At 43.2% G+C, this 69,218-nt stretch overlaps 2 protein-coding genes across 3 annotated transcripts; one reads left to right on the top strand and one right to left on the bottom strand.

Moving 5' to 3' along the window:
• Positions 1-8,675: 8,675 nt before the first annotated feature.
• On the top strand, positions 8,676-15,903 carry LOC135544946 (interleukin-12 subunit beta-like). The gene is made up of 6 exons (XM_064972636.1): positions 8,676-8,685; positions 9,933-10,253; positions 10,375-10,477; positions 13,722-13,969; positions 15,267-15,436; positions 15,721-15,903. Exons 1-6 carry the CDS (start codon positions 8,676-8,678, stop codon positions 15,901-15,903), a joined length of 1,035 nt encoding a protein of 344 aa, XP_064828708.1.
• A 45,110-nt stretch (positions 15,904-61,013) lies between these two features.
• On the bottom strand, positions 61,014-69,092 carry LOC135545545 (C4b-binding protein alpha chain-like). Of its 2 annotated transcripts, XM_064973215.1 has the most exons (8): positions 68,957-69,092; positions 66,606-66,705; positions 66,209-66,282; positions 65,801-65,983; positions 65,354-65,533; positions 62,384-62,412; positions 62,100-62,174; positions 61,014-61,203 (listed from the first exon to the last, which is right to left on the bottom strand). In XM_064973215.1, the coding sequence occupies exons 1-8, from the start codon at positions 69,036-69,038 to the stop codon at positions 61,141-61,143; spliced, it is 786 nt and encodes a 261-aa protein (XP_064829287.1). In that variant the 5' UTR covers positions 69,039-69,092; the 3' UTR covers positions 61,014-61,140. The 2 variants fall into 2 exon arrangements, with proteins under 2 accessions (XP_064829287.1, XP_064829289.1); XM_064973217.1 differs by lacking the exon at positions 62,384-62,412.
• Positions 69,093-69,218: the final 126 nt, after the last annotated feature.

Raw genomic sequence — 69,218 nt, 5'->3', positions numbered from 1 at the left:
CACACACGCACGCACGCACGCACACACACACTCACTCACTCACTCACTCACTCACTCACTCACTCACTCATGCAACACACACACACACACACACACACACACACACACACACACACACACACACACACACACACACACACACACACACACACACACACACACACACACACACACGTGATGCATTCACACACATGAAGATAAGACACACTGTGTCAGAAGGTTCTATAACGTACGTTACCCTGTGCATGTCTCATTACTTTTCCAGCTATGATTTATTAAATGTCTATGAAACCTCTGTTTTAAGGTCAACTTTGAATCATGGCAGTGAAAAGCCTTTTGTTGTCTCTGTAAACATGACTGCAATGTTTTCATGAGATGTGAAAAATGAATTAGGAAGTGGGCCAATCTCTCCGCTGGCGTTCAGAGTCTAGCAGGTCATCATGATGTCACATGGTGTCACATGGTGCATGAAGTGGTAGAACTGGATGTCTGCAAGAAGAAGAGACATGGGAAAATAGACTACTGTTTGCTGCTTCCGACACTGATCTTTAATGAAGTTTGTGGGAAAATGTTTTAAAAACCAACATGAGCAACACCCAGACACGTACAGGAGGACACAGACGGCCTGGATGTCTATGAATACACTGACAAACCTATCTACATTTTCACCAATGCTGTTTTGTCATGTTACTGCCTCCACATTACCCACACACTTCTAAGTACACGAATGAACTCGGGAATATTTATACATAAATCCACAATCTACCATTCAAAGTGTTCCTGTTGTGGATATCCAGTAGTCTGAAGTAATCCAACGGTATTTAGGCGCTGCGCAGGGAGAGACGATGGTAGACACGGTCAAAGTCAAGATCATTTACAGTTGTTTCCAATTGCTAACATGCGTTGGTCAAAACTGAAGTCACGTTGTCAAAACTCTTCACACAGTCAGAGAAACAGTGTATGTGAACCAAACTGTGAATTTATTAGAACCCTCACAGTACTGTACAGTATGAGTGTTATACTTACATGTTGATGAGAACCCTCACAGTACTGTACAGTATGAGTGTTATACTATACATGTTGATGAGAACTAGAACCCTCACAGTACTGTACAGTATGAGTGTTATACTATACATGTTGATGAGAACTAGAACCCTCACAGATACTACACAGTATGAGTGTAATACTATACATGTTGATGAGAACTAGAACCCTCACAGTACTGTACAGTATGAGTGTTATACTATACATGTTGATGAGAACTAGAACCCTCACAGTAGTGTACAGTATGAGAACAGTACTGTGCAGTATGAGTGTTATACTATACATGTTGATGAGAACTAGAACCCTCACAGTACTGTACAGTATGAGTGTTGATATACTACAGTACATGTTGATGATGAGAACTAGAACCCTCACAGTACTGTACAGTATGAGTGTTATACTACATGTTGATGAGAACGGAATCACAGTACTGTACAGTATGAGTGAACATGTTGATGAGAACTAGAACCCTCACAGTACTGTACAGTATGAGTACATGTTGATGAGAACTAGAATACAGTATGTTGATGAGAACTAGAACCCTCACAGTACTGTACAGTATGAGTGGTATACTATACATGTTGATTGAATGACAGTAGTGTACAGTATGAGTGGTACTATACATGTTGATGAGAACTAGAACCCTCACAGTACTGTACAGTATGAGTGTTATACTACACATGTTGATGAGAACTAGAACCCTCACAGTACAGTATGAGTGTACATGTTGATGAGAATGAACCCTCACAGTACTGTTATTATACTATACATGTTGATGAGAACTAGAACCCTCACAGTACTGTACTGTACATGTTGATGAGAAGAACCCTCACAGTACTGTACAGTATGAGTGTTATACTATACATGTTGATGAGAACTAGAACCCTCACAGTACTGTACAGTATGAGTGTTATACTACACATGTTGATGAGAACTAGAACCCTCACAGTACTGTACAGTATGAGTGATTATACTATACATGTTGATGAGAACTAGAACCCTCACAGTACTGTACAGTATGAGTGTTATACTACACATGTTGATGAGAAACTAGAACCCAGTCACAGTACTGTACAGTATGAGTGTTATACTACTATACATGTTGATGAGAACTAGAACCCTCACAGTACTGTACAGTATGAGTGTTATACTACACATGTTGATGAGAACTAGAACCCTCACAGTACTGTACAGTATGAGTGTTATACTACACATGTTGATGAGAACTGAGAAATAGAACCCTCACAGTACTGTACAGTATGATGTGATTATACTACACATGTTGATGAGAACTAGAACCCTCACAGTACTGTACAGTATGAGTGTTATACTACACATGTTGATGAGAACTGGAACAGTACTGTACTCACATGTTGTGAGAACTGTCACAGTACTGGTTTGATTTATTATACTGTACATGTTGATGAGAACTAGAACCCTCACAGTACTGTACAGTATGAGTGTTATACTACACATGATGATGAGAACTAGAACCCTCACAGTACTGTACAGTATGAGTGTTATACTATACATGTTGATGAGAACTAGAAAACTCACAGTACTGTACAGTATGAGTGTTATACTACACATATGAGAACTTGAACCCTCACATGTTGATGATTATACTATACATGTTGATGAGAACCCTCACAGTACTGTACAGTATGAGTGTTATACTATACATGTTAATGACAACTGGAACCCTCACAGTACTGTACAGTATGAGTGTTATACTACACATGTTGATGAGAACTAGAATCACAGTACATGTTAATGTTATACAACTGAGAACTAGAACCCTCACAGTACTGTACAGTATGAGTGTTATACTACACATGTTGATGAGAAATAGAACCCTCACAGTACTGTACAGTATGAGTGTTATACTATACATGTTGATGAGAACTAGAACCCAGTACTGTACAGTATGAGTGTTATACATGTTGATGAGAACTAGTACAGTACTGTACAGTATGAGTGTTATACTACACATGTCGATGAGAACCAGAACCCTCACAGTCCTGTACAGTATGAGTGTTATACTACACATGTTGATGAGAACCAGAACCCTCACAGTCCTGTACAGTATGAGTGTTATACTACACATGTTGATGAGAACTAGAACCCTCACAGTACTGTACAGTATGAGTGTTATACTACACATGTTGATGAGAACTGGAACCCTCACAGTACTGTAAGGTTTGATTTATTATACTGTACATGTTGATGAGAACTAGAACCCTCACAGTACTGTACAGTATGAGTGTTATACTACACATGATGATGAGAACTAGAACCCTCACAGTACTGTACAGTATGAGTGTTATACTATACATGTTGATGAGAACTAGAAAACTCACAGTACTGTACAGTATGAGTGTTATACTACACATGTTGATGGGAACTAGAACCCTCACAGTACTGTACAGTATGAGTGTTATACTACACATGTTGATGAAAACTAGAACCCTCACAGTACTGTACAGTATGAGTGTTATACTATACATGTTGATGAGAACTAGAACCCTCACAGTACTGTACAGTATGAGTGTTATACTATACATGTTGATGAGAACTAGAAAACTCACAGTACTGTACAGTATGAGTGATTATACTATACATGTTGATGAGAACTAGAACCCTCACAGTACTGTACAGTATGAGTGTTATACTATACATGTTGATGGGAACTAGAACCCTCACAGTACTGTACAGTATGAGTGTTATACTATACATGTTGATGAGAACTAGAACCCTCACAGTACTACACAGTATGAGTGTAATACTATACATGTTGATGAGAACTAGAACCCTCACAGTACTGTACAGTATGAGTGTTATACTATACATGTTGATGAGAACGAGTACCCTCAACGTACTGTACAGTATGAGTGTTATACTACACATGTTGATAGGAACTAGAACCCTCACAGTACTATACAGTATGAGTGTTATACTACACATGTTGATGAGAACTTGAACCCTCACAGTACTGTACAGTATGAGTGATTATACTATACATGTTGATGAGAACTAGAACCCTCACAGTACTGTACAGTATGAGTGGTATACTATACATGTTGATGAGAACTGGAACCCTCACAGTACTGTGCAGTATGAGTGTTATACTACACATGTTGATGAGAACTAGAACCCTCACAGTACTGTACAGTATGAGTGTTATACTACACATGTTGATGAGAACTAGAACCCTCACAGTACTGTACAGTATGAGTGATTATACTATACATGTTGATGAGAACTAGAACCCTCACAGTACTGTACAGTATGAGTGTTATACTACACATGTTGATGAGAACTGGAACCCTCACAGTACTGTACAGTATGAGTGTTATACTACACATGTTGATGAGAAATAGAACCTTCACAGTACTGTACAGTATGAGTGTTATACTACACATGTTGATGAGAACTAGAACCCTCACAGTACTGTACAGTATGAGTGTTATACTATACATGTTGATGAGAACTAGAACCCTCACAGTACTGTACAGTATGAGTGTTATACTATACACTGTTGATGAGTGAACATGTTGATAGAACCCTCACAGTACTGTACAGTATGAGTGATTATACTATACATGTTGATGAGATCTAGAACCCTCACAGTACTGTACAGTATGAGTGATTATACTATACATGTTGATGAGAACTAGAACCCTCAAGGTACTGTACAGTATGAGTGTTATACTATACATGTTGATGAGAACTGGAACCCTCACAGTACTGTACAGTATGAGTGTTATACTATACATGTTGATGAGAACTAGAACCCTCACAGTACTGTACAGTATGAGTGTTATACTATACATGTTGATGAGAACTAGAACCCTCACAGTACTGTACAGTATGAGTGTTATACTATACATGTTGATGAGAACTAGAACCCTCACAGTACTGTACAGTATGAGTGTTATACTACACATCTTGATGAGAACGAGAACCCTCACAGTACTGTACAGTATGAGTGTTATACTATACATGTTGATGAGAACTGGAACCCTCACAGTACTGTACAGTATGAGTGTTATACTATACATGTTGATGAGAACTAGAACCCTCACAGTACTGTACCGTATGCGTGTTATACTACACATGTTGATGAGAACTAGAACCCTCACAGTACTGTACAGTATGAGTGTTATACTATACATGTTGATGAGAACTAGAAAACTCACAGTACTGTACAGTATGAGTGTTATATACATGTTGATGAGAACTAGAACATCACAGTACTGTACAGTATGAGTGAACTAGAACTAGAACCCTCACATACTGTACATGTATGAGAACTGTTATACTGTACAGTATGAGTGTTATACTACACATGTTGATACAGTACTGTACAGTATGAGTGTTATACTACACATGTTGATGAGAACTAGAACCCTCACAGTACTATACAGTATGAGTGTTATACTATACATGTTGATGAGAACTAGAACCATCACAGTACTGTACAGTATGAGTGTTATACTACACATGTTGATGAGAACTAGAACCCTCACAGTACTGTACAGTATGAATGTTATACTATACATGTTGATGAGAACTAGAACCCTCACAGTACTGTACAGTATGAGTGTTATACTACACATGTTGATGAGAACTAGAACCCTCACAGTACTGTACAGTATGAGTGTTATACTATACATGTTGATGAGAACTAGAACCCTCACAGTACTGTACACTATGAGTGTTATACTATACATGTTGATGAGAACTAGAACCCTCACAGTACTGTACAGTATGATATGTTGATGAGAACTTCACAGTACTGTACAGTATGAATGTTATACTACACATGTTGATGAGAACTAGAACCCTCACAGTACTACACAGTATGAGTGATATACTATACATGTTGTCGATGGTTTTGTTGTAATTATTATTGCAGCCCTGGAATTTCAGGAATTATCTTTTTGTTGCAACTTTTTATTTTTCACAAGTAAATTACTATATGCAAAGATATAGAAAAAAAAGCCTATTGAAGCAAATTGCTGCAGTTCTGGTTCATTCTTGTTACATATACTTCAGTACAGTCAAGAAAGAGAAAATGTGTTATTGTTTTTCTATAATGAAATTCTGATTTATGAAAAGTTAATAATTTATGTAATGCTCCCTGATAGTGTTTTTTAGGTCAGTGTGTTATGAAAGACAATGTATGCTTTCTGAGTGAGAATTGTTGCCAGTGTTATGGTCAAACAAGCTTATTTTGAAACATGTATGAATTGTTTTGGTGGTAATGCATGGTGTGAATGGTTTTGAAAAAGTGGCTTCAGTTGACCAATGCTTTGTAGCAATTGAAAAAAACTGTAAAACAGCTCCTTTCTTTTGCTTCATTTTGGCTCACTGACTGACCACTGCAGAACTGCTGTCCTACACAGCTCTACCTGACACTGACTGACCACTGCAGAACTGTTGTCCTACTCAGCTCTACCTGACACTGACTGACCACTGCAGAACTGCTGTCCTACTCAGCTCTACCTGACACTGACTGAGCACTGCAGAACTGCTGTCCTACTCAGCTCTACCTGACACTGACTGACCACTACAGAACTGCTGTCCTACTCAGCTGTACCTGACACTGACCACTGCAGAACTGCTGTCCTACTCAGCTCTACCTGACACTGACCACTGCAGAACTGCTGTCCTACTCAGCTCTACCTGACACTGACAGACCACTGCAGAACGGCTGTCCTTCTCAGCTCTACCTGACACTGACTGACCACTGCGGAACGGCTGTCCTTCTCTGCTCTACCTGACTCTGACTACTGCAGAACGGCTGTCCTTCTCAACTCTACCTGACTCTGACTACTGCAGAACTGCTGTCCTTCTCAACTCTACCTGACTCTGACTACTGCAGAACGGCTGTCCTTCTCAGCTCTACCTGACACTGACTGACCACTGCAGAACTGCTGTCCTACTCAGCTCTACCTGACACTGACTGACCACTGCACAACTGCTGTCCTACTCAGCTGTACCTGACACTGACCACTGCAGAACTGCTGTCCTTCTCAGCTCTACCTGACACTGACTGACCACTGCAGAACTGCTGTCCTTCTCAGCTCTACTTGACACTGACTGACCACTGCAGAACTGCTGTCCTACTCAGCTCTACCTGGCACTGACTGACCACTGCAGAACTGCTGTCCTTCTCAGCTCTACTTGACACTGACTGACCACTGCAGAACTGCTGTCCGTCTCAGCTCTACCTGACACTGACTGACCACTGCAGAACTGCTGTCCTTCTCAGCTGTACCTGACACTGACATCACAATGGTTCACCATGGAATTGAGTGTTCTAATACAGATTCTACATTCTAACTAATTTAGTAGCGTTTTAATTGAGTGATCATTACATACTATGTTGACAGTATATGACAACTTACCAGTCTTTTCCATAAAACCTGTGCATTTATGTCACTACACTGAAAAGACAGCAATTCACTTGACTAATTCATATGTCTAAAAGTGTTCTGCACACTGTCAGGGAATTCCAATATTAGCTACATTACCTCATTACCTCACTACCTTTCACATACCTGCAAAGGTCCACCATCACAGACAAACACGTCTCAAAGGAAGTGAAAGTAAAAGACGTGTTTCTCGCTCACCTGCGTTACATCACTTCATTTCCTCAGTCTCGACTCGGTCACATCATCTGTAGCCCATTGCCCAAGTATTGCAGAAGAGTAACATAAAACTAGTAAAGGCTTACATGAAACCTTTTTCATTTCACTGCCGTTTACTGTGCAATTACATACCATGTTTACATTTATAACGTTATGGATAAGAAGGATAATAATTGCAATCAAAGTGAAGAGATTGATTTTGAAAGGGGATGGTTGAGGCTACAAGATCCAGACTATATTAAGAAAAACTAATAAAAACCTTTCAAAGAATACATGAAAGTCTTGGGATGTGTACGCAGCATATGGAAGTAAGAAAATAAAGCTAGGTCATGCCTGAACAGTCCTCTATAACCATGCCTTATTTAGGTTCGATTAGAAAGAGCTTGAGTTCCTCGTTCTGTCTGTCTGTACTTTTCTCAACGGGGGAATTCTATTGAATAAATGTCATCGTCATTGACACATATTAAAAAGCCAGTGTTGAGACTTCAGCGTTATTCAGAGGACGTGTTGTTCAGAAGATGTTTGATTGCTGTCTAAAGGTATGAACAATTTACGTTTAAATGAACTTGTTGGCCTATGAATTTATTATGCAGATCAATTATTAATTTTGTACATCATATTCTATTCATTATGAACACTTGCATGGGTAGAATCTTAGATTTTTATATTTAAATTGATTTGACTAAACATGATTCTCTCTCTTCTCTCTCTCTCTCTCTCTCTCTCTCTCTCTCTCTCTCTCACTCTCACTCTCTCTCCCTGCCTCATACTCTGTCTCCCACGTAGATGAGGTTTACTTTACTAAGCATCCTGCCTACTTTACTAGGCATTCTAATCCTACACTGGGCAAAAAGCCAAAGCCCCAAGTTCACTCAGAGCAGCTGGAATCTTCTACCCAATGGTAGGAAATGATCATCTCTGATCTGTACATGCATATTACTGTCATCTGTTAGATCAGTACAGTTTGTCACAATAATGTCAGCCTGTACACTTGTCAGTATGTTGTCATCTCATTATTAAGCGAAGTATATGTGTTTCCACTCTGGTACAGTGCTTTCAGAAAGTATTCATACCCCTTGACTGATTCCACACACAATACCACATATTATACATAAGTATTCACACCTTGAGTCAATACTTGTTATATTCACCTTTGGAAAGGATTACAGATGTGAGTTTTTCTAGGTGAGTCTCTAAGAGTTTTGCACACCTGGATTGTACAATATTTGCATGTTATTCTTTGAAGAATTCTTCAAGCTCTGTCAAGTTGGTTGTTGATGACTGTTAGACAGCCATTTTCAAGTCTTTCCATAGATTTTCAAGCCGATTTAATTCAAAACTGTAACTAGGCCACTCAGGAACATTCAATATAATCTTGGTAAGCAACTCCTGCTGAAAGGTCAATTTGTCACGCAGTGTCTTTTGAAAAGCAGAATGAATCAGGTTTTCCGCTAGTACTTAGCTCACTTCCGTTTCTGTATTTAGGCTTGCGATAACAAAGGGATACTTATTGACCCAAGACATTTCAGCTTTTCAATGTTAATGAAGTTGTAAAATGTTCTAAAAACAAAATTCAACTTTTATATTATATGGTATTGTGCGTAGGCCAGTTACACAAAATCTCAGTTTAATCCGTTTTAAATTCAGATTGTAACACAACAAAATGTGGAAAAAGTCAAGGGCGGTTAATACTTCTGAAGGCACTGTCTATAAAGATCACTTACTGTACTTACTGTTCTATTTTGGTTTTGCCAGTCCGGAGTGTAAAGCTATGTGTATGTCAGTTCATTATAAGGCTATATACAGTTGAGGTGCTTTATATGTTTGTGTTGATGAGCTACAGTCAGATCCCAAATTATTGGCACCCTTGAAAAAGATGAGCAAAACATAATGTATAAAATACATAATACAAATGCTGAACTATTGTATCTTGTATGCTCAAACAGATGGAATAATTCTATTATTTTATACCAATACAATTAGTCAGAGAAAGAGATTTTGTTCCACAAATATGATCTTAAAAAAAAAATTATGCTTGTTATACAAGATCTCTGAGCAATTGTATTAGTATAAAATAATATGATTCTCAAAATAATTTGAGCATACAATATAGTTCAGTATTTTTATGATATATTTTTAAACAGTATTTTTTGCTCATCTTTATCAAGCATAGTAATAATGTTTTACCTGACTCTATATGCTGGTATTTATTGAAGTGTGTGTTGTCACCAGTTGTTGTGGTGAATGTAGACGGCTCACTGGTTCAGCATCCTCTAACCTGCCTGGGTTCCTTCAACCGAGCGGAGGAGGGTTGGAGGAGAGACAATGACTGGGTGTGGCGGAGAGATGGAGAGGAGGATGAGGAGATCCTATGGATGATGGGTGAAGAGGAGAAGAAGAGGGGGAACAGCTTCCTTGTCAACCTGGAAGAGAGAACTGGAGGGGGGATATTTACATGTCACAGCCTGGATAAAACCCTCCTGAAGAATACTACGGTGCTGGTCAAACACTTGGACGAAGAGAAACGCATTCTTGAAGGATCCACTAGCACAGGTATACAGGATGTCTGTCTGTCTGTCATCCGAAATCAAGTAAAATATTGTTTTTCCATTCATTATCCAATTCTAACATGACATCTTCTGTCTCTCTTCTGTTTGTTTGTTTCTATTCTAAGGCTTTATGAAATGTTCAACACGGAACTACCAAGGAGAGTTCCACTGCTCCTGGAAATTCACCCCTACACGTTTTGGGACTGTTATGTTTGTCAAAGTGGCACGGTACTATCACCACCAACCTTTTCTATGTATTACTACCACACTATTGGAAAGTAGAAATAGAACCATGCAGGATCTTCGATTTGAACCATTTCTGGTTCTGGATAGAACCCTTTGCAGAGGTTTATATCTAAAACCCTCTATGTAGAGAACCCCCTGTATAATATACTATGGTTCTACCTAGATCCCACTGAAGGGTTCTGCCAAGAACCGTCTGTAATGGGTTCTACCGAGAACCCTTTTATCTATGACGTGTTCTTCCTAGAACCCTTTATGAATGGTTCCACCAGCCTTTATAATTTTATTATTAAATGACATATATCATAAGGCCTGTCTTTGAGCGCCTAGTTATAGCCTAACAAAGTGGTGTTTGGAAACTCCTGGTTCACAGGCCACATCAGGACTGCAAATCACATTATGCTGGCTTGCAAAGTCTTATTGACTTTAAACTCTTATTGAGATCCAGCCAGAGCTAGAATATCCAACAAGTGGAATATGCTATCACTTGCGACCTGCATTCAGAATAACTGCAAGGGTAGAGAAGATTGAATTCTGAGCCTAGCTCAATAATCTATACTGGAACAACCATCTTAGCAACAGGTGCAATAAATCCAATAACTAACAGATTGGATACGTTTATAAAACTGTATGTTATTTATCTTTATGTAGCATAAAATTTATCAATCAATCAATGTATAGAACATGCAAAAACACAGATATATCAGTAAAACAAACAATTAAGTAAATCTCCCTGCAGCCTCCTGAGTGGCTCTGCATCGCAGAGCTAGAGGCGTCACTACAGACCCACGTTTGATCCCTGGCTGTAACACGGCCGGCCGTGATCGGGAGTCACATAAAGCGGTGCATAATCAGCCCAGCGTCGTCCGGGTTAGGGGAGAGTTTGGCCGGGGGGGGGCTTTGGCTCATCGCGCTGTAGCGACTCCTTGTGGTTGGCCGGGCGCCTGCAAGCCAACCTCAATCGTCAGTTGAACTGTGTTTCCTCCGACACATTGGTGCAGCTTCCGGGTTAAGCGGGTGGCTGTTAAGAAGATTGGTTTGATGCTTCATGTTTCGGAGGACGCATGACTTGACTGTCGCCTCCCGAGCCCGTTGGGGACTTGCGGCGATGAGTCAAGATCGAAATTGAGGAGAAAAGGGTGTCAAATACAAAAAAAGATTAATAATTCTCTCCCTGCAAGAGAGCATGCTGGGAAATATTATATATGGTTCTATGTAGAATCATTCTTGCCTTCTGAAGAATCATCAAAAAATCCTTTCTTACAAAAATGGTTCTTAGGATGTTAAATGGTCTAGGTAGAACCCTTTGTCTTACAAAGAACTCCTGTCTTCCAAAAAGGATTATTCTGATTGAAGTGGTTCTTGGTAGAACCCTCTCCCTCCTCACAGAACCCATTTGGAACCCTTTTTTCTAAGTGTAAACATTCTATGGGTCTGACTATTGTATAGTGCTGTAGTGCTGTATAGCCTATAACATGTGACTGATGTATAGTGCTGCAGTGCTGTATAGCCTATAACATGTGACTATTGTATAGTGCTATAGGGCTGTATAGCCTATAACATGTGACTGTTGTATAGTGCTATAGTGCTGTATAGCCTATAACATGTGACTATTGTATAGTGCTATAGTGCTGTATAGCCTATAACATGTGACTATTGTATAGTGCTATAGTGCTGTATAGCCTATAACATGTGACTATTGTATAGTGCTATAGCGCTGTATAGCCTATAACATGTGACTATTGTATAGTGCTATAGTGCTGTATAGCCTATAACATGTGACTATTGTAAAGTGCTATAGTGCTGTATAACCTATAACATGTGACTATTGTATAGTGCCATATATAACCAAAAACAGAAGACAGACAGAAGATGTCATGTTAGAATTGGATAATGAATGGAAAAACAATATTTTACTTGATTTTGGATGACAGACAGACATCCTGTATACCTGTTCTGGTGGATCCTTCTAGAATGTGTTTCTCTTCGTCCAAGTGTTTATAACATGTGACTGTTGTATAGTGCTATAGTGCTGTATAGCCTATAACATGTGACTATTGTATAGTGTTATAGTGCTGTATAGCCTATAACATGTGACTATTGTATAGTGCTATAGTGCTGTATAGCCTATAACATGTGACTATTGTATAGTGTTATAGTGCTGTATAGCCTATAACATGTGACTATTGTATAGTGCTATAGTGCTGTATAGCCTATAACATGTGCATAATAACTTACAGTATTGACTTGACTTCAAGTGAAATATTACTGAATGGACTAATGCGATGTCAAATATTACTGAATGGACTACTGCAATGTCAAATATTACTGAATGAACTACTGCAATGTCAACTATTACTGAATGGACTACTGCAATGTCAAATATTACTGAATGGACTACTGCAATGTCAAATATTACTGAATGGACTACTGCAATGTCAATTGTTACTGAATGGACTACTGCAATGTCAAATATTACTGAATGGACTACTGCAATGTCAAATATTACTGAATGGACTACTGCAATGTCAACTATTACTGAATGGACTACTGCAATGTCAAATATTACTGAATGGACTACTGCAATGTCAACTATTACTGAATGAACTACTGCAATGTCAAATATTACTGAATGGACTACTGCAATGTCAAATATTCCTGAATGAACTACTGCAATGTCAAATATTACTGAATGGACTACTGCGATGTCAAATATTACTGAATGGACTACTGCAATGTCAAATATTACTGAATGGACTACTGCGATGTCAAATATTACTGAATGGACTACTACGATGTCAAATATTACTGAATGGACTACTGCAATGTCAAATATTACTGAATGGACTACTGCGATGTCAAATATTACTGAATGGACTACTGCAATGTCAAATATTACTGAATGGACTACTGCAATGTCAACTATTACTGAATGGACTACTGCAATGTCAAAAATTACTGAATGGACTACTGCAATGTCAAATATTACTGAATGGACTACTGCGATGTCAAATATTACTGAATGGACTACTGCAATGTCAAATATTACCGAATGGACTACTGCGATGTCAAATATTACTGAATGGACTACTGCGATGTCAAATATTACTGAATGGACTACTGCAATGTCAAATATTACCGAATGGACTACTGCAAAGTCAAATATGACTGAATGGACTACTGCAATGTTACTCTACTTTTATTCATCCTTTTCTTGTCTTTTCTATAGTGGCCTGTCCGATGCTGAGAACATCAGCTGTTCTGTGGACACCAGTGGACAGCAGTGGACATGTTCCTCTTTGTCTGGCCAGAGTAACATCATGTGTTCTGTGAACAGTAGTGGACTGGGGGTGTCCTGTGTGGACAGACAGTATTGCCCTTATGCTGAGGAGACTGACCGGATCACCCTGACCATCTACATGAGGACTAACTACCTGCTGGAGGAATACTCCAAATGCTTCTACATATCAGAGATAGGTGAGGACACACACACACAGAGCGAGAGAGACACACACACACACACACACAGCACTTCTACTTATCAGACATAGGTGAGGACACACACACACAGAGACACACACACAACACTTCTACTTATCAATGATGAGTGAGTGTTAAAAGGGGACCTTGTTGCAGTCATAAGGGCAGACATGCTGCAAGAGGCTGGCTGGCAGGATCAGGTGCACAAGCTGTGATTTTAGGCTACTTAAAGGTGACAATAATGGTCTAGGTGTGCACTTCACTATATTTACCAACTAATAAAACAATTATATTTACAAACTTCACAATGTAAGTGGTCTCTGAAAATAAAAAGCTTTGGAGCTGGTAAACCTGTCTATCCAGTAGCAAACATTTAGAATGCAGGAACAAAGCTCTCTAAAATGGCAGGAGTTTGTAGAGCACCAGTGCAGAGCAGCACTACTGAAGTCTTCGTCACCGCCTCTATATACACTGAATAAAAATATAAACGCAACATGTGAAGTGTAAAAATCCCTGAAATTTTCCAGATGCACAAAAACATATTTCTCTCAAAAATTCTGTTCACAAATTTTAATTACATCCCTACTGGTGAGCATTTGTCCTTCGCCAAAATAATCCATCCACCTGACAGGTGTGGCATGTCAGGAAGCTGATTAAACAGCATGGACATTATACAGGTGCACCTTGTGCTGGGGGACAATAAAAGGCCGCTCTAAAATATGCTGTTTTTTCACACAACACCACGCCACAGATGTCTCAGGTTTTGAGGAAGTGTGCAATTGGCATGCTGCCTGCCGGAATGTCCACAAGAGCTGTTGCCAGAAAATTGAATGTTCATTTGTCTAGCTGCCTCCACCGTCGTAGTAGAGAATTTGGCAGTACGTCAAACCTACCTCACAACTGCAGACCACGTGGATGGGCCTGGGTTGTGATTAGGGCCTAATACATTTATTTCAAATGACTGATTTCCTTATATGAATTGTTACTCAGCAAAATCTTGGAAATTGTTGCATGTTGCATTCATATTTTAGATCAGTATACAAATATATTGCACATATACATAGGCCTATCAGAATATTATATGCTGAGAGTTTGTTGGTTTAAGTGCTACTGAAAGTTAGTTTGATAGTGCAGTGTTAGTAGAAGTTATGGTAATATTATCTATCCCTCCTCTCTCCCTCTCCTTCCTTCCCTCCCTCTCCTCTCCTCTCTCTCTCTCTCTCTCTCTCTCTCTCTCTCTCTCTCTCTCTCTCTCTCTCTCTCGCGTGCACATGCTCTCTCTCCCTCTCTCCAGTGAAGCCAGACAATGTATACATTAAGGAGGTGAACAGCAGTACTATAGAGTGGAGCTATCCTGTCTCCTGGAACAGACCCATCTCCTACTTCCCCCTCTCCTTCCAAGTCAAAGAGATCGAAGGCAGAAAGTGCAAGAATGGGTGCACGTGTGATTCTCCCTACACAGAGGTGAGGACTACTGTCTACATACTGTACATCCTACTAACCCTTGTCTCCGGAGCTTTTTGAGGGCCATTACACCAAGAGATCCAGACCATGTACTAATAGGCTCATACTCTTCAACTAATAGAGGTGGTCACTCTGGTCCCTGGTTCAATTCATTGGAGCACACCTTAGCAAAACATTTTGCAACGAAAAGGAGCATTTCTTATTGGACAAGTTCATGTAGTCCCTGCGTCAGGCAATTTTCCTCCATTTGGTGTTTAATGAATTAAACCTTTGCGTTCCCCCAGGTTCACACCACAGAGAGCAGCCAGTGGTCAGTCAAGGCCAAGGTGACGGTGTGTGTCAGGGCCCAGGATGCCCTCTGTGACTCCCCCTGGAGTGACTGGACAGAGTACAGGTCAGTACCACACTCTCTAGTCTACTGTATTCAGCAGAACCTCTCCTCGAGGACCCCCAGCTGTTCCATGTAGTTGAACTATTGAAGAGTTAACACACCTGATTCAATCTGTCAACCAATCATCAAGCCCTTGAATAGTACTGAATCAGGTGTGCTAGTTCAGGGCTACAACAAAATAGTGAAACAGCTCCCAGAGTAGAGGGTTAAAAACCCTGCTGTAGTCTACTGTTTCATTACGGAGACATTGAGCTACATCTACACTACCAGGGTTAGGTTCAATTTGCTTTTCCATTCGGTACATTCAGTAAGTGGATTGAAATTGGAAAATGTGCCTTTGTTTATCAATTCAAGAATGTAATTTCTGAGAAGACGTTGCAGAACAACACGTTTTACAATATGATGTGATTTTTCAGACTCAGTAACAAGGGAAACAAGAGGGGAGGCAGGAAAGGCAGAAGAAGAAGAAGAAGAAGAAGAATGTGTCTCAATAGTATATCTTTACCATACTGATGGCCATCAAATATTAACCAATTAATTCACTCTAGTTTGACAGGCATTCACACTCTAAAACATCCACTATGACAAAGGTGACTTAATTGACACTCTAAAACATCCACTATGACAAAGGTGACTTAATTGACACTCTAAAACATCCACTATGACAAAGGTGACTTAATTGACACTCTAAAACATCCACTATGACAAAGGTGACTTCATTTACTAAAACTCTAAAACATCCATTATGACAAAGGTGACTTCATTTACACTCTAAAACATCCATTATGACAAAGGTGACTTCATTTACACTCTAAAACATCCATTATGACAAAGGTGACTTCATTTACACTCTAAAACATCCATTATGACAACGGTGACTTCATTTACACTCTAAAACATCCATTATGACAAAGGTGACTTTGTTGCCAAGATCATTTACTGACACAAACTTCACTTTTACAATGTTTATACTTGTTATGAAATGTATTTAGTAATATTTATGATTATTTATTTATTAATGTTGCTTTTATCTCATAGAGTATGACATGACATGCACTAACATAAACTGAAATTATATTTTTGTGACTTTTAATACTATAAATCTAAATAAACGTACAGACCTGCACTTACAGTAGATGTGTTAGAGTTCTTTCCACTACTCTGTGCTCACAATCTTTAATGACTTTCAGGATAAAAAAATAACAACGTGAAATCAAGCATCAATGAAAAGGAAGTAATGTAGGACTAATCTCATTGCAAAATGCAATATAAATACCTACGCTAATACACTTCCTTTGTCTCTGACAAACCACAACAGGATGTCCAGGAAACTGGTTGGAAGGCTTAGACCAATGGCGTGACACTTGAGGATTCTCGATCACGGTGACTGTTGCTTTTCTCTCTATTTATTCAACTTAGGGTTGTGAGGTTGCAGGGATGGAAGTTATTTTGCAAGACTGCATGAGGTGCACTGACTCATTAATCTATATGGTCCATACTTCTTTGAAAACATTTAGACCAATTTATTGAACTTACAGGCAACAAATTATTAAATCATTATGGCAGGAGACTATAACATGGTGTTAAGTACCTCAATGGACCGTAAAGGTAATCACTCTACAAACTATCATCACCGTGCCCTTGAAATCACTCTACAAACTATCATCACCGTGCCCTTAAGGAAATCACTCTACAAACTATCATCACCGTGCCCTTAAGGAAATCACTCTACAAACTATCATCACCGTGCCCTTAAGGAAATCACTCTACAAACTATCATAACCGTGCCCTTAAGGAAATCACAAATATTATGGACACATTAGAAATAGTGGATATTTGGAGACTAAAAAATCCAGACCTAGTGAGATATACATGGAGGAGACTTAATCAAGCTAGTCGTCTTGCCTACTTTCTTGTCTCTTTCTCTCTTGCATCAAAGATGTTGAAAGTTTGAATAGGAGACAGAATGCGATCGGGTCATCATCTAATTGGCATCACTCTTATAGAGTTTCCACATGGACGGGGATATTGGAAATGTAATCACAGTTTACTGGAGGACAATTTATTTTGAACTGAAACAAAATCATTTATAACTGAATTATTCCAGTGTAATATAGATTCAGCAAATCCCCTTATTGTTTGGGAGACCTTAAAATGTACCTTCAGAGGTCATTCAGTTCAATATTCATCAATAATAAAACAATGTTTCTGGGGAAATCCATTAACTACTAGTGCAGGTAGATAGCAATAAAAGCGATACTACAGAGATACATAATAAGTTAAGAGGAAAAACTAAAAGAACTTGAGGAACTTATTCAAGAGTGATCTAATGTAATCTATTACAAAAATAAAGCAAACTGGATGGAATATGGAGAAAAATGCACAAAATTCTTCCTGAATCTCCAATACAGGAATACTAACAAAAACAATTTGCAGAAACTCAGAGTCATCTGTGATACTCTGAATGACATTTTAAAAGAGGAAGGTAATTATTTTAGGCAGATGTTCTCTTTTCTGTCTCATCCTCTCCCACTGAATGAAGATTACGGTAAGGAATTATTTCGAAATACTACAGTATAAAAAATACAAAATTAACAAATGCACAGAAAGATCAGTGCGAAGGTCAAATTACAAAGGAATAACTTTTTGAAGCTATTAAATCCTTTCATTCTGGAAAAACCCCAGGGCCTGACGGCGTACAAGTAGAGGCATAACAAGCGTTATTTGATATCCTAAAAGCTCCATTTTTAACGGCGTTCTTCTGTTGAAGGAGGAGCAGACCAAAATGCAGCATGGTGGTTACTCATGTTTATTGATGAAAATAGACTAGACATGAAATAACTGAAATGTACAAAAACAACAGACAGAAACATGAAAAAACTATACAGCCTGTCTGGTGAATATAAACACAGAGACAGGAACAATCACCCACCAAACACTCAAAGAATATGGCTGCCTAAATATGCTTCCCAATCAGAGACAACGATAATCACCTGACTCTGATTGAGAACCGCCTCAGGCAGCCATAGACTACGCTAGACACCCCACAAAACCCCAAGACAAAAACACACCACAATAACCCATGTCACACCCTGGCCTGACCAAATAAATGAAGATAAACATAATATATTTCGACCAGGGCGTGACACCGTTGTTAGATTGTTTTAACTACTCCTATAGAAATGATAATCTGTCAGGTACTCAGCAGGAATGTCTGATTCCTCTGTTATTAAAACAATACCGAGATGTCAAATATAAAGACCCAGTCTATCTAAAATACTGGAGGCCCCTTGCACTTCAATGTTGTGATGCAATAATACTAGCGAAATCCATAACACTCAGAATTATAAGGGTTTTACCAGGTATTGTTCATCCTAATCAGACAGTTTTTTTTTACATGGATGATACATTAGAGATAATATACGACAACTACTAGAAATAATAGAACATCATGAAACATCTAAGAAGCCAGGCCTGGTGTTTATAGCGAATTTTGAAATGGCATTTGATAAAGTAAGTCTGGATTTTATTTATAAATGCCTAGATTTTTAAATTTCAGTAATTCTCTTAAGGGTAAAAATAATGTATAGTAACCCCAGATGTAAAATAGTAAATAATGGCAATTTCTCAGAGTTTTGAATTGTAAAGAGGAGTTAATCAAGGGTGTCCACTGTCACCATATCTATGCGTTACGGCCATCGAAATACTAACTATTAAAATCAGATCCAATAATTACATTAGAGGAATAGAAATCCAAGGATTAAAAACAATGTTGTCCATGTGTGCCGATGACTCAAGTTTTATATTAAGTCCGCAAGCTAGATCCCTGCAATGTCTCATTAAACATCTAGATAACTTTTCTGAACTCTCTGGACTAAAACCTAATTATGATAAGTGTACAATATTACGTATTGGATACCTAAAAAATACAACTTTTACATTACCCTGCAGCTTACCTATAAAATGGGCTGATGGTTAAGTAGACATACTCGGTATTCACATCACAAAATATATAAATAATCTCTCCACAATGAATTTCAATAGAAATCTTGTAAAAATAGACCAAATCCTGCAACCATGGAGAGGTAAATACCTGTCTATTTAAAGTTTACATATCTGAGTTTACTCACTTACTTATGGCGCTGCCTATTCCTGATGATTTTTTTTTCAAATCATATGAGCAAAAAATATTTAGCTTTATCTGGGACACTAAACCAGACAAAATATGAATTGGGAGGTGGGTTGAGATGATTAAATATAAAAGCACTAAACCTCTCTCTAAAAGCTTCACTTATTCAAAAGTTTTACTTGAACCTAAATAGTTATCAAGTACATTACTAAGAAAATCTCATCCATTGTTTAAAAATTGCCTTTTTACATTTGTGCAGATTGCCACGTCTCATTTTCGATTAATTGAAAATGATACATTGAAAAAATATCTCTCTTTTTCAAACAAGCTGTAATGCTCCGGGTGTCGTGGGTGTGGAGTCAAAAGCAGGAGACAGAGAGTTCAATGCTGTGCATCTTTAATAGCACCAACGCACCACAGAGTGCTCACAATAGGTACGTTCCCAAACACAGGGAATCAAAATGTACAACGAAAAATACACGACCAAGTACTAACACGTACCTCTACAACAGAGCCAAAGGTTACATTGAAATAATCCCGCACAACAACCAGGCGGGCCGGCTGTCTAATAAAGACAAACTAATTAAACATAAACAGGTGTTAACACTAAACATACAAGGAGGGGGAGGAAAGACAATCAGTGGCAGCTAATAGGCCGGTGACGACGACCACCGAGCGCCACCCGCCCGGGAAAGGGAACCACCCTCGGTCGGAATCGTGACACAAGCATTGCAGAGCTGGCTACAATTTCAATTTCCTCTCCCTGAAAAGATAGAACACATATTATGGCTGAACTCAAATGTGCTGGTTGATAAAATACCTGTTTTTATGGGAAAGATGTTTGAAAAGGGTATTTTGTTCTTAAATTATATTGTAAATTGGAATGGTAGAGTTATGTCCTTTATGGAGTTATCAGAATTGTACAGGAAGGTCTGCTCAATCCAAGAGTACAACCAATTGATTAGAGCATTACCCCAAAACTGGAGGAGGCAGGTGTCGTGGGAGGAGGCAGGGAAATGGTCTGTCTGCCCAATATAAAGGATCAAAACTGGAGAAGGCAGGGAACTGGTCTGTCTGCCCAATATAAAGGATCAAAACTGGAGGAGGCAGGGAACTGGTCTGTCTGCCCAATATAAAGGATCAAAACTGGAGGAGGCAGTGAACTGGTCTGTCTGCCCAATATAAAGGATCAAAACTGGAGGAGGCAGGGAACTGGTCTGTCTGCCCAATATAAAGGATCAAAACTGGAGGAGGTAAGGAACTGGTCTGTCTGCCCAATATAAAGGATCAAAACTGGAGGAGGCAGGTGGCAGTGGGAGGAGGTAGGGAACTGGTCTGTCTGCCCAATATAAAGGATTAGAACTGGAGGAGGCAGGGAACTGGTCTGTTTGCCCAATATAAAGCATCAAAACTGGAGGAGGCAGGTGGCAGTGGGAGGAGGCAGAGAACTGGTCTGTCTGCCCAATATAAAGGATCAAAACTGGAGGAGGCAGGTGGCAGTGGGAGGAGGCAGGGAGCTGGTCTGTCTGCCCAATATAAAGGATCAAAACTGGAGGAGGCAGGTGGCAGTGGGAGGAGGCAGGGAACTGGTCTGTCTGCCCAATATAAAGGATCAAAACTGGGGGGGCAGGTGGCAGTGGGAGGAGGTAGGGAACTGGTCTGTCTGCCTAATATAAAGTATCAACACTGGGGGGGGGGGTAGGTGGCAGTGGGAGGAGGCAGGGAACTGGTCTGTCTGCCCAATATAAAGGATTAAAACTGGGGGGCAGGTGGCAGTGGGAGGAGGCAGGGAACTGGTCTGTCTGCCCAATATAAAGGATTATAACTGGTTTAGGCAGGGAACTGGTCTGTCTGCCCAATATAATGGATAAAAACTGGAGGAGGCAGGGAATTGGTCTGTCTGCCCAATATAAAGGATCAAAACTGGAGGAGGCAGGTGGCAGTGGGAGGAGGCAGGGAACTGGTCTGTCTGCCCAATATAAATGATCAAAACTGGAGGAGGCAGGGAAATGGTCTGTCTGCCTAATATAAAGGATCAAAACTGGAGGAGGCAGGTGGCAGTGGGAGGAGGCAGGGAAATGGTCTGTCTGCCCAATATAAAGGATCAAAACTGGAGGAGGCAGGGAACTGGTCTGTCTGCCTAATATAAAGGATCAACACTGGGGTGGCAGGTGGCATTGGGAGGAGGCAGGGAACTGGTCTGTCTGCCCAATATAAAGGATCAAAACTGGGGGGGCAGGTGGCAGTGGGAGGAGGCAGAGAACTGGTCTGTCTGCTCAATATAAAGGATCAAAACTGGAGGAGGCAGGGAACTGGTCTGTCTGCCCAATATAAAGGATCAAAACTGGAGGAGGCAGGTGGCAGTGGGAGGAGGCAGGGAACTGGTCTGTCTGCCCAATATAAAGGATTAAAACTGGGGGGCAGGTGGCAGTGGGAGGAGGCAGGGAACTGGTCTGTCTGCCCAATATAAAGGATTAAAACTGGAGGATGCAGGGAACTGGTCTGTCTGCCCAATATAAAGGATTAAAACTGGGAGGGCAGGTGGCAGTGGGAGGAGGCAGGGAACTGGTCTGTCTGCCCAATATAAAGGATTAAAACTGGGGAGGCAGGTGGCAGTGGGAGGAGGTAGGGAACTGGTCTGTCTGCCTAATATAAAGTATCAACACTGGGGGGGCAGGTGGCAGTGGGAGGAGACAGGGAACTGGTCTGTCTGCCCAATATAAAGGATCAAAACTGGGGGGGGGGGGGGCAGGTGGCAGTGGGAGGAGGCAGGGAACTGGTCTGTCTGCCCAATATAAAGGATTAAAACTGGGGGGGCAGGTGGCAGTGGGAGGAGGCAGGGAACTGGTCTGTCTGCCCAATATAAAGGATTAAAACTGGGGGGCAGGTGGCAGTGGGAGGAGGCAGGGAACTGGTCTGTCTGCCCAATATAAAGGATTAAAACTGGAGGATGCAGGGAACTGGTCTGTCTGCCCAATATAAAGGATTAAAACTGGGAGGGCAGGTGGCAGTGGGAGGAGGCAGGGAACTGGTCTGTCTGCCCAATATAATGGATAAAAACTGGAGGAGGCAGGGAACTGGTCTGTCTGCCCAATATAAAGGATCAAAACTGGAGGAGGCAGGTGGCAGTGGGAGGAGGCAGGGAACTGGTCTGTCTGCCCAATATAAAGGATCAAAACTGGAGGAGGCAGGGAAATGGTCTGTCTGCCTAATATAAAGGATCAAAACTGGAGGAGGCAGGTGGCAGTGGGAGGAGGCAGGGAAATGGTCTGTCTGCCCAATATAAAGGATCAAAACTGGAGGAGGCAGGGAACTGGTCTGTCTGCCTAATATAAAGGATCAACACTGGGGTGGCAGGTGGCAGTGGGAGGAGGCAGGGAACTGGTCTGTCTGCCCAATATAAAGGATCAAAACTGGGGGGTCAGGTGGCAGTGGGAGGCAGGGAAGTGGTCTGTCTGCCCAATATAAAGGATCAAAACTGGGGGCAGGTGGCAGTGGGAGGAGGTAGGGAACTGGTCTGTCTGCCCAACATAAAGGATCAAAACTGGGGGGGCAGGTGGCAGTGGGAGGAGGCAGGGAACTGGTCTGTCTGCCCAATATAAAGGATCAAAACTGGGGGGTCAGGTGGCAGTGGGAGGAGGCAGGGAAGTGGTCTGTCTGCCCAATATAAAGGATCAAAACTGGGGGGCAGGTGGCAGTGGGAGGAGGCAGGGAACTGGTCTGTCTGCCCAATATAAAGGATTAAAACTGGGGAGGCAGGTGGCAGTGGGAGGAGGTAGGGAACTGGTCTGTCTGCCCAATATAAAGGATTAAAACTGGGGGGGCAGGTGGCAGTGGGAGGAGGCAGGGAACTGGTCTGTCTGCCCAATATAAAGGATTAAAACTGGAGGAGGCAGGGAACTGGTCTGTCTGCCCAATATAAAGGATTAAAACTGGGGAGGCAGGTGGCAGTGGGAGGAGGCAGGGAACTGGTCTGTCTGCCCAATATAAAGGATTAAAACTGGGGAGGCAGGTGGCAGTGGGAGGAGGCAGGGAACTGGTCTGTCTGCCCAATATAAAGGATTAAAACTGGGGAGGCAGGTGGCAGTGGGAGGAGGCAGGGAACTGGTCTGTCTGCCCAATATAAAGGATTAAAACTGGAGGGACAGGTGGCAGTGGGAGGAGGCAGGGAACTGGTCTGTCTCCCCAATATAACAGATCAAAACTGGAGGAGACAGGTGGCAGTGGGAGGAGGCAGGGAACTGGTCTGTCTGCCCAATATAAAGGATTAAAACTGGGGAGGCAGGTGGCAGTGGGAGGAGGCAGGGAACTGGTCTGTCTGCCCAATATAAAGGATTAAAACTGGGGAGGCAGGTGGCAGTGGGAGGAGGCAGGGAACTGGTCTGTCTGCCCAATATAAAGGATTAAAACTGGAGGGACAGGTGGCAGTGGGAGGAGGTAGGGAACTGGTCTGTCTGCCCAATATAAAGGACCAAAACTGGAGGAGGCAGGGAATTGGTCTGTCTGCCCAATATAACAGATAAAAACTGGAGGAGGCAGGTGTCGTGGGAGGAGGCAGGGAACTGGTCTGTCTGCCCAATATAAAGGATCAAAACTGGAGGAGGCAGGGAATTGGTCTGTCTGCCCAATATAAAGGATCAAAAATGGAGGAGACAGGTGGCAGTGGGAGGAGGCAGGGAACTGGTCTGTCTGCCCAATATAAAGGATCAAAACTGGAGGAGGCAGGGAATTGGTCTGTCTGCCCAATATAAAGGATCAAAAATGGAGGAGACAGGTGGCAGTGGGAGGAGGCAGGGAACTGGTCTGTCTGCCCAATATAAAGGATCAAAACTGGAGGAGACAGGTGTCGTGGGAGGAGGCAGGGAACTGGTCTGTCTGCCCAATATAAAGGATTAAAACTGGGGGGGCAGGTGGCAGTGGGAGGAGGCAGGGAACTGGTCTGTCTGCCCAATATAAAGGACCAAAACTGACGGAGGAATAAAAATAGCATAAATAGGAAAGTATACCAGTTTCATTTGAGGACCAGAATGTTGACAACTGTGCCATACAGATTGCAAAATAGTTGGGAACAGATTTTTTATGTACCGATTCCATGGTACAGGGTGTATGAGTTGATATATAAAACAACGCACGATTCAAGATCTTGTGCTTTTCAGCTAAAATTATTATATAGAATTCTTGGGCTGAGGGTGACCAGCAGAGATAGATGGGATGGGCTGAGGGTGACCAGCAGAGATAGATGGGATGTGCTGAGGGTGACCAGTAGAGATAGATGGGATGTGCTGAGGGTGACCAGCAGAGATAGATGGGATGGGCTGAGGGTGACCAGCAGAGATAGATGGGATGGGCTGAGGGTGACCAGCAGAGATAGATGGGATGGGCTGAGGGTGACCAGTAGAGATAGATGGGATGGGCTGAGGGTGACCAGCAGAGATAGATGGGATGGGCTGAGTGAAGCTAAGGGTTGGGATGTGGAAGTGGAGACAAGTGAGAGTGGAGTTGCTGTTCGGGAGATAGAATGATTATCAAATATAAAAGTAAAACATAATGTGAAAATAAAACATAATAAAAAGTATGTTTGAATGACACTTAAGGACAGTGTTTTTACAACTAATGCCGGTTTGCCTGAGGCTGAAGCCATGCAGGTGTTTGTACACATGCATATACACACACTCTCAATCAAATAAACACAAACAAGAACACACAAATACATGTAATAGTGCCAGACATGCACACAAACGTATACAGTTACCACATCCATTTGTACAAACAATAGTACGCAAGTATAAACACCATTGGACCATGCAGCCGTCATACCGCTCAGGAAGGAGACGCGTTCTGTCTCCTAGAGATTAACGTATTTTGGTTCGAAAAGTGCAAATCAATCCCAGAACAACAGCAGAGGACCCTGTGAAGATGCTGGAGGAAACAGCTACAAAAGTATCTATATCCACAGTAAAACGAGTCCTATATCGACATAACCTGAAAGGCCACTCAGCAAGGACGAAGCCACTGCTCTAAAACTGCCATAAAAAAGCCAGACTACGGTTTGGAACTGCACATGGGGACAAAGATCATACTTTTGGGAGGAATGTCCACTGGTCTGATGAAACAATACTAGATATTTTTGCCAACAATGACCATTGTTATCTTTGGAGGAAAAAGGGGGAGGCTTGCAAGCCGAAGAACACCATCCCAACCGTGAATCACGGGAGTGGCAGCAATTTGTGGGGGGGCTTTGCTGCAGGAGGGACTGGTGCACTTCACAAAATAGATGGCATCATGAGGGAGAAAAACTATGTGGATATATTGAAGCAACATCTCATTACATCAGTCAGGAAGTTAGAGCTTGGTCGCAGATGGGTCTTCCAAATGGACAATGACCCCAAGCATACTTCCAAAGTTGTGGCAAAACGGCTTAAGGACAACTAAGTCAAGGTATTGGAGAGGCCATCACAAAGCCCTGACCTCAATCCCATAGAAAATTATATTTGTCGTAGCCACCCTTTGCCTTGATGACAGCTTTGCACACTCTTGACATTCTCTCAACCAGCTTCATGAGGTAGTCACCTAGAATGCATTTCAAGTAACAGGTGTGCCTTGTTAAAAGTTCATTTGTGGAATTTCTTTCCTTCTAAATACATTGGAGCCAATGAAACTGACGCTTATGAGGACCACCACAGGAAAGGAAGACCCAGAGTTAACGCTGCTGTAGAGGATAAATTCATTAGAGTAAACTGCACCTCAGATTGCAGCACAAATAAATAAAATAAATAAATAAATAACAGACACATCTCAACATCAACTGTTCAGAGAAGACTGCGTGAATCAGACCTTCATGGTTGAATTGCTGCAAAGAAGCCATTGCTAACGGACACCAATAATAAGAAGAGACTTGCTTGGGCCAATTAGCACAGCAATGGACAATAGACCAAATTTGAGATTTTTGTTTACAATTGCTGTGTCTTTGTGAGACGCAGAGTAGGTGAATGGATTATTTCTGCATGTGTGGTTCCCACCCTGAAGCATGGAGGAGGAGGTGTGATGGTGTGGGGGTGCTTTGCTGGTGACACTCTCTGTGATTTATTTAGAATTTAAAGCACACTTAACCAGCATGGCTACCACAGCATTCTGCAGAGATATGCCATCCCATATGGTTTGCGCTTAGTGGGAATATAATTTGTTTTTCAACAGGAAAATGACCCAACACACGTCCAGGCTGTTTAAGGGCTATTTGACCAAGAAGGAGAGTGATGGAGTGCTGCATCAGATGAGCTGGCCTCCACAATCACCCTGCCTCAATCCAATTGAGATGGTTTGGGATGAGTTGGATTGCAGAGTGAAGGAAAAGCAGCCAACAAGTGCTCAGCATATGTGGGAACTCATTCAAGACTGTTTGAAAAGCATTCCAGGTGAAGCTGGTTGAGAGAATGCAAAGAGTGTGCAAAGCTGTCATGAAGGGAAAGAGTAGCTACTTTGAAGAATCTCAAATATAACATTTATTTTGATTTGTTTAACACTTTTCTTGGTTACTACATGATTCCATGTTATTTCATAGTTTTAACGTCTTCGCTATTACTCTACAATGTCGAAAATAGTAAAAAATAATGTCTAAACTTTTGACTGGTACCCTTCATATATTATATAATTCATGGATTATTTTTTTAATGCGTATAAAAGTGTGGTAAATGTGAACCTGTTCCTGTTTAAAAAATATATTGTTCAAAACGAGCTATTCAGTTACTCACTACTCTGCCCCTCAGTGACTGCCAGGAGCAGCACTCCGCCTCTGAAGCCACATAGACTGAGTGAACATAGCTAGCAAAACAATCAAAGCAATTTGCTATGAGGGGGAACTGCCAAAATGAAATTGAAGGATTTCATAGCATAAATTAAAACAGATTATAGACTAAATATAGATTAAATTACAACAGCACGAAGTAAATGGACCATCCTGGGTGCGCTCAAATGTGCGTTCAGTCAGAACTTCTGGGTCTGCTCTACTCTCCCTCCCAATGAGTCTCTCACACCAGACGGCTTACTTCCGCACATGAGACTTGATTTGCTCTATAAAGATGGCGCTAAAGCAAAATGCTAATTGTATATAAATTGTAAATAAACAATCATACCAGTGTGAGCCTGGGACCTGATAAACCTGACGTCTACATCCAACAAGAGTCGATGGACACTAGATAGATTATTTTCATGGCAGACCTGCTAGGACAACAAAGCTTGACTGTGGCTCATTGTTTCCCTCCATGTTGTTCATCAGGTTCTACTGTAGCTAGGTGACAGGGTGACATGTTGTATGCACTAAAATAGCATAAACCCGGGTGCATCACAAAGCATGATCAAATTAATTAGCCAGCCACAGTCATTTTTTTAAACATTGAGAAATAGTTTGGTCAATTGAACCAGTTATCTACTTTTTGATAGACAGCTGGCGAGCTATAGCTAGCTAATAGCTTACTAGCTACTGTAGTTAGCTCCCATACCAATTTCACGTATTTCTAAACTATACTGAACAAAAATATAAATCATAAACTGCCTCCAGTGTTGTTTTAGAAAACACCTCCATCTGGCCTCACAACCGCAGACCAAGTGTAACCAAGCCAGTCCAGGAACTCCAAATCTGTCTTCTTCACCTACGGGAACATCTGAAACCAGCCATCTGGACAGCTAATGAAACTGAGAAGCATTTCTGTCTGTAATAAAGCCTTTTGTCAGGAAAAACCTATTCTGATTGGCTGGGGATGGCCCCCAAATCAGTGAGCCTATGCCCTCCCAGGCCCACCCATGGCTGCACACCTACCTAGTCATGTGAAATCCATAGATTCGAGTCTAATGAATTTATTTAAATTCACTGATTTCCTTATTTGAACTGTAACTCTTTGAAATGTTTGCATGTGGGGTTTATATTTTTGTTCAGTATAATATCTGACTAACTTGGAAATAGGAAGTTATTTCAGAATTAAAGTTAACTCAAATCAAATCTGATTTGTCATATGAGCCGAATACAACAGGTGAAATGCTTACTTACAAGCCCTAAACCAACAACACAGTTGATGAAATAGAGTTAAGAAAATATTTACTAAATATATATTTTTAAAAGTAACACAATAAAATAAAAAGTAAAACAGCTACCCCGAGTTAGTTCATGTGTTTTCACTTATTGCATCTGCATGCTTGTTGCGTTCCCCCTGGTGCTCTCGTTTGTTCATAAGCTGGCTGCTCGTTCTAAATGCTATAATCTAATCTGTTCTAAACAGTGGCAGCATGTGCAACAGTGGTCATTTGTTTTTTTGGGTTGCTCGAAACGGATAAATGTAGGCAGCAGGACAGACAGCAGCATGACAGACAGCAGCATGACAGACAGCAGCATGACAGACAGCAGCATGACAGGCAGCAGCAGGACAGACAGCAGCAGGACAGGCAGCAGGACGGGCAGCAGCAGGACGGGCAGCAGCAGGACAGGCAGCAGCATGACAGGCAGCAGCAGGACAGGCAGCAGCATGACAGACAGCAGCATGACAGACAGCAGCATGACAGACAGCAGCAGGACAGACAGCAGCATGACAGGCAGCAGCAGGACAGGCAGCAGCAGGACAGACAGCAGCATGACAGACAGCAGCAGGACAGACAGCAGCATGACAGGCAGCAGCAGGACAGACAGCAGCATGACAGGCAGCAGCATGACAGACAGCAGCAGGACAGACAGCAGCATGACAGGCAGCAGCATGACAGACAGCAGCAGGACAGACAGCAGCATGACAGGCAGCAGCAGGACGGGCAGCAGCATGACAGGCAGCAGCAGGACGGGCAGCAGCAGGACAGACAGCAGCATGACAGACAGCAGCAGGACAGACAGCAGCAGGACAGACAGCAGCAGGACAGGCAGCAGCAGGACAGGCAGCAGCAGGACAGGCAGCAGCATGACAGGCAGCAGCATGACAGACAGCAGCAGGACAGACAGCAGCAGGACAGGCAGCAGCAGGACAGACAGCAGCATGACAGACAGCAGCATGACAGGCAGCAGCATGACAGACAGCAGCATGACAGACAGCAGCAGGACAGACAGCAGCAGGACAGGCAGCAGCAGGACAGGCAGCAGCATGACAGACAGCAGCATGACAGGCAGCAGCAGGACAGACAGCAGCATGACAGACAGCAGCATGACAGACAGCGGCATGACAGGCAGCGGCAGGACAGACAGCAGCATGACAGACAGCAGCATGACAGACAGCAGCAGGACAGACAGCAGCATGACAGACAGCAGCATGACAGGCAGCAGCATGACAGGCAGCAGCATGACAGACAGCAGCATGACAGGCAGCAGCATGACAGGCAGCAGCATGACAGACAGCAGCAGGACAGACAGCAGCAGGACAGGCAGCAGCAGGACAGGCAGCAGCATGACAGGCAGCAGCAGGACAGACAGCAGCATGACAGGCAGCAGCAGGACAGGCAGCAGCATGACAGACAGCAGCATGACAGACAGCAGCAGGACACACAGCAGCATGACAGGCAGCAGCAGGACGGGCAGCAGCAGGACAGACAGCAGCATGACAGACAGCAGCAGGACAGGCAGCAGCAGGACAGACAGCAGCATGACAGGCAGCAGCAGGACAGACAGCAGTATGACAGACAGCAGCAGGACAGACAGCAGCATGACAGGCAGCAGCAGGACGGGAAGCAGCAGGACAGACAGCAGCAGGACAGACAGCAGCATGACATGCAACAGCATGACAGGCAGCAGCAGGACAGACAGCAGCATGACAGACAGCAGCATGACAGACAGCAGCATGACAGGCAGCAGCAGGACAGACAGCAGCATGACAGACAGCAGCAGGACAGACAGCAGCATGACAGGGAGCAGCATGACAGACAACAACAGGACAGGCAGCAGCAGGACAGACAGCAGCATGACAGGCAGCAGCAGGACAGACAGCAGCATGACAGACAGCAGCATGACAGGCAGCAGCAGGACGGGCAGCAGCATGACAGGCAGCAGCAGGACGGGCAGCAGCAGGACAGGCAGCAGCAGGACGGGCAGCAGCAGGACAGGCAGCAGCAGGACGGGCAGCAGCAGGACGGGCAGCAGCATGACAGGCAGCAGCAGGACAGACAGCACCAGGACAGACAGCAGGACAGGCAGCAGCAGGACGGGCAGCAGCAGGACGGGCAGCAGCAGGACGGGCAGCAGCAGGACAGGCAGCAGGACAGGCAGCAGCAGGACGGGCAGCAGCAGGACGGGCAGCAGCAGGACGGGCAGCAGCAGGACGGGCAGCAGCATGACAGGCAGCAGCAGGACAGACAGCACCAGGACAGACAGCAGGACAGGCAGCAGCAGGACGGGCAGCAGCAGGACGGGCAGCAGCAGGACGGGCAGCAGCAGGACAGGCAGCAGGACAGGCAGCAGCAGGACGGGCAGCAGCAGGACGGGCAGCAGCAGGACGGGCAGCAGCATGACAGGCAGCAGGACAGGCAGCAGCAACACTCTGAATGTCTCCCTCAAGTGGTAGAACTAAATGTTGACGCTCCACCTGAAAATATGTTATTTATTCTGGATGATAAATACAGAGGTGGAATTTGTGTTATTTAAAAACCAATCTAAACATTTGACCGAGACCTTTCTATGCATTGAAAATACATTTGTGGTGCTTCACATCTCAAACACAGCAATTGGAATACCAAATTGTTTCATAAACACAGGAATGTAAATGCGCATGCAGCCTTGAAACCCCATATCAGTAATACTGTGACATTCTCCATGCAGCCTTGAAACCCCATATCAGTAATACTGTGACATTCTCCATGCAGCCTTGAAACCCCATATCAGTAATACTGTGACATTCTCCGCGCAGCCTTGAAACCCCATATCAGTAATACTGTGACATCCTCCATGCAGCCTTGAAACCCCATATCAGTAATACTGTGACATTCTCCATAAGCCTTGAAACCCCATATCAGTAATACTGTGACATTCTCCATGCAGCCTTGAAACCCCATATCAGTAATACTGTGACATTCTCCATGCAGCCTTGAAACCCCATATCAGTAATACTGTGACATGCTCCATGCAGCCTTGAAACCCCATATCAGTAATACTGTGACATCCTCCATGCAGCCTTGAAACCCCATATCAGTAATACTGTGACATTCTCCATGCAGCCTTGAAACCCCATATCAGTAATACTGTGACATTCTCCATGCAGCCTTGAAACCCCATATCAGTAATACTGTGACATTCTCCATGCAGCCTTGAAACCCCATATCAGTAATACTGTGACATACTCCATGCAGCCTTGAAACCCCATATCAGTAATACTGTGACATGCTCCATGCAGCCTTGAAACCCCATATCAGTAATACTGTGACATCCTCCATGCAGCCTTGAAACCCCATATCAGTAATACTGTGACATTCTCCATGCAGCCTTGAAACCCCATATCAGTAATACTGTGACATTCTCCATGCAGCCTTGAAACCCCATATCAGTAATACTGTGACATTCTCCATGCAGCCTTGAAACCCCATATCAGTAATACTGTGACATTCTCCACGCAGCCTTGAAACCCCATATCAGTAATAATGTGAATTTCTCCACGCAGCCTTGAAACCCCATATCAGTAATACTGTGACATCCTCCATGCAGCCTTGAAACCCCATATCAGTAATACTGTGACATTCTCCACGCAGCCTTGAAACCCCATATCAGTAATACTGTGACATTCTCCACGCAGCCTTGAAACCCCATATCAGTAATACTGTGACATTCTCCATGCAGCCTTGAAACCCCATATCAGTAATACTGTGACATGCTCCATGCAGCCTTGAAACCCCATATCAGTAATACTGTGACATTCTCCATGCAGCCTTGAAACCCCATATCAGTAATACTGTGACATTCTCCATGCAGCCTTGAAACCCCATATCAGTAATACTGTGACATTCTCCACGCAGCCTTGAAACCCCATATCAGTAATACTGTGACATTCTCCACGCAGCCTTGAAACCCCATATCAGTAATACTGTGACATTCTCCACGCAGCCTTGAAACCCCATATCAGTAATACTGTGACATCCTCCATGCAGCCTTGAAACCCCATATCAGTAATACTGTGACATTCTCCACGCAGCCTTGAAACCCCATATCAGTAATACTGTGACATTCTCCACGCAGCCTTGAAACCCCATATCAGTAATACTGTGACATTCTCCACGCAGCCTTGAAACCCCATATCAGTAATACTGTGACATTCTCCATAAGCCTTGAAACCCCATATCAGTAATACTGTGACATTCTCCATGCAGCCTTGAAACCCCATATCAGTAATACTGTGACATGCTCCATGCAGCCTTGAAACCCCATATCAGTAATACTGTGACATCCTCCATGCAGCCTTGAAACCCCATATCAGTAATACTGTGACATCCTCCATGCAGCCTTAAAACCCCATATCAGTAATACTGTGACATCCTCCATGCAGCCTTGAAACCCCATATCAGTAATACTGTGACATGCTCCATGGAGCCTCCATGCAGTCATTCTCTGGCTCTAGTTCGTTTCGATCAGGTGAAGTGTTAATTCTCAGGTTGTCTTTCCTCCTCAGATACTCAGACTGTATCTCTTTGTATCATGGGAGGTCTTACAGGTACTCAGGCTGTATATCTTTGTATCATGGGTGGTCTTACAGGTACTGGGACTGTATCTCTTTGTATCATGGGAGGTCTTATACAGGTACTCAGGCTATATCTCTTTGTATCATAGAGGAGTCACTAAAGTCAGAAATAGCAATAAAATTAATCACTTGCTTTTGATGATCTTCATATGGTTGCACTCACAAGACTCCCAGTTACACAGTAAATGTTTGTTTTGTTCGATAAAGTCCCTCTTTATGTCCCAAAAACTCTAAAAGTACCTGTAAAGTTCGTCGAAACATGTCAAACAAAGTTTATAATTAATCAGGTTGTTTGTTGTCTTTATATTCAATAATATTTCAACCGGACAATACCGTTTTCAATAGAAAGGAAAAATAACAAACGGCGAGCTCACGGTCTGCAAATGTCTTCTGTCCTCTGATCAAAATGGCTTTTTACTTGTCTTTTTTCAAAATATAAGCCTGAAACCATGTCTAAAGACTTTTGACATCTAGTTGACTGCTTGCTGTTCTCATTTGCGTTCTGATATGCTTCAGTCATTCTTCCCACCCACTCATCTGCATATCTATTGTGTGCGACTGGGTCTCTCTCTCCCAACAAGCCAAACAACAAGTCCACTGGAAGGCGTGAATGATGACCATAGAGCAGAGGGTAGGGTAAGTAACCAGTGGACTCATGTCGGGTGCAGTTACATGCAGTTGGATGCGTGTACAACCTCCTTCTCTTTGTATGCCAGCGTTCGCAACATCTGTAGCAAGGTGAGGTTAAATCTCTCCGCTGGCTTACCGTGGGGATGGTATGGTGATGTTCGGGAATGGCCAAACCCCGACAGCTGCTGGAGTGTACAGAACAGCTCATTCTCAAACTCCTGACCATGATGCAGTTTCGAGGGGTATCCAAATCAAGGTCATTAAAGATACGCTCTGCTGCAGTCCGTCCGGACTTGGTCTTTGTAGGGCAAGCTAGAGCAAATCTTGTAAAATGATCAACCACCACCAGAATGTACTCATAACCTCCTTGGCTGGTCTCCAGATGTAAGTAATCAAAACAGACGAGCTCCAGCCGTGAGCTATACATGATGCTACGCATAGGTGCTTGCACATGCATGGCGGATTTCTTCTACTTTATGCACGGATTTCCTTGTGACATAGTTCTCGTTTTCCTTCTTCGTATATGGCCAGAAGAACCTCTCTAACAAGGTGGAGTACTCTTTCGGTACCAATGTTTCCCATGTTGTCATCAAGATGTTTATGGACTACCAGTCAGTACTTTACAGGAAGGACGATCTGTTGTCTCTTGTTGGTCCGTTTATATAGAAGCCCATTCTCCAGGTGCAGTTTGCTCCACTCGTTGAACATCTTCCTTGTGACCCTGTTCCCCGCTTTTCTAATTTCATCAGTAACTACTGTAACAGTCTCCTTAAGCTTTACAATCTCTCCAATGGCTGGGTCTTCACATTGTGCTTTCACCAGCTCGTCATGACCTACCATTGGCAGAAGTGCACTGGGCTGTTGACTGGAGTCTATGGATGAGATGTGGAGGGCAGCGATCCAGGCCACATCCTTCCTTTGGGCTGCTTGGCTTGTTGCATGAACAACGTCCTGTGACAGTTCCTCAGTGCATTCTGTCTCTTATTGGTTTTCGGATTCCGTCCACTTGCTTGTCAAAGGACATCGTCCAGGTATGGTATACAGCATTAATCCCTGAGGGAGATCAGCATCTCCTCCATGCTCCTCTGAAATGATGAAGATGCATTTCAGAGTCCAAATAGAATTCTCACCCATTCATAGAGTCCCCAGGGGGTGATGAAGACAGTGAGATGTCGGGAACCCTCTGATATGAAACCTTGATCGTAGGCTTTACCCTGGTCTAAGATGCTGAACCAGGAGTAGCCACCAAGGGTGTCTATCAGGTCTTGGATTTTGGCTAATGGGTGCCTGTCAGGTACCGTCTTCTGGTTTAACAGCCATTACTGAGGAGCAACTTTCCATCCTTTTTATGGACGCTCACAAAAGGAGCGGAGTAAGAAGACTTAGATTTCACTTTCCACCCCTTCATCAGAAGATCCTGAATATACCCCTTAACTTCTTGGAACAATGAGTGCATCTATTTTGGCTGACAGTTGTTGTATGTTGTCAATCTGTTTTTTCCACTGGTGTCTGGTACTGTGTCTACTACAAACTATGCGCTGTTTGCATGTGACGTGTGTTGACGAGGCATGTGGCCTAGCCTTTGTTGTCTCTCACTTTCCTCTCTCGTTATTCTCATCACCTCTCAATATTGTCTCGTCACTGACATCGTTACCTGAGAGTAGGGTTTTAGTTCTCAGGGATGTCGGTGTATTCACTCCAAAGCCCCTAGTGCACAGTGTGTAGGAAAACATCTAGAACAGTGGCTGCACTGTGTTTTCTGCCTGTATCAGGTCATTTAGATGAGAACAGGATTGGTTGTTTTAGCCCTATCACACGGTAGAGGAATTGTTGTGGTGTCTCTTGCTCATCTTGCCTAGCGCACATTAGCTCCTGGGATAGTTCAGTAGTGTTCTTTTCTTTTAAGTGGGCCTGGAGGAACGCCTTGAGCTCTGCTACTGTTATTTCCGATTTATTCATCAACATGTCTTTGAAATGTCCTGCTTTTATTATTCTGAGCCTCTGACCATTTCCGATTCACTGAAGTCTTCTTTGACTCCTCCTCTCTATCTGCTTAAACACGCTGTTGAAGGTGATGTCTGATGTAGTGTCATCAATTTCACTCCCCTGTATGTTGTAATCCCTACAGTGGAGTTAGGAGAGGTCTCTTAAGGAGATCCCCTTGACGTGTTTTGGGTGTGTCGTCAGCCCAGACTGCAGGCTTCTGCATGGCGTGTCACTGTATTGTGTTGTAGAGGGCGGTGAGGTAGGTACGGTAACATGTCGGAGAAGTTTCTTGCTAAGCTCCTCTTTACTTCTGAGCACTCTATGTAAATCAGAATTTGGTGTCGTTTTGACTGTGCAAGCTGTTACTGTATGAGCTATGTCAGTAGGTGGAGTAGTATCAACTGGACTAGCTGTGACTGTATGAGCTATGTCAGTAGGTGGAGTATCAACTGGACAAGCTGTAACTGTATGAGCTATGTCAGTAGGTGGAGTATCAACTGGACAAGCTGTGACTGTATGAGCTATGTCAGTAGGTGGAGTATCAACTGGACTAGCTGTTACTGTATGAGCTATGTCAGTAGGTGGAGTATCAACTGGACAAGCTGTGACTGTATGAGCTATGTCAGTAGGTGGAGTAGTATCAACTGGACTAGCTGTGACTGTATGAGCTATGTCAGTAGGTGGAGAATCAACTGGACGATCTGTGAATGTATGAGCTATGTCAGTAGGTGGAGTATCAACTGGGCTAGCTGTGACTGTATGAGCTATGTCAGTAGGTGGAGCATCAACTGGACTAGCTTTGAATGTATGAGCTGTGTCAGTAGGTGGAGTATCAACTGGACTAGCTGTGACTGTATGAGCTATGTCAGTAGGTGGAGTATCAACTGGACTAGCTGTGACTGTATGAGCTATGTCAGTAGGTGGAGTATCAACTGAACTAGCTGTGACTGTATGAGCTATGTCAGTAGTTGGAGTATCAACTGAACTAGCTTTTACTGTATCAGCTATGTCAGTAGGTGGAGGATCAACTGGACTAGCTGTGACTGTATGAGCTATGTCAGTAGGTGGAGTATCAACTGGACTAGCTGTGACTGTATCAGCTATGTCAGTAGGTGGAGTATCACCTGGACTAGCTGTGACTGTATGAGCTACGTCAGTAGGTGGAGTATCAACTGGACTAGCTGTGACTGTATGAGCTATGTCAGTTGGTGGAGTATCAACTGGACTAGCTGTGACTGTATGAGATATGTCAGTAGGTGAAGTATCACCTGGACTAGCTGTGACTGTATGAGCTACGTCAGTAGGTGGAGTATCAACTGAACTAGCTGTGACTATATGAGCTACGTCAGTAGGTGGAGTATCAACCTGGACTAGCTGTGACTGTATGAGATATGTCAGTAGGTGAAGTATCACCTGGACTAGCTGTGACTGTATGAGCTACGTCAGTAGGTGGAGTATCAACTGAACTAGCTGTGACTGTATGAGCTACGTCAGTAGGTGGAGTATCAACTGGACTAGCTGTGATTGTATCAGCTATGTCAGTAGGTGGGGCATCAATTTGACTATCTGTGACTGTATTAGCTATGTCAGTAGGTGGAGTATCAACTGGACTAGCTGTGACTGTATGAGCTATGTCAGTAGGTGGAGTATCAACTGGACTAGCTGTGACTGTATGAGATATTTCAGTATATGAAGTATCAACTGGACTAGCTGTGACTGTATGAGCTACATCAGTAGGTGGAGTATCAACTTAACTAGCTGTGACTGTATGAGCTACGTCAGTAGGTGGAGTATCAACTGGACTAGCTGTGATTGTATCAGCTATGTCAGTAGGTGGAGCATCAATTTGACTATCTGTGACTGTATTAGCTATGTCAGTAGGTGGAGTATCAACTGGACTAGCTGTGACTGTATGAGCTATGTCAATAGGTGGAGTATCAACTGGACTAGCTGTGACTGTATGAGATATGTCAGTAGGTGAAGTATCACCTGGACTAGCTGTGACTGTATGAGCTACGTCAGTAGGTGGAGTATCTACTGGACTAGCTGTGATTGTATCAGCTATGTCAGTAGGTGGAGAATCAATTTAACTATCTGTGACTGTATTAGCTATGTCAGTAGGTGGAGTATCAACTGGACTAGCTGTGACTGTATGAGCTATGTCAATAGGTGGAGTATCAACTGGACTAGCTGTGACTGTATGAGCTATGTCAGTAGGTGGAGTATCAACTGAACTAGCTTTTACTGTATCAGCTATGTCAGTAGGTGGAGGATCAACTGGACTAGCTGTGACTGTATGAGCTATGTCAGTAGGTGGAGTATCAACTGGACTAGCTGTGACTGTATCAGCTATGTCAGTAGGTGGAGTATCAACTGGGCTAGCTGTGACTGTATGAGCTATGTCAGTAGGTGGAGTATCAACTGGACTAGCTGTGACTGTATGAGCTATGTCAGTAGGTGGAGTATGAACTGGACTAGCTGTGACTGTATGAGCTATGTCAGTAGGTGGAGTATCAACTGGACTAGCTGTGACTGTATGAGCTATGTCAGTAGGTGGAGTATCAACTGGACAAGCTGTGACTGTATGAGCTATGTCAGTAGGTGGAGTATCAACTGGACTAGCTGTGACTGTATGAGCTATGTCAGTAGGTGGAGTATCAACTGGACTAGCTGTAACTGTATGAGCTATGTCAGTAGGTGGAGTATCAACTGGACTAGCTGTGACTGTATGAGCTATGTCAGTAGGTGGAGTATCAACTGGACTAGCTGTGACTGTATGAGCTATGTCAGTAGGTGGAGTATGAACTGGACTAGTTGTGACTGTATGAGCTATGTCAGTAGGTGGAGTAGTATCAACTGGACTAGCTGTGACTGTATGAGCTATGTCAGTAGGTGGAGTATCAACTGGACTAGCTGTAACTGTATGAGCTATGTCAGTAGGTGGAGTATCAACTGGACTAGCTGTGACTGTATGAGCTATGTCAGTAGGTGGAGTATCAACTGGACTAGCTGTGACTGTATGAGCTATGTCAGTAGGTGGCGTATCAACTGGAATAGATGTGACTGTATGAGCTATGTCAGTAGGTGGAGTAGTATCAACTGTACTAGCTGTGACTGTATGAGCTTTGTCAGTAGGTGGAGTATCGACTGGACGATCTGTGAATGTATGAGCTATGTCAGTAGGTGGAGTATCAACTGGACTAGCTGTGACTGTATGAGCTATGTCAGTAGGTGGAGTAGTATCAACTGGACAAGCTGTGACTGTATGAGCTATGTCAGTAGGTGGAGTAGTATCAACTGGACTAGCTGTGACTGTAAGAGCTATGTCAGTAGGTGGAGTATCAACTGGACTAGCTGTGACTGTACTAGCTATGTCAGTAGGTGGAGTAGTATCAACTGGACTAGCTGTGACTGTATGAGCTATGTCAGTAGGTGGAGTATCAACTGGACTAGCTGTGACTGTATGAGCTATGTCAGTAGGTGGCGTATCAACTGGAATAGATGTGACTGTATGAGCTATGTCAGTAGGTGGAGTAGTATCAAATGTACTAGCTGTGACTGTATAAGCTTTGTCAGTAGGTGGAGTATCAACTGGACTAGCTGTGACTGTATGAGCTATGTCAGTAGGTGGAGTATCAACTGGACTAGCTGTGACTGTATGAGCTATGTCAGTAGGTGGAGTATCAACTGGACTAGCTGTGACTGTATGAGCTATGTCAGTAGGTGGAGTATTAACTGGACTAGCTGTGACTGTATGAGCTATGTCAGTAGGTGGAGTATCAACTGGACTAGCTGTGACTGTATGAGCTATGTCAGTAGGTGGAGTATCAACTGGACTAGCTGTGACTGTATGAGCTATGTCAGTAGGTGGAGTATCAACTGGACTAGCTGTGACTGTACTAGCTATGTCAGTAGGTGGAGTAGTATCAACTGGACTAGCTGTGACTGTATGAGCTATGTCAGTAGGTGGAGTATCAACTGGACTAGCTGTGACTGTATGAGCTATGTCAGTAGGTGGCGTATCAACTGGAATAGATGTGACTGTATGAGCTATGTCAGTAGGTGGAGTAGTATCAAATGTACTAGCTGTGACTGTATAAGCTTTGTCAGTAGGTGGAGTATCAACTGGACTAGCTGTGACTGTATGAGCTATGTCAGTAGGTGGAGTATCAACTGGACTAGCTGTGACTGTATGAGCTATGTCAGTAGGTGGAGTATCAACTGGACTAGCTGTGACTGTATGAGCTATGTCAGTAGGTGGAGTATTAACTGGACTAGCTGTGACTGTATGAGCTATGTCAGTAGGTGGAGTATCAACTGGACTAGCTGTGACTGTATGAGCTATGTCAGTAGGTGGAGTATCAACTGGACTAGCTGTGACTGTATGAGCTATGTCAGTAGGTGGAGTATCAACTGGACTAGCTGTAACTGTATGAGCTATGTCAGTAGGTGGAGTATCAACTGGACTAGCTGTGACTGTATGAGCTATGTCAGTAGGTGGAGTATCAACTGGACTAGCTGTGACTGTATGAGCTATGTCAGTAGGTGGCGTATCAACTGGAATAGATGTGACTGTATGAGCTATGTCAGTAGGTGGAGTAGTATCAACTGTACTAGCTGTGACTGTATGAGCTTTGTCAGTAGGTGGAGTATCGACTGGACGATCTGTGAATGTATGAGCTATGTCAGTAGGTGGAGTATCAACTGGACTAGCTGTGACTGTATGAGCTATGTCAGTAGGTGGAGTAGTATCAACTGGACAAGCTGTGACTGTATGAGCTATGTCAGTAGGTGGAGTAGTATCAACTGGACTAGCTGTGACTGTAAGAGCTATGTCAGTAGGTGGAGTATCAACTGGACTAGCTGTGACTGTACTAGCTATGTCAGTAGGTGGAGTAGTATCAACTGGACTAGCTGTGACTGTATGAGCTATGTCAGTAGGTGGAGTATCAACTGGACTAGCTGTGACTGTATGAGCTATGTCAGTTGTTGGAGTATCAACTGGACTAGCTGTGACTGTACGAGCTATGTCAGTAGGTGGAGTATCAACTGGAATATCTTTGACTGTATGAGCTATGTCAGTAGGTGGAGAATCAACTGGACGATCTGTGAATGTATGAGCTATGTCAGTAGGTGGAGTATCAACTGGACTAGCTGTGACTGTATGAGCTATGTCAGTAGGTGGAGTATCAACTGGACTAGCTGTGACTGTATGAGCTATGTCAGTAGGTGGAGTATCAACTGGACAAGCTGTGACTGTATGAGCTATGTCAGTAGGTGGAGTATCAACTGGACTAGCTGTGACTGTATGAGCTATGTCAGTAGGTGGAGTATCAACTGGACTAGCTGTAACTGTATGAGCTATGTCAGTAGGTGGAGTATCAACTGGACTAGCTGTGACTGTATGAGCTATGTCAGTAGGTGGAGTATCAACTGGACTAGCTGTGACTGTATGAGCTATGTCAGTAGGTGGAGTATCAACTGGACTAGTTGTGACTGTATTAGCTATGTCAGTAGGTGGAGTAGTATCAACTGGACTAGCTGTGACTGTATGAGCTATGTCAGTAGGTGGAGTATCAACTGGACTAGCTGTAACTGTATGAGCTATGTCAGTAGGTGGAGTATCAACTGGACTAGCTGTGACTGTATGAGCTATGTCAGTAGGTGGAGTATCAACTGGACTAGCTGTGACTGTATGAGCTATGTCAGTAGGTGGAGTATCAACTGGAATAGATGTGACTGTATGAGCTATGTCAGTAGGTGGAGTAGTATCAACTGTACTAGCTGTGACTGTATGAGCTTTGTCAGTAGGTGGAGTATCGACTGGACGATCTGTGAATGTATGAGCTATGTCAGTAGGTGGAGTATCAACTGGACTAGCTGTGACTGTATGAGCTATGTCAGTAGGTGGAGTAGTATCAACTGGACAAGCTGTGACTGTATGAGCTATGTCAGTAGGTGGAGTAGTATCAACTGGACTAGCTGTGACTGTAAGAGCTATGTCAGTAGGTGGAGTATCAACTGGACTAGCTGTGACTGTACTAGCTATGTCAGTAGGTGGAGTAGTATCAACTGGACTAGCTGTGACTGTATGAGCTATGTCAGTAGGTGGAGTATCAACTGGACTAGCTGTGACTGTATGAGCTATGTCAGTAGGTGGAGTATCAACTGGAATAGATGTGACTGTATGAGCTATGTCAGTAGGTGGAGTAGTATCAAATGTACTAGCTGTGACTGTATAAGCTTTGTCAGTAGGTGGAGTATCAACTGGACTAGCTGTGACTGTATGAGCTATGTCAGTAGGTGGAGTATCAACTGGACTAGCTGTGACTGTATGAGCTATGTCAGTAGGTGGAGTATCAACTGGACTAGCTGTGACTGTATGAGCTATGTCAGTAGGTGGAGTATTAACTGGACTAGCTGTGACTGTATGAGCTATGTCAGTAGGTGGAGTATCAACTGGACTAGCTGTGACTGTATGAGCTATGTCAGTAGGTGGAGTATCAACTGGACTAGCTGTGACTGTATGAGCTATGTCAGTAGGTGGAGTATCAACTGGACTAGCTGTGACTGTACTAGCTATGTCAGTAGGTGGAGTAGTATCAACTGGACTAGCTGTGACTGTATGAGCTATGTCAGTAGGTGGAGTATCAACTGGACTAGCTGTGACTGTATGAGCTATGTCAGTAGGTGGAGTATCAACTGGAATAGATGTGACTGTATGAGCTATGTCAGTAGGTGGAGTAGTATCAAATGTACTAGCTGTGACTGTATAAGCTTTGTCAGTAGGTGGAGTATCAACTGGACTAGCTGTGACTGTATGAGCTATGTCAGTAGGTGGAGTATCAACTGGACTAGCTGTGACTGTATGAGCTATGTCAGTAGGTGGAGTATCAACTGGACTAGCTGTGACTGTATGAGCTATGTCAGTAGGTGGAGTATTAACTGGACTAGCTGTGACTGTATGAGCTATGTCAGTAGGTGGAGTATCAACTGGACTAGCTGTGACTGTATGAGCTATGTCAGTAGGTGGAGTATCAACTGGACTAGCTGTGACTGTATGAGCTATGTCAGTAGGTGGAGTATCAACTGGACTAGCTGTAACTGTATGAGCTATGTCAGTAGGTGGAGTATCAACTGGACTAGCTGTGACTGTATGAGCTATGTCAGTAGGTGGAGTATCAACTGGACTAGCTGTGACTGTATGAGCTATGTCAGTAGGTGGCGTATCAACTGGAATAGATGTGACTGTATGAGCTATGTCAGTAGGTGGAGTAGTATCAACTGTACTAGCTGTGACTGTATGAGCTTTGTCAGTAGGTGGAGTATCAACTGGACTAGCTGTGACTGTATGAGCTATGTCAGTAGGTGGCGTATCAACTGGACTAGCTGTGACTGTATGAGCTATGTCAGTAGGTGGAGTATCAACTGGACTAGCTGTGACTGTATGAGCTATGTCAGTAGGTGGCGTATCAACTGGAATAGATGTGACTGTATGAGCTATGTCAGTAGGTGGAGTAGTATCAACTGTACTAGCTGTGACTGTATGAGCTTTGTCAGTAGGTGGAGTATCGACTGGACGATCTGTGAATGTATGAGCTATGTCAGTAGGTGGAGTATCAACTGGACTAGCTGTGACTGTATGAGCTATGTCAGTAGGTGGAGTAGTATCAACTGGACAAGCTGTGACTGTATGAGCTATGTCAGTAGGTGGAGTAGTATCAACTGGACTAGCTGTGACTGTAAGAGCTATGTCAGTAGGTGGAGTATCAACTGGACTAGCTGTGACTGTACTAGCTATGTCAGTAGGTGGAGTAGTATCAACTGGACTAGCTGTGACTGTATGAGCTATGTCAGTAGGTGGAGTATCAACTGGACTAGCTGTGACTGTATGAGCTATGTCAGTAGGTGGAGTATCAACTGGAATAGATGTGACTGTATGAGCTATGTCAGTAGGTGGAGTAGTATCAAATGTACTAGCTGTGACTGTATAAGCTTTGTCAGTAGGTGGAGTATCAACTGGACTAGCTGTGACTGTATGAGCTATGTCAGTAGGTGGAGTATCAACTGGACTAGCTGTGACTGTATGAGCTATGTCAGTAGGTGGAGTATCAACTGGACTAGCTGTGACTGTATGAGCTATGTCAGTAGGTGGAGTATTAACTGGACTAGCTGTGACTGTATGAGCTATGTCAGTAGGTGGAGTATCAACTGGACTAGCTGTGACTGTATGAGCTATGTCAGTAGGTGGAGTATCAACTGGACTAGCTGTGACTGTATGAGCTATGTCAGTAGGTGGAGTATCAACTGGACTAGCTGTGACTGTATGAGCTATGTCAGTAGGTGAGTAGTATCAACTGGACTAGCTGTGACTGTATGAGCTATGTCAGTAGGTGGAGTATCAACTGGACTAGCTGTGACTGTATGAGCTATGTCAGTAGGTGGCGTATCAACTGGACTAGCTGTGACTGTATGAGCTATGTCAGTAGGTGGAGTAGTATCAAATGACTAGCTGTGACTGTATAAGCTTTGTCAGTAGGTGGAGTATCAACTGGACTAGCTGTGACTGTATGAGCTATGTCAGTAGGTGGAGTATCAACTGGACTAGCTGTGACTGTATGAGCTATGTCAGTAGGTGGAGTATCAACTGGACTAGCTGTGACTGTATGAGCTATGTCAGTAGGTGGAGTATTAACTGGACTAGCTGTGACTGTATGAGCTATGTCAGTAGGTGGAGTATCAACTGGACTAGCTGTGACTGTATGAGCTATGTCAGTAGGTGGAGTATCAACTGGACTAGCTGTGACTGTATGAGCTATGTCAGTAGGTGGAGTATCAACTGGACTAGCTGTAACTGTATGAGCTATGTCAGTAGGTGGAGTATCAACTGGACTAGCTGTGACTGTATGAGCTATGTCAGTAGGTGGAGTATCAACTGGACTAGCTGTGACTGTATGAGCTATGTCAGTAGGTGGCGTATCAACTGGAATAGATGTGACTGTATGAGCTATGTCAGTAGGTGGAGTAGTATCAACTGTACTAGCTGTGACTGTATGAGCTATGTCAGTAGGTGGAGTATCAACTGGACTAGCTGTGACTGTATGAGCTATGTCAGTAGGTGGAGTAGTATCAACTGGACAAGCTGTGACTGTATGAGCTATGTCAGTAGGTGGAGTAGTATCAACTGGACTAGCTGTGACTGTAAGAGCTATGTCAGTAGGTGGAGTATCAACTGGACTAGCTGTGACTGTACTAGCTATGTCAGTAGGTGGAGTAGTATCAACTGGACTAGCTGTGACTGTATGAGCTATGTCAGTAGGTGGAGTATCAACTGGACTAGCTGTGACTGTATGAGCTATGTCAGTAGGTGGAGTATCAACTGGACTAGCTGTGACTGTACGAGCTATGTCAGTAGGTGGAGTATCAACTGGAATATCTTTGACTGTATGAGCTATGTCAGTAGGTGGAGAATCAACTGGACGATCTGTGAATGTATGAGCTATGTCAGTAGGTGGAGTATCAACTGGACTAGCTGTGACTGTATGAGCTATGTCAGTAGGTGGAGCATCAACTGGACTTGCTTTGAATGTATGAGCTATGTCAATAGGTGGAGTATCAACTGGACTAGCTGTGACTGTATGAGCTATGTGGAGTATCAACTGGACTAGCTGTGACTGTATGAGCTACGTCAGTAGGTGGAGTATCAACTGGACTAGCTGTGACTGTATGAGCTATGTCAGTAGGTGGAGTATCAACTGAACTAGCTGTGACTGTATGAGCTATGTCAGTAGTTGGAGTATCAACTGAACTAGCTTTTACTGTATCAGCTATGTCAGTAGGTGGAGGATCAACTGGACTAGCTGTGACTGTATGAGCTATGTCAGTAGGTGGAGTATCAACTGGACTAGCTGTGACTGTATCAGCTATGTCAGTAGGTGGAGTATCACCTGGTCTAGCTGTGACTGTATGAGCTACGTCAGTAGGTGGAGTATCAACTGGACTAGCTGTGACTGTATGAGCTATGTCAGTTGGTGGAGTATGAACTGGACTAGCTGTGACTGTATGAGCTATGTCAGTAGGTGGAGTATCAACTGGACTAGCTGTGACTGTATGAGCTATGTCAGTAGGTGGAGTATCAACTGAACTAGCTGTGACTGTATGAGCTATGTCAGTAGTTGGAGTATCAACTGAACTTGCTTTTACTGTATCAGCTATGTCAGTAGGTGGAGGATCAACTGGACTAGCTGTGACTGTATGAGCTATGTCAGTAGGTGGAGTATCAACTGGACTAGCTGTGACTGTATCAGCTATGTCAGTAGGTGGAGTATCACCTGGACTAGCTGTGACTGTATGAGCTACGTCAGTAGGTGGAGTATCAACTGGACTAGCTGTGACTGTATGAGCTATGTCAGTTGGTGGAGTATGAACTGGACTAGCTGTGACTGTATGAGATATGTCAGTAGGTGAAGTATAACATGGACTAGCTGTGACTGTATGAGCTACGTCAGTAGGTGGAGTATCAACTGAACTAGCTGTGACTGTATGAGCTACGTCAGTAGGTGGAGTATCAACTGGACTAGCTGTGATTGTATCAGCTATGTCAGTAGGTGGAGCATCAATTTGACTATCTGTGACTGCATTAGCTATGTCAGTAGGTGGAGTATCAACTGGACTAGCTGTGACTGTATGAGCTATGTCAATAGGTGGAGTATCAACTGGACTAGCTGTGACTGTATGAGATATGTCAGTAGGTGAAGTATCACCTGGACTAGCTGTGACTGTATGAGCTACGTCAGTAGGTGGAGTATCAACTGGACTAGCTGTGACTGTATGAGCTATGTCAATAGGTGGAGTATCAACTGGACTAGCTGTGACTGTATGAGATATGTCAGTAGGTGAAGTATCACCTGGACTAGCTGTGACTGTATGAGCTATGTCAGTAGGTGGAGTATCAACTTAACTAGCTGTGACTGTATGAGCTACGTCAGTAGGTGGAGTATCAACTGGACTAGCTGTGATTGTATCAGCTATGTCAGTAGGTGGAGCATCAATTTGACTATCTGTGACTGTATTAGCTATGTCAGTAGGTGGAGTATCAACTGGACTAGCTGTGACTGTATGAGCTATGTCAATAGGTGGAGTATCAACTGGACTAGCTGTGACTCTATGAGCTATGTCAGTAGGTGGAGTATCAACTGAACTAGCTGTGACTGTATGACCTACGTCAGTAGGTGGAGTATCAACTGGACTAGCTGTGATTGTATCAGCTATGTCAGTAGGTGGAGCATCAATTTGACTATCTGTGACTGCATTAGCTATGTCAGTAGGTGGAGTATCAACTGGACTAGCTGTGACTGTATGAGCTATGTCAATAGGTGGAGTATCAACTGGACTAGCTGTGACTGTATGAGATATGTCAGTAGGTGAAGTATCACCTGGACTAGCTGTGACTGTATGAGCTACGTCAGTAGGTGGAGTATCAACTGGACTAGCTGTGACTGTATGAGCTATGTCAATAGGTGGAGTATCAACTGGACTAGCTGTGACTGTATGAGCTATGTCAGTAGGTGGAGTATCAACTGAACTAGCTGTGACTGTATGAGCTACGTCAGTAGGTGGAGTATCAACTGAACTAGCTGTGACTGTATGAGCTACGTCAGTAAGTGGAGTATCAACTGGACTAGCTGTGATTGTATCAGCTATGTCAGTAGGTGGAGCATCAATTTGACTATCTGTGACTGTATTAGCTATGTCAGTAGGTGGAGTATCAACTGGACTAGCTGTGACTGTATGAGCTATGTCAATAGGTGGAGTATCAACTGGACTAGCTGTGACTGTATGAGATATGTCAGTAGGTGAAGTATCACCTGGACTAGCTGTGACTGTATGAGCTATGTCAGTAGGTGGAGTATCAACTTAACTAGCTGTGACTGTATGAGCTACGTCAGTAGGTGGAGTATCAACTGGACTAGCTGTGATTGTATCAGCTATGTCAGTAGGTGGAGCATCAATTTGACTATCTGTGACTATATTAGCTATGTCAGTAGGTGGAGTATCAACTGGACTAGCTGTGACTGTATGAGCTATGTCAATAGGTGGAGTATCAACTGGACTAGCTGTGACTCTATGAGCTATATCAGTAGGTGGAGTATCAACTGAACTAGCTGTGACTGTATGAGCTACGTCAGTAGGTGGAGTATCAACTGAACTAGCTGTGACTGTATGAGCTACGTCAGTAGGTGGAGTATCAACTGGACTATCTGTGATTGTATCAGCTATGTCAGTAGGTGGAGCATCAATTTGACTATCTGTGACTGTATTAGCTATGTCAGTAGGTGGAGTATCAACTGGACTAGCTGTGACTGTATGAGCTATGTCAATAGGTGGAGTATCAACTGGACTAGCTGTGACTGTATGAGCTATGTCAGTAGGTGGAGTATCAACTGAACTAGCTGTGACTGTATGAGCTACGTCAGTAGGTGGAGTATCAACTGAACTAGCTGTGACTGTATGAGCTACGTCAGTAGGTGGAGTATCAACTGGACTAGCTGTGATTGTATCAGCTATGTCAGTAGGTGGAGCATCAATTTGACTATCTGTGACTGTATTAGCTATGTCAGTAGGTGGAGTATCAACTGGACTAGCTGTGACTGTATGAGCTATGTCAATAGGTGGAGTATCAACTGGACTAGCTGTGACTGTATGAGATATGTCAGTAGGTGAAGTATCACCTGGACTAGCTGTGACTGTATGAGCTATGTCAATAGGTGGAGTATCAACTGGTCTAGCTGTGACTGTATGAGATATGTCAGTAGGTGAAGTATCACCTGGACTAGCTGTGACTGTATGAGCTATGTCAGTAGGTGGAGTATCAACTTAACTAGCTGTGACTGTATGAGCTACGTCAGTAGGTGGAGTATCAACTGGACTAGCTGTGATTGTATCAGCTATGTCAGTAGGTGGAGCATCAATTTGACTATCTGTGACTGTATTAGCTATGTCAGTAGGTGGAGTATCAACTGGACTAGCTGTGACTGTATGAGCTATGTCAATAGGTGGAGTATCAACTGGACTAGCTGTGACTGTATGAGCTACGTCAGTAGGTGGAGTATCAACTGAACTAGCTGTGACTGTATGATCTACGTCAGTAGGTGGAGTATCAACTGGACTATCTGTGACTGTATGAGCTATGTCAGTAGGTGGAGTAGTATCAACTGGACTATCTGTGACTGTATGAGCTATGTCAGTAGGTGGAGTATCACCTGGACTAGCTGTGACTGTATGAGCTACGTCAGTAAGTGGCGTATCAACTGAACTAGCTGTGACTGTATGAGCTACGTCAGTAGGTGGAGTATCAACTGGACTATCTGTGACTGTATGAGCTATGTCAGTAGGTGGAGGGATTATTAATGTGTCGCATGGCTCAATAGTATAACTTGTGTCAAAAAGTGGTGTTACATTAGGAGCCTGTTTAACAGCATCAACATTATCTTTCACAACCAACAATTCAACCATACCCCCATCCTCTTACTCAAGTAATGACCTTCTCTACATAAAGGCTCAGATGTACTCAAAGCAACCTTCATGATTATCCTCTTCGAGATCTGACTGGTCTTTGTCTTGCACTTGGCCCCCGGTATTGGCAATCTAAAAAAGTTCCTTTGCTGACAGGCTGAGCAGGATCTTCCTCCCACTGTCCGACGTTTTCCTTTTCCCCATGAATGGTCAACACAGTCCAGAACCAAGAATCAGTCTCTGAATCAGTCTCTGAATCAGTCTCTGAATCAGTCTTTGAATCAGTCTGTCCGAGACATGGATTTCCCAGATGTTATCTATCACTCCCGACCAACAGGTGGCACTGATCGAGGACAATCCCCCCAACATATTCTACAGGTCCGAGTTTTGGGAATGGTGCAGAAGAGGAGGAGGTAGAAGGAGGAGGAGGAGGTAGGAGGAGGTATAAGTTGGTAGAATATGGACATGTCCCTATAAGTTGGTAGAATATGGACATGTACCTATAAACTGGTAGAATCGGGACATGTACCTATAAGTTGGTGGAATCTGGACATGTACCTATAAACTGGTAGAATCGGGACATGTACCTATAAACTGGTAGAATCTGGCCATGTACCTATAAACTGGTGAAATCTGGACATGTACCTATAAACCTGTAGAATCTGGACATGTACCTATAAACTGGTAGAATCTGGACATGTACCTATAAACTGGTGAAATCTGGACATGTACCTATAAACTGGTAGAATCTGGACATGTACCTATAAACTGGTAGAATCTGGACATGTACCTATAAACTGGTAGAATCTGGACATGTACCTATAAACCTGTAGAATCTGGACATGTACCTATAAACCTGTAGAATCTGGACATGTACCTATAAACTGGTAGAATATGGACATGTACCTATAAACTAGTGGAATCTGGACATATACCTATAAACTGGTAGAATCTGGACATGTACCTATAAACTGGTAGAATCTGGACATGTACCTATAAACTGGTGGAATCTGGACATGTACCTATAAACTGGTAGAATCTCACGCCTTGGTCTTAGTATTTTGTGTTTTAGTTTATTAGTTAGTCAGACCAGGGTTTGACATGGGTTTATTGTATTGTATTTTCGTATTGGGGTTTGTAGTGTTTGGGATTGTAGCTGATTAGGGGTGTGTGTGTTTAATAGGTTTGGCTGCCTGAGGCGGTTCTCAATCAGAGTCAGGTGATTCTCGTTGTCGCTGATTGGGAACCGTATTTAGGTAGCCTGGTTTTCGCTTTGTATTTTGTTGGGTGATTGTTCCTGTCTCTGTGTTAGTTTTCACCGGACAGTTTCGGTCACTTTTGGATTTTCGTTTTTTCTTGTATTGGAAGAGAAAAGAACGAGTGCCATTCTCCTTGCGGAGATGGTGCTAAATACATCATCACGGTCGATCCCTGGGATTGGGCTGGCTAACACGATTCGTTTTGCTTGGAAGGAAAAGGATTTGGAGCCGTTAGGACGAGAATCTTTTGGAAGAATTATATTGATGGGGATTCTAAAGCTGACGGTGAAGGACGTGTTTTGTTTCCAAGGCAACTCGTTGGAGGGAGCATACGACGTAGCGCTATATATGGAAGAAAAACATGATGATATCCTTAGAAGGGCAAGAGCAGTGGGAGGTGAGAGGCCGATGTGCCACTACGAAATATCAAGTCTGGCGAAGAATAACTTTAGGGTTGTAACTGTTAACATGTACAACCCTAAAGTTAAGGATGAAGAGGTGAGGGCTTTTCTGGGGAGATACATGGATAACGTTTCCTCAGCTAGGCACCTCAAAGACTCCCTTGGGTTTGGAATGGGAGGAGAGGTTTCCAGGCCCTCCTCAGGGAGGACCCAAAGGGACATGGTGGATACCTTCATCCTCCTGCTATGTTCTCCCTTGGGGCTGACAGGGGGACTTTGTTTTATGCACGTCAGCCCCCATTTTGCAGGCGCTGTATGGCCTATGGACACATTTTCGCCTCGTGCAGCATGAGAAAATGCAGATTTTGTGGATCTGAGGATCACGAGGCGAGGGATTGTGACAAGCCTAAGACATGCCATGGGTGTGGCTCGTCAGCACACCTGTGGCGGGGTGCCCGGCCCGTCAGAGGTCATATGCGTCTGCGGCTGGGGGGGAGCAGGAGCGGGGGATGGGGGAAGAAGAGGAGGGGAAGGAAACATGCCTCATGACAAGACTACAAGTCCAGAGGGGAAGGCCACAAGGAAGGAAGAGGAGCAAGAAGCGGTGGATGGAAGAGAGAAGGAAACGGAAGGCACGGGAGTAGGAGAACCAGGAAAAGCGGTGGAAGAAGGCAACTGAGTGGAGGAGAATGAGAGAGAAGAAAGTGAGGGAGGAATGGTAGAGAAGAAGACGGTGGAAGAGCAAGTGGACTGGGGGAAAGTGACATGGTGGAAGAGATGAGGGGTATGGTGGAGGAGCTGGCGGGGGGAGGGGGTGGTATCTCTCCACTGCCGCCATCACCAAAGAAGAGAATGAAGAGGAGGGTGCGATTGGCCGACAGTGAGGGGGAGGGGATGGCCAAGAGAGTGATGGGGGTGGGAGAAACCTTTGGGTTGCTGCTGGTTTCCCAAGACTCTCAACTTCTTTTGGGTGGGGACACACCTAACAAGACTCAGGACTGGGTACAGGAGGAGGTGGGGAGTTTTTTGTTTGGGGACTCAGCCTCTCCAATTTTTTTCCAAACCAGCTGCAACACTGGGGAGGGGGAGGATTGTGGGGGTAGACCCAGGGTGCAGGGCACCCCGAAGCCAAACACTATTCCTGCATCCTGGGATGGTGTGATGGAGGAAGACGGGGGGATGTCGGGATTACGGATGGTGTTCTCACCGGTAGATATGGAGCAGGGGAGCATCGGGTGAGTCTCCTGTTTTTTTTTTTTTTTTTTTTCTGTCTGAGTTTAGAATTTGAGTGAATTACATGTTTTATTTATTTTTTCTTCATGGAGTCTAATTTTACTTTTGTTAGTTTAAATGTAAGGGGTTTAAGAGATATTGTTAAGAGGAGGGTGGTTTTTAGTTATTTGGAGAGTGTGGGTTTTGATTTTTGTTTTTTACAGGAGGTTCACCTGAGGGATGGAGGGGATGTTAGTAGATTTAAGAGGGAATGGGACAAGGGGGAGTCGGTTTGGGGTGTAGGGGGGGGGGTGCACTCATCGGGGGTAGGGATTTTGTGTGGGCACAGGGAGGTAAAAGTGGAGGAATCTTTTGTGGTAATGCAGGGGAGGGTTATAGGGGTGGATGTCACGATAAGGGATTGTAAATTTAGATTAGTGGTGGTGTATGGGCCACAGGTGGTGGCAGACAGGAAGGAGATGGTGGACTGTCTGACGCCCCTGTGTGTTACAAATAGGAAATTAGTGATAGGGGGGGATTTTAATACAGATTTAGGAAGAGGGGGATAACAGTGCAGGCGCCATTGCTAGGCTAATGGCTTGTCATGGTCTGGTAGATGGTGGTATGCACACTACTCCGAAAATGGACGGTCCTACATGGCGTAACTCCAGGGGGGTTGAGCGGAGGCTCGATTATATTTTTGTACCCAGGTCTTTGGGAAAGTGGTCTGGGCGGCTGTTGCCTGTTTTCTTTTCAGATCACGACGGGGTGCTCCTGCAGGTGGGGTCGTCGGTCTGCCTCTTTGGTAAGGGGTACTGGAAGCTAGATGGGGATGTGCTGGAGGAGCAGGCTTTTGTTGACGGGTTTTATGTTTTCTTTAGGAGGCTTGAGGGTCTCCGGTCCATGTGCGAGGGGGTGTTAGAGTGGTGGGAATTAGTTAAGGTGAGGATTAGGGCTTTTATAATAGGGTATTGCAAGAGGAAAAAAAGGGAGGAGAGGAGGGAGGTGGATCGTATCCAAAGGTTAATTGAACTTGAATACGAGGCAGGCAACCTCGGCGTGTCGTTTGACTGGGAGAGATCCTCAACCCTAAAGGCGCAGCTCAGGGAGTTGCAGGAGCGGAAGGCTCAAGCTTTCCTGGAGCGTGCGCATAGCGGCTTTCTAGAACATAATGAGACTTGTTCTGCTATGTTCTTTAAGTTGGTTAGGGCAAGACAGAGTAGGAAGGTAATGCATGGTGTTAGGGAAGAAAATGGTAGTATAGTTAGAGAACCTGAGGATATGGTCAGGGTGACAACTGATCATTTCCAAGGTTTATTTAAGGAAAGGGAAATAGATGTAGAGCAGGGAAATGTGTTTTTAGAACACTTGTCCAGGCGGTTGCCGGAGGACATTAGAGAAGTGATGGAGGCCCAGATTTCACTAGAAGAGGTTGAGAGCGCTCTTAGGAGGATGGGAAAAGGGAAGGTGCCTGGGATGGATGGGCTGCCGGCTGAGTTTTATCTCAAGTTTTGGGGTATACTTGGACCAGTGGTCCTCGAAGTCTTGAAGGCCATCCTTGAGACGGGGTCCCGGGGGGATCAATGGCTGTTGGTGTGCTGTCACTTTTATATAAGAAGGGGAAGTAACTGACCTTGGCAACTGGCGGCCGTTGACCATGCTGTGTGTAGATTACAAGCTACTTGCAAAGGTTTTAGCAGACCGGTTGCGCACAGCCCTTCCCTACGTCGTTCATGAGGATCAGACGTGCGGGGTAGAGGGCCGCTCTATTAGATGGAACCTACAGTTAATCAGGGACTCCATCGCTTGGGTTGAAGATAGAGGACTGCCTTTTATGGTAGCAGCGCTAGATCAGGCGAACGCCTTTGATCGCGTGAATAGATCCTTTTTATTCAGAGTGTTAGGTCGATTAGGATTTGGGGAGAAGTTTATAGGATGGATTCGTACATTATATGTCGGAGCGGGGTGCCGAGTTAGTGTAAATAGTCACTTGGGTGACGTTTTTGACCTCTCGTCTGGGGTCAGGCAGGGGTGCCCACTCTCGGCTCTCCTCTTCGTTCTGTACATGGAACCTCTGGGGGCTGCCATTAGGGCAGACACAGGGGTGGAAGGTCTGCTGATCCCTGGAAGTGGTGGACTGCGTGTTAAGATGACGCAGTACGCCGACGACACTTCCTTGTTGTTGTGCAAGGACTCGTGCCTGACAAGGTCCCTTGCCATCTTTGGGGATTTCACTCGAGCGTCGGGAGCAGTTCTGAACCATGCAAAGTCTTCCGTCAAGTTTTTCGGAAGATGGCGCGGTAGAACGGATGTGCCTGGGGGGTTATCTCTCTGTGAGGGGGCCCTGAGGATTCTCGGGGTCCATTTTGAGACCTCCGGCTCTGTGAAGCTAAACTGGAACATGCGTACTGCAGTGGTACAGAGGAAGCTAGCAATGTGGAAAGCTAGGTATTTGTCTTTTATGGGCAAAGTCCTGGTCCTAAAGGTGGATGTGTTGCCGTCGCTTTTGTATTTGGCATACATCTACCCATTGCTGGCTTGTCTGAAAAGGCCTCTAGTGAAGCTTGTGTTTCAGTTTATGTGGAGTGGCAGGTATGAGTGGGTCGCCAGGGCACGCATGATCTGTCCCATCGGGGAGGGAGGTAGGGGGGTACCACATTTCCCCCTCAAGCTGGACACAATTTTTGTTTCTTTCTTGTTAACGGAGCTTGCTCATCCAGTGATACACCCGTCCGGTTACCTCCTGCGGGTGTTTTTCTCGTATCAGGCGAGAAGCATAATGGTGTGGTCTAACACGGGTCCTCGGGCGGAACAGCTGCCGTGGCACTTTGGTCATGCGGCCAAGTGGCTGCGTGCGCACCCTGAGGTTGAAGTTGCCCGAGTAGGTTTAGATCATAGGCACCTGTACGAGGAGGTCAGAAAGGCAGAGAGTCGGGCGCCTGTAGTAGGCATCTCGGAAGCGGTCTGGGAGGGAGTGCAGGTGCGGGGTCTGGACAACAGGCTCAAGGACCTGAATTGGTTGAGCCTTCATAAGTGTTTGCCGGTACGTTCCATCTTGTACCGGTTTAGTTTAGTGCAATCCCCCACCTGTCCAAGATCCTCTTGTGGCAGGGAGGAGACTGTGCGTCATGTCTTTTGGGACTGTGCCTTTGCCGGAGTAGTATGGGCTAGGGCACGGGTGTTGTTAGGTTTGGTAAAGGGGGATTTTGTATTGACGTGGGCCAGGTTAGAGAGGGGTGTAGGGAGAGTGAGAGGGACGGATAGGGACAGGTTTCTTCTCATGAGTCTCTTTAAACGGGGGCTGTGGGAAGCAAGGCTGAACATGGAGAAGACAGGGAGAGATTGGGGGGTGGAAGGGATAGTGAGGAGAGTGGAAGGAGATTTGAGGGGGAGGATGAAGAGGGAGGAGAGGAAGTGGGGGCAGCATGCTGCTCGGGAGAGGTGGAAGGGGGGTTTAGGGCTGGGTGTCATTTAGATTTGTAAGAGGATAGATTAGGGACGGGGAGATAGGGAAAGGTATTTTGTAGGGTGACGGGGAGGGAAGATGCTCCCTGAGGTTTTGTTTGGGGTTTATGTTTAATTTAATTAGTTTAATTAAAATTTTCATTATTTGTGTATGTATGTAAATTATGATTTGTAAAGAATGAATGGTACTGAAGATAATAAATAATTTTTTATAAACCAGTCAGGCTGTAATAGGTTTCACGTTCTGTTTGTTGTTTTTGTATTTATTAGTTATTCGTGTATAGTTCGTTCGTTTGTCTTCCTAATAAAACATGAGTAACTTACACGCTGCATTTCGGTCCGACTCTCCTTCAACAAAAGAAGAACGCAGTTACAGAATCACCCACCACACTCGGACCGAGCAGCGTGTCAACAGGCAGGTGCAGCCCAAACAGGAGCAGCGTGTTAGCAGGCAGCGACAGCTGGAGCAGCAAAGGGAGGAGGAATAATTCGGAGAATGGACATGGGAAGACGTGCTGGATGGTAAAGGTTGCTACACTTGGGAGGAGATATTGGCCAGAAGAAATCGCCTCCCATGGCAACATGTGGAGGCACTAAGGAGAGCAGAGGCAGCCGGAGATAGGAGCCGACGATACGAGGGAACACGGTTGGCAAGGAAGCCCGAAAGGCAGCCCCAAAAATTTCTTGGGGGGGGGGCTATCAGGGAGTATGGCTGCATCAGGTAGGAGACCTGCCCAATCTCCCTGTGCTTACCGGAGGTCTAGAGAGACCGGGCAGGCATCGTGTTATGCAGTGGTGCGCACGGTGTCCCCAGTGCGGGTGCATAGCCCGGTATGAAGCCGGCTCTACGCATCCGGTCTCCAGTGCGTCTCCTTGGGCCGGCTTACATGGCACCAGCCTTGCGCTCGGTGTCTCCGGTTCGCCTACATAGCCCAGTGCGGGCTATTTTTCCTCACAGCACTGGCAGGGCAACAAAGAGTTTTCAACCAGGTAAGGTTGGGCAGGCTCGGTGCTCAAGAGCTCCAGTGCGCCTGCACGGTCCGGTCTATCCAGAACCACCTCCACACCCCAGCCCTCCAGTAGCAGCTCCCCGCACTAGGCTTCCTGTGCGTGTCCTCGGCCAAATACCACCAGTGCCAGCACCACGCATCAGGCCTTCAGTGCGCCTCGCCTGTTCAGCGCAGCCAGCGCTTTCTCCCTCTCCTGCGCTGTCGGAGTCTCCCGCCTGTTCAGCGGTTCTAGAGCCTTCCTCCTCTACAGCGCTGTCGGAGCCTCCTGCCTGTATAGAGCAGCCTGAGCTGCCAGTCTACATGGAGCAGCCAGAGCTGTCAGTCTGCATAGAGCAGCCAGAGCTGCCAGTCTGCATGGAGCAGCTAGTCTGCATGGAGCAGCCAGAGCTGCCAGTCTGCAAAGAGTTGCCAGTCTGCATGGAGTTGCCAGTCTGCATGGAGTTGCCAGTCTGCATAGAGCTGCCAGTCTGCAAGGAGCTGCCAGTCTCCATGAAGCCGCCAGAGCTGTCAGTCAGTATGGAGTAGCCAGAGCCACCAGTCAGCATGGAGCAGCCAGAGCCGTCAGTCAGCATGAAGCAGCCAGATCTGCCAGTCAGCCAGACTCTTCCAGATCTGCCAGTCAGCCAGACTCTTCCAGATCTGCCAGTCAGCCAGACTCTTCCAGATCCACCAGACAGCCAGACTCTTCCAGATCTGCCAGTCAACCAGACTCCTCCAGATCTGCCAGTCAACCAGACTCTTCCAGATCTGCCAGTCAACCAGACTTTTCCAGATCTGCCAGTCAACCAGACTCTTCCAGATCTGCCAGTCAACCAGACTCTTCCAGATCTGCTAGTCAGCCAGGATCCGCCAGTCAGCCAAGATCCGCCAGTCAGCCAGGATCCGCCAGTCGGCCAGGATCTGCCAGTCAGCCAGGATCCGCCAGTAAACCAGGATCTGCCAGATCTGCTAGTCAGCTAGGATCCGCCAGTCAGCCAGGATCCGCCAGTCAGCCAGGATCCGCCAGTCAGCCAGGATCTGCCGGATTCAACTGCCTGGCTGGGCTTCATCTCAGTACTGGGCTTTTTCTCAGTACTGGGCTGCCTCTCAGTGCTGGGCTGCCTCTCAGTGCTGAGCTGCCCCTCAGTCCCGAGCTGCCCATCAGTCCCGAGCTGCCCCTCAGTTCTGAGCTGCCCCTCAGTCCCGAGTTGCCCCTCAGTCCCGAGCTGCCTCAGTCCCGAGCTGCCCCTCAGTCACGAGCTGCTCCTCTGTTATGTAGGGTTCTGGGTGAGGACTATTCGGCCATGGTCGGCGGTTAGGGTGGATTATCCATGGACGCGAAGGGGAGGAACAATGACATTTATGAAGTGGGGTCCACGTCCGGAGCCGGAACCGCCACCATGGACAGACGCCCACCCGGACCCTCCCTATGGTTTTGAGGTGCGTTCGGGAGTTCGCACCTTAGGGGGGTGGTTCTGTCCCGCCTTGGTCTTAGTATTTTGTGTTTTAGTTTATTAGTTAGTCAGACCAGGGTGTGACATGGGTTTATTGTATTGTATTTTCGTATTGGGGTTTGTAGTGTTTGGGATTGTAGCTGATTAGGGGTGTGTGTGTTTAATAGGTTTGGCTGCCTGAGGCGGTTCTCAATCAGAGTCAGGTGATTCTCGTTGTCGCTGATTGGGAACCGTATTTAGGTAGCCTGGTTTTCGCTTTGCATTTCGTGGGTGATTGTTCCTGTCTCTGTGTAGTGTGCACCAGTCAGGCTGTAATAGGTTTCACGTTCTGTTTGTTGTTTTTGTATTTATTAGTTATTCGTGTATAGTTCGTTCGTTTGTCTTCCTAATAAAACATGAGTAACTTACACGCTGCATTTCGGTCCGACTCTCCTTCAACAAAAGAAGAACGCCGTTACATAGAATCTGGACATGTACCTATAAACCTGTAGAATCTGGACATGTACCTATAAACTGGTGGAATCTGGACATATACCTATAAACTGGTAGAATCTGGACATGTACCTATAAACTGGTAGAATCTGGACATGTACCTATAAACTGGTAGAATCTGGCCATGTACCTATAAACTGGTAGAATCTGGACATGTACCTATAAACTGGTGGAATCTGGACATGTACCTATAAACTGGTAGAATCTGGCCATGTACCTATAAACTGGTAGAATCTGGCCATGTACCTATAAACTGGTAGAATCTGGACATGTACCTATAAACTGGTGGAATCTGGACATGTACCTATAAACTGGTAGAATCTGGCCATGTACCTATAAACTGGTAGAATCTGGACATGTACCTATAAACTGGTGGAATCTGGACATGTACCTATAAACTGGTAGAATCTGGACATGTACCTATAAACTGGTAGAATCTGGACATGTACCTATAAACTGGTAGAATCTGGCCATGTACCTATAAACTGGTAGAATCTGGCCATGTACCTATAAACTGGTAGAATCTGGCCATGTACCTATAAACTGGTAGAATCTGGACATGTACCTATGAACTGGTGGAATCTGGACATGTACCTATAAACTGGTAGAATCTGGCCATGTACCTATAAACTGGTAGAATCTGGACATGTACCTATAAACCTGTAGAATCTGGACATGTACCTATAAACCTGTAGAATCTGGACATGTACCTATAAACCTGTAGAATCTGGACATGTACCTATAAACCTGTAGAATCTGGACATGTACCTATAAACCTGTAGAATCTGGACATGTACCTATAAACCTATAGAATCTGGACATGTACCTATGAACTGGTGGAATCTGGACATGTACCTATAAACCTGTAGAATCTGGACATGTACCTATAAACCTGTAGAATCTGGACATGTACCTATAAACCTGTAGAATCTGGACATATACCTATAAACTGGTGGAATCTGGACATGTACCTATAAACTGGTGGAATCTGGACATGTACCTATAAACTGGTGGAATCTGGACATGTACCTATAAACTGGTAGAATCTGGACATGTACCTATAAACTGGTAGAATCTGGACATGTACCTATAAACTGGTAGAATCTGGACATGTACCTATAAACTGGTTGAATAGATCAACATGACTTGGGAATTGTGTTGTGAATTGGGAATTATGTTGTGAATTTCAGCCAGGAATTCCATGTCACATGAATGGAAACCCCAGCCAGCCGAGCCCATAGACAAGGGGTGCACCACAAAGTTACCTGCTGTCCAACATTGCCTGTACAGTCCGTAAGTGTGCATCCCAAATGGCACCCTGTTCCCTACTGTTATCATAGCCATATGGACCCAGGTCAAAAGTAGTGCACTATCGAGGGAATATGGTGTCATTAGGGATGTAGCCTATGTCAGCAGCGGTTGGTTTAGTTCCTTCATGTGAAAGCAGAAGATGCCACAATGCTGTAAGCTTTTTCTGGCAGAGTCACTATACAACTATCAATAGGCTCAAAACAAACGAGAAAAATGTTCTGGAATGACAATGTGAATGAATTAATTTACCCACATAGGATTGATGGAAATTCTGAAACACACACAGACACACACACACACACATAGGGGTTAGAAACATGCACACTCTCACGCTCTCTCACACACAAATACCATTCAAGAGTATCACAGCTCAAGTCCATATATATTATATGGGTATGTGAAGCTCCAGTCCATATATATTATGTGGGTATGTGAAGCTCAAGTCCATATATATTATGTGGGTATGTGAAGCTCAAGTCCATATATATTATGTGGGTATGTGAAGTTCAAGTCCATATATATTATGTGGGTATGTGAAGCTCCAGTCCATATATATTATGTGGGTATGTAAAGCTCAAGTGAATACTTTGCTGACCTCTAGTGGTAGAGAGGGAGAAAAGTGTCTGGCTCAAGAAGTATGGAATGATACCAGAAGTCAAGCTACTTTTTAGAAGACATGTATTGTTACTACTGTAAAAGCTACAGGTGTAAAGGTTCATTTTGATGTCCTGAATGTCCTTCCCAATGTGATGAGTTTAATTGTTTTTTGGTCTAAATCTGTCATTTCCTCATCCAGGGGAGCATGAGTTCGACCTCCGGGATTTTGTTGGAAACCCAGTTACATAATTTGTCTGAAAAAAAGGAAGTTGCGGAATGTAAAAAGTTGGATTGAAATCATAAAAATTACACCTCAAAAGAATGAAAAACAATACAATACAAAACAATTGAATAATCTGAATGAACCACCCGAGGCTTCACAGCACAATATAACTGCAGGCTACAGAGAATGGCTACAGAGAATACCTACAGAGAATACCTACAGAGAATACCTACAGAGAATACCTACAGAGAATACCTACAGTGATAACCTACAGAGAATACCTACAGAGAATACCTACAGAGAATACCTACAGAGAAAACCTACAGAGAATACCTACAGTGATAACCTACAGTGATAACCTACAGAGAATACCTACAGAGAGAACCTACAGAGAGAACCTACAGAGAATACCTACAGTGATAACCTACAGTGAAAATCTACAGAGAGAACCTACAGAGAATACCTACAGAGAATACCTACAGTGATAACCTACAGTGAAAATCTACAGAGAGAACCTACAGAGAATACCTACAGTGATAACCTACAGAGAAAACCTACAGAGAATACCTACAGAGAATACCTACAGTGATAACCTACAGAGAAAACCTACAGAGAGAACCTACAGTGAAAATCTACAGAGAATACCTACAGAGAATACCTACAGAGAGAACCTACAGAGAATACCTACAGAGAATACCTACAGAGAATACCTACAGAGAATACCTACAGAGAATACCTACAGAGAATGCCTACAGAGAAAACCTACAGAGATAACCTATATAGAATACCTACAGTGATAACCTACAGTGAATACCCACAGAGAATACCTACAGAGATAACTTACAAAAATAACCTACAGAGATAACTTGAAAACAGTTGTGCATACAGCTATTCATATAGTTACTTATAAACCACACAATGACTTACTGAGTCCACCTTTGATTTCATCTCCAATCTTGGAAAAAAAAACATTTTCAGCTTCAGGGTTGCTGTCTTTTGACACTATAATGCAAACATAAGTTGTCATAGAAATTAGTTTTCAGATGTTCGTCGGGTGTCTTGCTATAACAGCAGAGCAGACCGCATCTCCTCCTTCCATGTCTTGGAACAGGTAACTAGTTCAAGGTCCTGTTCTCTCTGCTTTCATTGTAAGACGATACAAATTCTGAATAAATATCCACCATTCTTGAAACAATTATATGATAAGTAACCATTATGTCGAACATCCGGTCAGCAAGTGCTGAAACATAAACACAAGGAGAGAATTATTTGATAGTGTTCTAATAACTAAGACAATAGGTTATGTGATAATGTTCTAATACCTAAGTCCATTATGTCATAGTGTTCTAATAACTAAGACAAGTCCATTATGTCAAAGTGTTCTAATAACTAAGACAAGAGGTTATGTGATAATGTTCTAATACCTAGGACAAGTCCATTATGTCATAGTGTTCTAATAACTAAGACAAGTCCATTATGTCAAAGTGTTCTAATAACTAAGACAAGTCCATTATGTCATAGTGTTCTAATAACTAAGACAAGTCCATTATGTCATAGTGTTCTAATAACTAAGACAAGTCCATTATGTCATAGTGTTCTAATAACTAGGACAAGTCCATTATGTCATAGTGTTCTAATAACTAAGACAAGTCCATTATGTCATAGTGTTCTAATAACTAAGACAAGTCCATTATGTCATAGTGTTCTAATAACTAAGACAAGTCCATTATGTCATAGTGTTCTAATAACTAGGACAAGTCCATTATGTCATAGTGTTCTAATAACTAAGACAAGTCCATTGTGTCATCGTGTTCTAATAACTAAGACAATAGGTTATGTGATAATGTTCTAATACCTAGGACAAGTCCATTATGTCATAGTGTTCTAATAACTAAGACAAGTCCATTATGTCAAAGTGTTCTAATAACTAAGACAAGAGGTTATGTGATAATGTTCTAATACATAGGACAAGTCCATTATGTCATAGTGTTCTAATAACTAAGACAAGTCCATTATGTCAAAGTGTTCTAATAACTAAGACAAGTCCATTATGTCAAAGTGTTCTAATAACGAAGACAAGTCCATTATGTCATAGTGTTCTAATAACTAAGACAAGTCCATTATGTCATAGTGTTCTAATAACTAAGACATGTCCATTATGTCAAAGTGTTCTAATAACTAAGACAAGAGGTTATGTGATAATGTTCTAATACATAGGACAAGTCCATTATGTCATAGTGTTCTAATAACTAAGACAAGTCCATTATGTCATAGTGTTCTAATAACTAAGACAAGTCCATTATGTCATAGTGTTCTAATAACTAAGACAAGTCCATTATGTCAAAGTGTTCTAATAACTAAGACAAGAGGTTATGTGATAATGTTCTAATACATAGGACAAGTCCATTATGTCATAGTGTTCTAATAACTAAGACAAGTCCATTATGTCATAATGTTCTAATAACTAAGACAAGTCCATTATGTCATAGTGTTCTAATAACTAAGACAAGTCCATTATGTCATAGTGTTCTAATAACTAAGACAAGTCCATTATGTCAAAGTGTTCTAATAACTAAGACAAGAGGTTATGTGATAATGTTCTAATACATAGGACAAGTCCATTATGTCATAGTGTTCTAATAACTAAGACAAGTCCATTATGTCATAGTGTTCTAATAACTAAGACAAATCCATTATGTCATAGCGTTCTAATAACTAAAACAAGCCCATTATGTCATAGTGTTCTAATAACTATAATAACTCTAATAATGGACTTGTCTTAGTTATTAGAACACTATGACATAATGGACTTGTTTTAGTTATTAGAACACTATGACATAATGGACTTGTCTTAGTTATTAGAACACTATTGCATAATGGAGATAAGTCCATTATGTCATAGTGTTCTAATAACTAAGACAAGTCCATTGTGTCATCGTGTTCTAATAACTAAGACAATAGGTTATGTGATAATGTTCTAATACCTAGGACAAGTCCATTATGTCATAGTGTTCTAATAACTAAGACAAGTCCATTATGTCAAAGTGTTCTAATAACTAAGACAAGAGGTTATGTGATAATGTTCTAATACATAGGACAAGTCCATTATGTCATAGTGTTCTAATAACTAAGACAAGTCCATTATGTCAAAGTGTTCTAATAACTAAGACATGTCCATTATGTCAAAGTGTTCAAATAACTAAGACAAGAGGTTATGTGATAATGTTCTAATACATAGGACAAGTCCATTATGTCATAGTGTTCTAATAACTAAGACAAGTCCATTATGTCATAATGTTCTAATAACTAAGACAAGTCCATTATGTCATAGTGTTCTAATAACTAAGACAAGTCCATTATGTCATAGTGTTCTAATAACTAAGACAAGTCCATTATGTCAAAGTGTTCTAATAACTAAGACAAGAGGTTATGTGATAATGTTCTAATACATAGGACAAGTCCATTATGTCATAGTGTTCTAATAACTAAGACAAGTCCATTATGTCAAAGTGTTCTAATAACTAAGACAAGTCCATTATGTCAAAGTGTTCTAATAACGAAGACAAGTCCATTATGTCATAGTGTTCTAATAACTAAGACAAGTCCATTATGTCATAGTGTTCTAATAACTAAGACATGTCCATTATGTCAAAGTGTTCTAAGAGGTTATGTGATAATGTTCTAATACATAGGACAAGTCCATTATGTCATAGTGTTCTAATAACTAAGACAAGTCCATTATGTCATAGTGTTCTAATAACTAAGACAAGTCCATTATGTCAAAGTGTTCTAATAACTAAGACAAGAGGTTATGTGATAATGTTCTAATACATAGGACAAGTCCATTATGTCATAGTGTTCTAATAACTAAGACAAGTACATTATGTCATAGTGTTCTAATAACTAAGACAAGTCCATTATGTCATAATGTTCTAATAACTAAGACAAGTCCATTATGTCATAGTGTTCTAATAAACAAGACAAGTCCATTATGTCATAGTGTTCTAATGACTAAGATGAGGGCTTATGTCATAGTAGTTTTCTAAGACAAGGACATGTGATTTAAAATAAACAATCTAAATGGATCACAATAGTTCTTTCATAGTAAAACACTTATCTATGAACCAATCCAAGTTAGACAAGACAGACCTATTAAATCATGTGTGCACAATGCATCTTACCTTTGCATGTTGGGTATGATGCTGACCAGCGGCTGTCTATTTCACAGGTAAGACCTGATTCACCTTCCATTTCATATCCTTTTTCACATTTATATCTGATGAAAGACTTGTATTTGTATGGAGGCATATGTCCCTCTACGCGGAAAGCTTTATCGATGTTAGGTGTTGGACAAGTTATGTCTAGGATACAAGAAATAGGACCAACCACATCACCATGTGTAACATATCCAATTCATGTTTTACCTACAAGTAAATGTAGGTCTTTGATGATGAACCAATAGGAATATACCAATTAATCAACCAATCAGCCAATTAAAAAATATATCATGCAATCAATCAGTAATTCAATTGATCAATCAATTGTTCAATCTGTGATTTTTTTAAAGCATAATGGAATAGTTTATTATTTATTCAGTAACACCTTCTATGTTATGTTCTGAAACATACCGATACATTTAGGTGGATTTGGCTCAAACTGTCCTGTTTCAGAGCAGTGTAAGAACCTGGGTCCATCCAGAGTCAGTTGCCTGTCACACTGATACTCCACCACCTCTCTGTAGGTATACGACTCTTCAGCTCTGTTCAACAGACTTCCATTGGCAACAACAGGAGGCGATCCACACTTCACCACTGCAACATCAAAAATATATGAACAAATTAATAATGGTGTGTTCACATTCATTTTTTTATGAATCAGTTATTGGTTGTGTGTGTGTGTGTGTGTGTGTGTGTGTGTGTGTGTGTGTGTGTGTGTGTGTGTGTGTGTGTGTGTGTGTGTGTGTGTGTGTGCGTGTGCGAGTGTGCGTGTGTGTGAGTGTGCGTGAGTGTGCGTGAGTGTGCATGTGTGAGTCTGACCTTCACAGATAGCGACTCTGCCAGACCACCCTGCTGCCATGCAATTCCGTACTTTGGAACCCACAATGTAATGTCTGAAAACAAGGACAAAATATTCAACTCAAATAGAAGACAGAAAAAAGGTTATACAGTAGCTAACCAAGTCCTTCATATATATCGCCTATTATTGAACAAGAATGTAAATTCCGAGTTCTATATAGAGCATTTAGCGGTGCCATATAAGAAGCAAGTATTTTTTTACAATAAGGGTTGATTGGGGTTCTAAGTATAATATTTTGCTGTGCTATAATATATATTTATATGTTTTTTTAATTTAACCTTTATTTGACTGTGCTATAATATGATGCAAGAAACCTACTGGTGAGAAGGTCCTGTTCTGTGAGTGTGTACTACTGACCCTTTGTCACACTGGGCTGTTACTCTGGCTCCAAACTCCACCCCCTCTGTGAGGTCATACCTGCCATTCATCACTTCTCCAGGGGAGCCACAGGATATCCCTGCACAGACATGATAACACGATAACAGAATCGTAAGTTTAGATTGATAAAATGATAAATGATAACAAATACATAACTCAGCTCATCCTGTAGTTATGATTAGAGATTGGCATGCATTATAAAGATTCTCATAGACAGTGTGTTTAATATAAAGTGCATTAAGATATTCTCATAGACAGTGTGTATAATATAAAGTACATTAAGATATTCTCATGGTCAATGTGTTAATTATAAAGTACATTTGGAGATTCTCATAGACCAGTGGTCAACAACCTTTTCTGAGTCAAGATCACTTTGTGAGTCAAAATGCAATCTACAGCTCAGATTTGTTTTAAACATGACTTAAAAAACATAAGCATATGAACATGAACCAATTAAAAATAGTTATTTATCCATAAGGTTTGTGCAGTAGGCGATTGGCCCAATACATTATCACTGCATATTGACCAAGAAAGAGAGTGATGGAGTGCTGCATCAGTTGACCTGCCCTGCACAATCACCCGACCTCAACCCAATTGAGATGGTTTGGGACAACTTTGACCGCAGAGTGGAGGAAAATCAGCAAACAAGTGTTCAGCATATGTGGGAATTCCTTCAAGACTGTTGGAAAAGCATTCCTCATGAAGCCAATAGTGTGCAAAGCTGTCATCAAGGCAATGGTGGCTACTTTATAGAATCTCAAATATAAAATATATTTTGATTTGTTTATTAACACGTTTTTGTTACTACATGATTGCATATGTGTTATTCATAGTTGTGATGTCTATTATTCTACCATGTAGAAAATAGTGAAAATAAAGAAAAACCCTTGAATGAGTCGGTGTGTCCAAAATGTTGACTGGTACTGTATATATATATATTTATTTATATATGTTTTACTGGACTGATGGCATGTATCTAATGGTCAGTCTGAGTGAAGGGAGGTAGCAGCGACGAGCCTCTTCCCCGACTCACCGCCCCTTCGCTCTCCCGAACTCTGCTGAGGAAAAGGGACACAGTCTTCCAGCTGATGACGAAACTCCAGTTTTACTGCTTTATTTCTGTCCCATTCATGTTACTTCTATGACCAGAGAAAGCAAAATATTCCTCGATATTAAAAAGGACACAAGCCGCTAATAATAACAACGCAAGCTTATTGTTCATTGCAGCTGCAATGCTTTTAAAGAGTGTTGACAGTGCTGAATAACTACTGAAAACAGAAACTTACTCATAAGAACAACAGCTCTTTGCTGTATTCATTGTGTATCTCTGTTGTAATGGTTTAATGGTTTTTAAATCGCACAGTATTAACTTTGCTGTGCGTTTAGTGCTTATTTTGACAGTCTGGCTCAAAGAAACAGTGCAGACACGGTGATCTGAGCTATCTGATTAGCTAGCGGTTTGCCTATAGGTGCACTTGATTGGCTCGCTGGGTCTGCCAGGTAGGTGGATATCCACCTTCAGACACATGACATTGTTTAAATGGAAACCCTTTGTCTTCCTGGTGCTAAGGCTGCTGAATCAAGTGCAGCTACCGACAAAAAATAGGAACACAAGGCTTTATTGTTGGGTTTTTACAGAAATGTTTGGTGATCGACTAAGAATGACTTAAAGACTAACCAGTCGATCGCGATCGAAACGGTTGGTGACCACTGTCATAGACAATGTGTTAAATATAAAGTACATTAGGAGATTCAAATAGACAATGTGTTAAATATAAAGTACATTAGGAGATTCAAATAGACAATGTGTTAAATATAAAGTACATCAGGAGATTCTCATAGACAATGTGTTAAATATAAAGTACATAAGGAGATTCTCATAGACAGTGTGTAAAGTGACAATAGTCACTTCCAGTCATGTACATTTTACGGCTCCGTTTACACAGGCAGCCTAATGTAGATACTTGTTTACTATTATTGGTATTTTGACAAATCAGGTCAGGTATTTTAGGCTGCCTGAGTAAACGCAGCCTTCGTGTCACATGAAATGAATAGTCATGTAAATGACATGCTCCGGCAGGTAGATGTCACATTTTTCCAGGTTTCACCGAGACAGGTGATGGTTATCGCAAATCCGACATAACCAACATCACACTTGAAAACAACTTTCGACCCCGCGGGGAAAGACTCTTGGTGTAATGTCGTCTCCTGACAGGCTCATGTGGCTCCCTCCTTTGTTGGTCAATATTTGTATGTTTTGAAAATTACGACATAAACATTCCAATGCACAGTAAGAACATGACTGGCAAAATATGGAAAAGTGACTTTACCTTGAAAAGTTTCAACCTCAAACGTAAGGTAAACGAGCCATATTGTAAAAACAACAAAACATGCATCCCTGCAGATCGGCATTCTGGTAATACCTTCTTCTCCTGAGTGAAACCGAGCTGAAACAGTGAGATACTGAAGCGCTGTATATATATAGTTGTTTTGTCCTCACTCACTGGCCATGACTCAATATGACAAACACAACTGAGAACAACAAACAAACCCACACACACACACACACACACACACACACACACACACACA

This window comes from Oncorhynchus masou, chromosome 9 (genome assembly GCF_036934945.1).
Source record: "Oncorhynchus masou masou isolate Uvic2021 chromosome 9, UVic_Omas_1.1, whole genome shotgun sequence".
NCBI lineage: Eukaryota > Metazoa > Chordata > Actinopteri > Salmoniformes > Salmonidae > Oncorhynchus > Oncorhynchus masou.
Note: the sequence above shows the minus strand (reverse complement) of the source record. Positions and strands in the feature narration are given on the sequence as shown.

Bases quoted from the DNA above. Each gene is read 5' to 3' on its own strand.
- LOC135545545 (XM_064973215.1), bottom strand. From the start codon at position 69,038: ATGCCGATCTGCAGGGATGCATGTTTTGTTGTTTTTACAATATGGCTC. The intron at 66,283-66,605 runs GTCAGTAGTACA...CCTTGTTTTCAG, and splicing joins ACAGCCCAGTGTGACAAAGG to ACATTACATTGTGGGTTCCA. The intron at 62,413-65,353 runs GTAAGATGCATT...TTTATGTTTCAG, and splicing joins ATCATACCCAACATGCAAAG to CACTTGCTGACCGGATGTTC.
- LOC135544946 (XM_064972636.1), top strand. The intron at 10,254-10,374 runs GTATACAGGATG...TTCTATTCTAAG, and splicing joins TGAAGGATCCACTAGCACAG to GCTTTATGAAATGTTCAACA. The intron at 13,970-15,266 runs GTGAGGACACAC...CCCTCTCTCCAG, and splicing joins CTTCTACATATCAGAGATAG to TGAAGCCAGACAATGTATAC.